Genomic DNA, 72,089 nt, shown 5'->3' with positions numbered 1-72,089 from the left:
AAAACAACCCTGCCTCCAGAGTAATGTATAGCTATGGAGCAAAAAAGAGTGGAGAGTCCAGGTGTTGGGTCTAAAGAAAGTGTCACAGTAAACCCAGGAACCTCGGGCTTACTAGCATGAGTTGGTAATGACCAAAAAGGAAGCTCGATATCTCAGTGGAACATGGTTGGAAGACATGGTCAGGGACCAGAGGTCTTTTACTACCAACAACCCATGCCATTGATTCTAGTGGGGACAATGTTAACAAGGAAATAATCAATAACTTTAAGATGCCAATCGCCATTATTAAAGTAAGTACAGAGTACTCTGAAAAGACGAAATGCAACCAACTAAACAAAATTGCATATATTCAACGTAGGAAAAGTTAGGTAAATAAATATGCAATAGATGTGCCATATTCTCAATAACCTAGTTTATTATTAATAAGATTTCACCTCAATTCTGGGCAAAAGGAAGTATTCAATGTAAAAATTGAGAATTTTTATCGTATGTTCTCCCTCATATGTGGACATTAGATCAAGGGCAAACACAACAAGGGGATTGGACTATGAGCACATGATAAAAGCGAGAGCACACAAGGGAGGGGTGAGGATAGGTAAGACACCTAAAAAACTAGCTAGCATTTGTTGCCCTTAACGCAGAGAAACTAAAGCAGATACCTTAAAGCAACTGAGGCCAATAGGAAAAGGGGACCAGGAACTAGAGAAAAGGTTAGATCAAAAAGAATTAACCTAGAAGGTAACACACACACACAGGAAATTAATGTGAGTCAATGCCCTGTATAGCTATCCTTATCTCAACCAGCAAAAACCCTTGTTCCTTCCTATTATTGCTTATACTCTCTCTACAACAAAATTAGAAATAAGGGCAAAATAGTTTCTGCTGGGTATTGAGGGGGTGGGGGTTAGAGGGAGGGGGCGGAGTGGGTGGTAAGGGAGGGGGTGGGGGCAGGGGGGAGAAATGAACCAAGCCTTGTATGCACATATGAATAATAAAAGAAAAATGAAAAAAAAAATTGAGAATTTTTAATGATCTTGTCAGTAATGTAAAATCTGTAATGTACAAACAGACTTTTGAAATGTGAATTTAAGAAGCAGACATTTAGCAAGAGTAATGATGATCATCCTGCTGCCTGGAAGGCAACCACTCTGTTTTCTTGAACATGAAACCCATAAAGGAAGCAGGGCACCTCGACATCTGTTCTGGTAAATGTCGTCTAAACACAGCAATCCTCTAACACATTCTCTTTGGTTAGCTAGTCATATACTTTAGGAAGAATGTTGCAATAAATAAAAAATAAATCATTAATATATTTCCACAAATGGAAATTATTATTTAAAAATTAAGATAGACCTTATCTATCTTCATAGATAGATGAAGATAGATAGATAGACACTCTTAAACAGGTAATGATGATTGAATCAAGAACAACTCCAATTCATAGTGACTGAAATTATATACCAGCTGGAAAAAAACACATATTATTTGGAACCCAATGTTTTATGTCACAGCTGGAAAATGGGGGAAATGGCTTGGTATTCACTCCTTTGAAATGAAGTAAATGTAGGAAAACATGGGAGTCATGATAACAGTAAAACTTTAAATTTTCTTTTTTCTCTTGTTTTTCTGCTTTCTTTTTTCCTTTTCCTTTTCCTTTGCTTTTTTGCTTTGGTAGTAATTTTTTAAATATTGCATGTTTTTCCATTTCTTCCTCAAATAATAATAATAATGATCAAGGGAAGTAATGTAGCAACAATCACACAAAATAATCTGTTCTAGTCAATGAAGATTGCTTATTGACAGAGACAACACTATATGTTGATGGAATCCCACTTCATTTTCCTTTCTCAGGGCAAACAGGAAGTGTTTCCAGGCCTCTTTGGATCCCTTTAGGCCCAATATAACCCTTTCCCTCATTGTTGCCCATGCTTTCCCTTCTGTGGCAAACAGGGAACACAAATTAAAGATTACAGTGTCTCAACATGGACAGATCCTGGATTCCTGGCTTACCACCTGGAGAAGAGCTCCCCAGGGAAACACTTATACTGATGTATACTGTGAGTGAGAAACAGACCATGAGATGTGGGTGCTTGCTTGTTACTACAGCATAACTCAGCCTATCTTGACAAATATACTGCCTTAAATTAAACTTTCTAATTTTTAGAACCTGATTCTTATCCACACATGAACTTTTAAAGTTTTAAACTCTTTCCCATGTACTACTGAAGGTGATTTGAGTTTATAACTTAAAGTAAGAGGCACTTTAAAAGACTGAACAGATTTTCCAGTGCCTTGTACAGTTACTGTTACAAACTAAGCATGTAGTAAAAATATGCCAAACAATTAAAATATTGCTTCATGGAAAGCTCATAAGAATATTTTTGCTTCTAATAATAAACAAGGAAGAAACAACCCAATAGAAAAATATATACAATTAAAAACAAAAAAATAACCATTTCATAAAACTAGAAATATTTTAATCATTTGAAAAACATGCTCAAACTCACTCATAAAAAGATGAAAACTACATTACAAGGCTGTTTCCCACTGTAAGCAAAATTAGAGATACAAAATTTCACAGCATACTGTGCTGCTTAAGCTGAGGGGAAACAGCACTTTTATACACTGTTAGATCACAAATGATAGCTATTATAATGATAAATTTGGGAATATCTAGAAAGATTATATATCCATGTATCTTTTGACTGAGAAACCCTACTTTAAGACTCAATCTCAAAGACATGTTGCCAAAAATAAGTATTTTTGTTTGGATAGGCTATTCAAAGCGGGGATATTTATAATTTCAAAAACTGGAAACAATTTGTTTGTCTGTCAGTAGGGGACTAGTTGGATAAATGGCAATATATCAAAAGGATAAAAACACAGGCAGCAAAAAGGTATGCAGCTTGTTACTGTTTAGTTAAAAAACAAAAAACCCAAAACTAATCTATCTATCTACATACGTGTGTGACAGTATTAGAAATAAAAATAGAAAATTAAAAATAAAAATTTTAAATATTACTTATAAGGGGAGAAATGGAATAGATTGAAAATGAAAAGATCAGAACTAGTTTTCTTAAATTATATCCTTGCTTGATTTGGGTACCATGGAAATATTTTTTACATAATTAAAAAATAAAATAAATGAAAGAATAATCTTTAAAAATAAAACTGCTTAAATAAACCTAGATATGTATTTATTACTGATGGAACTGCCTGAAAAATTCCACATGATTTTAAAGTATAGTAATTTAACTTTACACATTTATTAGGATATATCCTAAGGATAAAAGAATTTTATTTTTATTTATTTATTTATTTATTTTTTCATTTTTCTTTTATTATTCATATGTGCATACAAGACTTGGTTCATTTCTCCCCCCTGCCCCCACCCCCTCCCTTACCACCCACTCCGCCCCCTCCCTCTCCCTCCCCAATACCCAGCAGAAACTATTTTGCCCTTATTTCTAATTTTGTTGTAGAGAGAGTATAAGCAATAATAGGAAGGAACAAGGGTTTTTGCTGGTTGAGATAAGGATAGTTATACAGGGCATTGACTCACATTGATTTCCTGTGCGTGGGAGGATAAAAGAATTTTAAAAATAAGATTTTAAATTACAAAATCTAAACATTTTTTTCACTAAAATAAATAGCACTCCTTGAGAAAATGGCTAGACTCCCTAACTTCAGTTTCCATATCATTTTGTCATGCAAAGTCAGTCAAGCTTCCATATGCTTCAAAAAATGGGTTTTGAATGGTACCTGACTCAAAGGGTATTTCTCAGGATTAAATGAGTTATCAAGTAAATACACTTGTAGAAATACTATTTGGCAGGTAGTCAATCTTCCTTTTATTCTTTTAATTTCCTTAAAATATCATTTTTCCAGAGTATGTAGGCTACTTTGAGTGATATATAGATATAGATGATAAAAATATATAGATATGGGTCTCTTTTTTTGTTGTTATTGTACTTGATTGGGGTACATTATGACATTTACAAAAGTTCTTACAATATATCAAATATATCATACTTGAATTCACATATATTTGACTCTTCAGCCAAAGCAAGGATTTGAACAGGCTCACATAGACATTGAGCATCTATTTCTTGCTTGACCTACAGGTTGCATTTGACAGTTTTAATTACTATGTATGGTAGCTATTTTTATCTTTTTATCAGTTTTCTTTGAGAAAACTGAGTCCTTGAGAAAAGGCTGAAAATCTGCCCTTGTTTAGGGCTACTGAGTAGCAGGACCAGGAGTCAAGTGAAGCCTCCCTGATGCTGAGCTCCTTCCACCACATCACCGCTTTTCCAGCATCTGAAGTCCTACTGTTACCCACTTATTACTGATCCTGCAGCAACCAGTAATTGCACTCTTGAACACAGAGAAGAAGTTTTATTATTTTTTTTGGGAACATAAACTTTCATTTACATTACAATGTTGTGTTTTCTGGGTCATTTTCACAATCAAGAAACCATCTCTACTCCAAGAAAGCTTTTAGAATGTTGTAGAACTTGAATGGGAAGAAGCATTTTTATAATGCCTAGGGCAGAAACACTACAGGATTCCTTTAATAAGAATTGCATCTTGTTCAACAGCTTTGGTGGAAGGTCTTCAAAAAACAAATATCTAAAAGACCATGGTCTTTAACTTCATGGTAACGCAAGCTTGCATCTTCTTCTACAATGCAGTTTGGGATCTGAGATTGTCTAAGATGCTTATTTCAGCTTCTGGTGTTTGCCAAATGAAGAATGAAGAATTGAGGAGCCATGCTGTTGGTTGTAAAATTAAATCCAATTTAAAAATAATTAGTAAGAAATTTGGCAAGATAATTCTGAGCATTTTAAGATGCAGACAAATTTTGCCATTTTCTGTTACTAATTTTGAACTCAGGAAGATCAGATGTGATAAGTTGATTCACATTTTTTAAATTATGTAAACATACTTTTCTCATGAAAGAATTGTGTTTCTGATAAAATATAAAATGGTTGAAGTAGGGGGATGAAAAACAAACTAAATGTAAGAAAAAAACAAATCCCAAGAATGAATGGTTAATACATTGTATATATTCTAGGAAATGTTTTTGCATGTTTGGAAATAGCTAGCTCTCATGTGAATCATTTATTATTCTAAAAATATTTGGCAGAATTGAAAAGAAATGTTTGAATGAGTTATCCTTATTTAAAATAATTTTAAGGAAAATTTACAGGGCTGATTATGAAAACAGTTCAGTTAAACTTAAAATATCCTGAAAGCCCTGGTATGAATCCTAGCAAGATTTTTTTGACTTTTAGTATTTTCTATACATTATTATTCATATCATTCTAATTTTTGAGTGAAAAATAAACAAAATAGAGCAGTAAAAAGAATTTCTAAATTAACTTCCATGTACATATGCAAATTTAAACAAGTTTATAGGTATGTTTTCTCTTAATCCCCAAAGTCTCAATGTTGATACTAAGTATATATTGACAGATAAAGCTCTTAAAACAAAAGGATAAGATTTCAAACAAACTTCTGCAAAAGAAATGGATATTTCAAAACTATGAATGATTCTCTAACTGATTTCATTAAAAGAACAAATAGATAGATCGAAAAAAGAGGAAGAAGAGAAATATGAACCAATAAAACAACTTTATCCCCTGTTATGAAATTTCCTCAGACTACCACTACCTACCTTTTTGCTATTCCTCCCCCCCACAAAAGTACTTCTTGATGTTGTATTGAAAAGTGTATTTCAAAAGAAAATCTTTGAAATTGAAAAAAAAAAAATACCTGTTTCTTGCACAGTCTTGATGTCTTAAAGACTCTAGGACTTTCAGATTCCCTTACAGATTAGTTTTATGGCTTTTGAGTCAATTTTCAATGTGTGAGAATTTAGGAAACTTGGTTAATTTTACCTACAGGTTGAACAATTTTTCTGCCAAAATCCCTTGGGAGATGACTATTTCAATAGGATGATATTTTTAGATTCCTTTCTTTCTCTAATCATAATCTTCAATAATTAGATGCCACAAAACAACAAGAGAATTTGGTAAGAGTCTGTAACAGGAGAGATAGTGTTCTTTTGATGCTTTCTTATTGTGGCTGAAAGTACCCATTCATGAACAAAGTAAGGTTTGGATTACAGTTTGAGGTTAGAGTACAATGGGATGAAAAACCATCAGCCTTTAAGGATCAGAAAGGGAATTGTTTCTCAGGTAACAATGTTCATGCAGAGAAACTGGAACTGCTTATATTTACAGTTCTGGGCCTCTCCAAGCTAATTTGTGGGCTCCAATAACTCTCATTCCCTTCTGGGGCCCCATAAGAAATCTCAGCTAAACTGCTCCTTTATGGGAACATGGATCTAATCAAATCTACCCTATATTTTATATTACATTAATATTCATTTTGTAGTCACACAGTCAACTTATATAATGGAATAAGTAAATTTTTTTTCATATACTTTTCAGTTTTATCTTTTTTTCACATAAAATAAATAATTTGAATCCCAGAAGGAGATATTAGACTTGATGAGACCTTGCTATGATGTATAAATATTCCTGATAAAGTGGAGTTAAGACTGTGTGACAGTTGAAGCTGTGACAAAGTGACTCTAAACAATGACAGAGACGAATCACTACAGTAGTAGAAGAATAGAGCCAGAATTTGAGTGGAAATTTCCATACATGGCATTTACACAGTTGTGTTAGGGGATCTCTGTGAAAGAGGCTCCTTCCACAGTCAGGATCAGCTCCTATTTGTGGTCTTGAAAGAGATTTTCTAGTTTATTCTCTCACCTACTTCCATTTTATATCACATTTTACCTTGTACCCCACCCAACCATCATCCTTCACTTTTCCAAGTACAGTAGACCCTTGCTCGCCATAGTGTATGATTCCAAGGAGATCACCATTGGGGAAAAACCGTAACTGCTCAGGATGAATAGAGTTCAGCAATGTACCACAGATGCTTGACTCATTTTTCCCATAAGACCATACAACTTCTGCTAAAGACATGCACCTTTCAATAAATCTATACTTTCATTTTATTACTTAATTAAGCACATTAACTTTCACTTTGTTTTGTTCTCTGTTTGCAAGTTTGAAAAGGATATTTTCACAAAATTAAGCATAGGAAAACACTCAGAAGAGTACACAATGATTTAAATACAACTGACAACATGAATTCACCTAGGCAATGCACATGCAGGAATTAAAAAGTTTTGTTTTTCACGTTTCTTTCTTTTTTTTTTCTGGAATTCTGAGCCTCATGCTTTCTATGCAGGCACTCTATTACTCAAGCCATAGTTGTACCAATTTTGTTTCCATTTTTATTTATCATTTTTGAATGTGCTTGGTCAAAACTGCATGTAATAAATCCATTAGTAAGGAGGGCTTACTCCATTTATCCATTTTCCTCATGGACATGATCAGTAATCTTATACCCTTTCTCACCTTATTCCTGCCTACTACTTTCTACTTGTCCCTTCTCTTTTACACTGGGTGTCTAAGAACAGACACTGAAAAGCTGACTTTGTGATGGAGATTTGTGTGCAGGAGGTTACTGGCGAATCCTTTCTGGAACATGTAGAAAGGAAAGAAATGATGCAGATGGAAAAGTAGGACTTTGATGCAGTTGCTTCAGAGAGAAATTCCAGAAAATCATCCAGGATGCTCTGGAGCTGCATAAGCTTCACTGTTGTTCCCTTTAAGGGAAGATGTCAACTTTTGTATTCTGGTCTATTTTCTGCATCAACTGAATATTGAATGAGTGTAGGTAGGAAGAGTGTCATAATTCATATCTCTGGCAAGCAGCTGTCTTCCAACAAGGGAAATTCACAGAAGGGGCTTACCTTCCTATACTTTATTATTTGAATGTGATCACTAAGTGCAGTCTGTATTTGAGGAATAAGCTCCATTTCTTATAAGGGTTATATTTATATTATTTGGAATTCTTCCATAAGGAAGAATTACTTTCTTTAGCAGTACTATAGTTTGAATATAAAGTGTTCCCTCCACAATTCATGTGTTGGAGACTTGGTCTCCTGGCCTCTTCTTCTCTTTCTGCTTCTTGCCAAGAGGTGAACAAAACCCTTGTGCCTGGCTTAAGAGGAATCTTAATCTAATGTAATTTTGATAAATACACAAAATAAAAATAAAGAAGAAACTTATTTTCTAGAACTATCTGTATAGGAGTCGATGCCACACCATATTTTTAAGACTTCTATTTTGAATATATGGAAACCATAATTGTTACCATGTTAGAAACACAGGCAGCACCTAAGACAAAGAGAATAGTTCCTGATTATTTTTCAGAAACTGGAAAATAAATCCATTTCCTTAATGCAAAAGAAGCTAGAAGCCAAAGTGGAAACATGTGACACAAAAGAAAAAATAATAACTTTTACAGCCATCTAGGTTTGTGTGTGCGTGCATGTGCACGTGTGTGTGTATTTCTCCTGACAGCAAGGTTATTAGGATAGAGAATATTAAAATAGAAATTGCAAACAAAAACTCAGGCAGAAGAGTGATGGGAGAAGAGGTGAAAAAGAGAGAAAGCACAAGGACATGGTTTTTTCTGTGTATTAGTTTTATTGTAAATTGGCCTCACTGGGGAAATGAATATTTCTAGAGATTAGTGAAGAAAAATAATTTGCTATAAGAGTTAATATTTGCTGGGATTAAAAAGTATAATCATATAAATATGTAAGTCTAACTTAAGTTTTCTGGTTTTGAGCTAAGGATTTTATGTAGTTTCACAAAGTTTTAAAATAAATTGTCCAATTAGTAGCTTCCCTTTTATTGTTCACTTCCACCTGGATGCAATAGCAGTTTTTTGGCCTTTCATTCACATTCCTTCACTCCCACATTTCTGGAATGAATGAGCCACATCAGTTCAAGCCTCATCAGCTATAAATCTTTCACCTTTAAAAATAAAATAAGGCATAACTCTCAGTTCCTCATCATAAATTCAAAACTTCATTATTTCTGGCAGGAACAAATATTAGTTTTAATTGCTATGCCAAGAGCAATAGTTTCCAGTAATATGGATGAACCCAGATAAACTTTGCTCTTCCTCTTAGTTTAAATGTTTTTTTCAATGTCTTGAAAAGGCTGGACAAGACTAAAGCTCCCTATATTGTTGAGTCTTCCATATTTGCAACTTTCTATATGCAGCAAAATAGATGAAAAATGTAATACATAATGTATAAGAAACACCTGCTATGCAGAAACATATTATAAATATAAGTGAGATATATTATATTGCAAATATAAAGTAAGGCTAAACTTTATGAATCTTTAACCTTTTGGAGTTTATGTACATTTTGAGAGAAAGAACATAAGTTTTAAATATAACAATGACATATACAAAAATAAGCATATTGAGAACATACTCTAATCAATTTTCTTTTACGTTTCTTTAAAATTCATGCTCTTTAATGTTTGTATCTGTCAAGCATAATTATTTTTTAGCTTAGATATTTTAATAGCTAGTTATATCAATGTAATTCAATATGGTTGAACTAACTATAAATATTTAAAATATCCTTTTGTTATTCCAATGAGAATTTTCCACTCAGAAACAAAAGATTCTAATGACGGTTAGATTTGCATCTTGCATTGTTATTTTCTCCCCAGTCAGAAGTTTAATTTCTAGAGCTGGAGTATTATTTCATTGCCACATGTCAGAATTTTAAATGTAAATATGAATTATTCTTAGATTTCTGTTGTTTTAGTCAAAAGCTGACCAGATGGAAGGATAAAAATGTAATCAATGAGTTCCTGGATAGTGAAGGTGAAGAACTATGACGTCCATCACCACTTGGATATGGGAGGTTGCTGGTAACTCACTAGCAGCTTCCCCCCCTTTTTCAGCCTTAAAACTTAGCAAAGGGTATGATCCTTTCAGTGATAAGTAAATCAGAGTTTAGTGAGGAAAATAAAAGTAATCAGTGTACTTTACATTGATCTCCAAATGAGAATCAGACTTCTGACTGCAATTTGTTATAAGTATAACAAATATATTATAATATAATAAAAAATTTTACATGTTTAGGAGCTATGGGGTTAATTAAGTTGAAGCTTTATTCTGAATTTAAAAGTTGAAATGGTATTTGGTTCAGATGAATTTGTTTTCAAATAATTATCAAATTTAAATATGTTTTCTCCATTGCTTAGTGCTCATCTCATTTAATTTCATGATAGGAAGGTTTATAGATATAAACCAACATGATACTGCAATTGCATTATTATTTTATCTGATATTAAGTTAGGTCTTTGGAACTTGTAGTGGAGGCATCTCATTGCCAACCAAGTCATACTCTCTCCCCTTTCTTAGTAATAGAGTGTTGTTTTTCATCAGGTCATGGTGAATTTAAAAAATTCTGGAATAAAAAAATATAATACCCCTACCAGGTAGGTGTGACCTAGGACTAGGTTCTGGACAATTAAATGTAAAAGTAATTGCAGAAAATAAGAAAGAACTCACTAAAATTACATGTATGATACATAAAGTTCAGTAATGGAGATGGAAGATGACCAGTGGAACAAATTTCCTAGAAAGAAAAAAAAAGCAATGAGAGAAAATGGAAAGGAATGGAGAGAATAGATATGGACTTAGAAGATGGAGCCAGGAACTTCGACGTCTATTTAGAAGGTTCACTGGAGGTCTTTTTCAAGGAGCTCTGAGATGATGCTGCTGTGGTCCCCAGACTCTACTGAGCACAGAGAGCTGGAAGATGAAAGTAATGCCTGCAAAACTCAGACAGAAAATACCTTGAAACCAGAAATTCTAAACCTTGCATAATACCAGGCAAGTGTAAAGGTGTAATAAAGAAGTTTCAAACACAAAGACTGCAAGAGCTACCTCCAATATCCAAAGCTAGCAAAGCAAAGGCTGCATCAAGATGGAGGAAAACATGAGAAAAGCAATAAATGAAGCAAGTGGTGACTTTAGTTGCAAGATTAGAGAGATATAACTAAAAACAAAAGTTCAGTTGAAGGATGTAATAAAGCAATGATCAATTCCAGGAAAATCAGTATAAGTTGCACAGAGATGATTCATTCACCATTGTACACCACAGCTCAGGAGTGATCTATTTTATTTTTATACCATGAGCAAGTGCTATACACATAAAAATAAAAAATAAGAAAATCACGTATTGTAATTGTGCATAAATATATAATCTGTCTTTATATATATATTGTATATATGCTGGTATATATAGTTTGCACATATAATTTTTCTGCAATCAGAAGAAAGACCTACAGAAGAAAAACCTTCAAGATTTAAAAGTTGTCATCCTGGAGAGCAAAAAATCATGAGAAGGATAAATCAGAGATGAAAGGCTGATTAAATTATTTGTGAAATTCTTAGTATTATTTTGCTTCTATAGAATAAGAAAATGATATATTGACAAAATAAGAGTAAAATACAAAAATAAACAATCTGTGCAAATCAAGTTTATTACAATTATTTTTGGTTGGGTGGGGAGGTGGTTTGAAACGGTCTTGTTATGTGGTCCTCAAACTCTAGATCTTCCCCCCCAACAACTGGAGTTTTTGGAATATAGGTGTGAGTCACCAATGGCCATCTTAATCAAATCTTAAATTCCATGGTGAGCCAAAAAAATCCTACATTTGTCTTATTACTGTAGACACATTAATGTGTGACATTGTCCTTGATAAACATCTGAAATATACAAAGTTGTTAAGAGATTAATTTAAATAACATGATAGATATTAATATGTATATCTTAACATTTCCAATAATATCAACCTTAAATTTTAGGCTATGAAGCTCATTATATATACATATATATAATATGTATATTATATATATGCATTTTAATTAGAGTTTATGCTACAACTGGTGAGTTCATGTCTAGAATATTTTTAAAGTTAATAATTTTGTGGTCTTTTTATCCCTAGAAGTATTTAGTAAGAAGAAATATTCACAATGAATGAGGCAAATTGAAACTATATAGAGACTTAAGTTAGTTCTTGTTAGTTTTGCTTCTGATAGAATTTAGGTCATTTCAGGTTTAGCAAGGATATTGGTTAGGAAATTTTTTTTTTTGTTTTTAGAACCCTTTGGATTTTGGAATGTGAATAAAGAACTGTGGATCTGGAGTGTCAAGAATGGGAAATAAAATACTTGTCATCAGAAAGTTAAAGAAAATAATTCTTAAAGTACTTTGTTTGATCTTCATGAATCATGTGACTTGTCTAGTTGCCAGGCATTATATTTGCTTTAGAAACTCATCTTTGAATAAAAAATGTTATTGTCACTATTATTGCTGAGAATATTGATGTATGTTATGACAAGTGAACTGTTTATTTTTAAAGGGGACATGCCTGAATTCCCATTATAAATATCTCCAAAAGAAGATTTAATAAGACTTTTTTCTTGAGATACTTTTGATAGAGTATTCTGATAAAAATTAGTAAAAGCTTTCTTACAAAAGTTCCTATGTCTTCAAGTTTTTGAGTTTGGGCTGGTTTATAGGTCAGTGTGGAACACTTGCCTAGCACGCTTAAGACCCTAGGTTTAATCATCATCACTTCAATAAATCTACAAATATTTTGAGATAATTAAGAGACATTTGCTTAAATCTTCAAGAAAAATATGAACATTCATCCATTATTAACCTTCACTGAAGAAAAAACAATGAGATTATTGTTTTAGCAATGCAACACTGATAATAATGGCCTATAGTTGAAAAGTATTTACTCTGATCCAAAAAGTTTAATGGAAATTGTGTATTTTGTCACTAATCGTTACAAGTTTATGGGGTAGGAATATTTCTCACTCAATAGATTAAGAGGCATTAAACACTAGACATGCAAAGTTCGGTTAATATTAACCTGAGTATGGAATCCAAAAGCTTCACTTAACATAATATACTTAGGCTAGAAACACACTGAGAATTTAATTATTTAAATCACTTTTATGAATAAATAAAGTGGCAAAATTATGCAATTTTCAATTCAACAGCCAAACTGAATGTGTCATACTGAAGGACACATTGTAAATACTGGCCACAGTTTATTTGGAGATGTCATAGCAGCCTCTTTCATTTCCCCTACCTCTAAATAACGACTGTCATAGAAAACATTGAGTGATTATATGTGGAATAACAAACTGGGTTATAAAACATATGTAGGACATGCTCCTTGTTCTTCAGTAAAAAATGCACTGTATCACAGTATGACAGATGTTTTACTGTCAGAACAAAGTGGGATAGGATATCAGGTCTCAGGTTTCAATTTCTTAGAAATCCACTGAGAGACTGGTAGGCAGTCTCTTACTCACTTACTTAACAACTTTTCTAACAGCTCTTTATTTTAGAAATTGCTGCATAATATGTGTGCTGCTTACATTTTAGCTAGTAAATAATTGTAAAATAATACTTCTATATTGATAAATTATGATTGACAACCTATCAGAACTATACCTAAAATATTTTAAAAATATTTTTTAAATACACAGCCCAGGATGACCTTGAACTTGTGATTCTCTTACCATAGCCTCTTGATTGCAAAGATTCTAGATATGTATCATCACACCTGGTCTAATATTATTATTTTTAAAAGACTATTTGAGTAACTCTAAATGATAAGTGTTTGTAAAGGCTAAAGATTATTGAATAACAATTAATTTTTCTCTGGACTTTTTAGGCTAGTTTTTTATTAGTGTATATAACTGAACAAATTAATGGATTTTATTATGACATTTCCATATAAACATATAATATATTTTGATCATATTCAACTCTCATTATACTTTCTTGTCATCCCTCACTCCTTCTCCTTTTCTCATTTTACATCTTTAATTTTCCCCCTTTTACTTTCATTGGCCTCCCACAATTCCACATATAAAAAAAGCATACAATATTTGTCTTTGTGAGATTGGCTTACTTTGCTTAACATGATGATTTCCAGTTCCATTCATTTTCCTTCAAGTAACATAAGTTCAATTTTCTTTATGGCTAATAAAACTTTATTATACATATGTACCACATGTAATGCTGCCATCCTTGATGGGCACCTAGGTGGATGCTATAACTTGGCTATTTTGTATAGTGCAGCAATAAACATGGGGTATGTAGGTATCTCTATAGGAGCTTGTCTTTGATTCTTTTGAGTATTATACACAAAAGCAGTATGCCTGGATTTATTTTTAATTTTTTAAGAAACTTCCACACTGATTTCCACAGTGGCTGGACCAATTTACATTCCCACCAACAGTGTGTGAGGATACCATTTCCCCTGCATCCTTGCCAAAACTTATTATTATTATTATTATTTTGATAGTAGTCATTCATCTGGGCTGGGATGGGATGGAATTTCAGTGTTTTGATTTGCATTTCCTGGATGGGTAAAGATGTTGAATATTTTTAATTTATTTACTGTCCATTTTTAATTATTCACTTCAAAAGTTTCAGTTCATTCCATTTTCTTATTTATTGGTTGGATTTTTTGCCTTTCGGTTATTCTGGGTATTAAAACTCTATTGTATGAATAGCTGGCAAAGATTTTTATCCCTTTCTGTGGATTGTCTCTCCTGTTATTTTTCTTTTCTTATGCAGAAACTTTAAATTTGATGCAATCCCATTTTTCAACTCTTGCTATTAATTCCTGGGTTATTGGATTCTTATTCAGAAAATCATTGCTTATGCCTATATCATGAAGTGTTTGCCTTTTCTTCCTGTGACAGTTTCAAAGATTCAGGTCTTATATTAAGATCTTTGATTCATTTTGAGTTGCTTTTAGTACAGGGTGAGAGAGAGGGATATATAATTTCAGTCTTCTATATGTGACATCCACTTTTCTCAGCATCACTTGTTAAAGAGGCTGGCTTTTTTGTTTGGATGTATATTTTTGGAACTTTTATCAAGAATCAAATGGCTATAGCCCATGGATTTATATTTCTGTCTTTCATTGGTCTGTGTGCTATTTTTGTCCTAGTCCCATGCTGGTTTTGTTACTATGGTTCTGTAGTATAATTTGAAATCAGGTATTGTGATAACTTCAACATTGCTATTTTTTGCTCAGGATTGCTTTCTCTATTTAGACAAATCTTTTGCATTTTTATGTTAATTTTAAGATTGTTTTTTCTATTTCTGTAAAAAATGTCACTGGAATTTTGAAGGGAATTGTATTAAATTTGTATGTCACTTTTGGTTTTGTAATACAGAATTTTACAGTATTAATTCTGCTGATCCATGAATATGGGAGGTCTTAACATGTTCTGCGTCTTCTATAATTTTTCTTCAGTGCATTATAGTGTTTGTTATATAGAACTGTAGAATCTTGCTTATGTTTACGTAAGTTTATGCCTAGTAATTCTAATTTTATTTAGACTATTGTAAATGATAGTTTTTTTCCTGAATTCTTTTTCATTGAGTTCATTATTGGGTGTCTATAAAACTACTGGTTTTTGCATTTTGATTTTGTATGCTGCTACTTTGCAGGAAATGTTTTCCAGATCTACTTTTTCTGGTGGAGTCATTAGGATCTTTTAAGTAAAGGATCATATATGCATTTTTACTTCTTTTCCTACTTGTATCCATTTAATTTCTTTCATTTGCACTAGCTAACAGTTCAAGCACTATGTTAAATAATTGTGGTAAGGTGGACACCCTTGACTTCTTCCTAATTTTAGAGAGAATGCTTTTGGCTTTTCTCTATTCAATATGTTAGCTATTGTTTTTCAAATACAGTCTTTATATGTCTCAAAATAAATAAATATATTGGCATTCATAATTATTTTCAAATTCATTACATGTCATCTCTTCTAACCTTTATCAGCAGTGAAACAAAAAAGGAAAGGATTATATTCTCATTATAAGAACTTATTTTTCATGGTTATATTTAAAATTCAACCAAGTAATCTATTTTAAATAAGGTTTTGAAGACTTTATATGCATCTGTAATAATATTTTTAACAACATAGTTTGTGCCTTAGCAGTCTGTTATTAAATTGAATTATTTTAATTTCATGTATTATAATTCTTTTACATGTAATTAAATGTTTGAAATGATAATTTATAGCCAAGTGCTATAAGTTTTACCAAGTAGTTTCCAAAGTTATGCCTTACAGCATTAAACTATTCTATGACAATATAAATAAACATGAAAATATTTTGTCTTAGTCTTCTGATTAAAGATGTGAAACATATTCCCAAACACTATTGGAAAATAGTGAATTTGAATTTTTATTGTCAGACAGTGAAATGACTGCCAGTTCTGTGGTACACACAAAATATAATGAATTTCCAGGTCATGATATCAATGAAAGTATTTTTTAATTTATATTTTCTCAGTGTATCAGCCTTTAACTTTTATATTGTAAGTAAAGATTTTATTATATGCATAAATCATACATTTTGGTTATTGAAATAAACATTTTTATAATAATTAAAATAATGTAGGGAAATAAATATTTTTTATCATATTCTTTAACTTTTTTTTCTTCTTTTCCTTTATTGTTGTGCTGGGTGGGGTTACACTGTGGCATTTACAAAGGTTCTTATAATGTATGAAATATATCATACTTGAATTCACCCCCTCCACCACTGTCCTTCCCCTCAAGTCCAATTCCTGGAACATTCTCAACAGGTATCATTTTTGCATTACATGCATGTGTACACATTTTTTGCACTCTATTAACCGTCCTACTCCCTTTCCCCTCCCACTGATGCCAACCCAACCTCTTCTAACCTCCCTTGCCCCTGAGCAGGACCTGTTTTGCCTTCCTGTTCTCTCATTTTGTAGAAGATAAAATACAAAAAGAAAAACATGATGTTTTTGCTTGCTTGAGATAAAGGTAGCTACACAGGGAGTTTCCTTATCATGTTTCCATATATGTATGTATTTTAACCCCAGTTGGTTTATCTCCTCTAAGTTTTTTCATTTTACCTTAGACCCTTTCTTATGGTGGTTTCAGCTGGTTTAAGATTTCTATATTTATTCTTGCATAGAGAGTATATCAACCATATTCAGATTCTTACTTTCCTTCTTTTACCCTATCCCTCCCATGCGTGACATCCCCTTAGTGTGACCTTGTTTCATAATATTACTGCATTTGTTTTAGGTCTATATTCCACACATGATAGAGAACATGAGGCTTTTGGCCTTGTGAGACTGGCAACTTCACTTGAGATGACGCTCTTCAGTTCCATCCATTCACCTGCAAATGACACAATTTTATTCAAAGATGAATAAATGTATAAACACATTTTCTTAATCCATTCAGCATTAGTGGTGCATGTTGGCTGTTTCCATAGCTTAACTATTGTGAATAGTGCTGCAATAAACATATGTGTACAGGTGCCTTTGTTGTAGGCTGACTCACATTCCTTAGGGTATATCCTTAGGCGTGGTATTGCTGGATCACATGGAAGCTCAATTTTTAGTTTTTTAAGGAGCCTCCATATTTTTTCCATAGTGGTTGTACCAGCTTACATTCCCACCAGCAGTGTATGAGGGTTCATTTTCAAGGCATCCTGGCCAACATTTGTTTTTGTTTGTGTTCTTGATGGTAGCTATTCTAAAAAGAGTGAGGTGAAATCTTAATGTGATTTTAATTTGCATTCCCTTTATGGCCAAGGATGGTGAGCATATTTTCATGTGTTTTTTAGCCATTTGGACTCCTTCCTTTGAAAAGGTTCTGTTCAATTCAGTTGCCTATTTCTTCATTGGGTTATTGACTTTTTGGGAGTTTAGATTTTGAGCTCCCTGTTTATTCCGGTTATCAGTCCTTTGTCTGATGTATAGCTGGCAAAGATTTTCTCCCATTCTGTGGGTAACCTCTTCAATTTAGAAACTGTTTCCTTGGTTGTATACCTTTTAAATTTCATGTAGTCCCATTTGTCAATTATTTATCTCAGTTACTGAGCCAATTGAGTTCTACTGAGGATGTCCTTACCTATGTTTAATATTAATATTATTATTATGCTGAAGTATGATCCTTCTACTCTCACTTTCTTCATGGCTTAAATCATGAAGAGTTGTTAACTTTGTCAAAGGATTTTTGGAAGTCTATCAAGATGATAATGTAATATTTTTCCTTGATTTTATTTATGTTCTGTACTATGTTTACTGATTTGCATATGTTGAACCATCTTTGTATTCCTGGCATAAAACCAATTTGATTATGGTATATTGTATTTTAATGTATTTTTAATTTGGTTAGTGAGCATTTTATTGAGGATTTTTAGGTCTATCAAGGTCTATTTTGGTTCTGATAATATCAAGGATATTTGTGTATAGTTTTCTTTTGAGTTGTTTTACTCTTATCTGGTTTTAGTATCAAGTTAATATTGACTTCATAGTATAAGTTTGGAATAACTCATACTCTCCCTTTCTCCTTAAAGGTTTAGTAGAATTTAGCAGTGAATTCATATGGTCTCAGTGTTTTTTGTGGGGGAGGTGGGGGAAAAGAAACTTTTTATTACAATTTCAATCTCATTATTCTTATGGATCTGTTTTGGTTTTTATATCTTTTTGTTATTTTTTTCTAGATTTTCCAATTTATTAAAGCATAAGTATTCAAAATATTGCCTAATGAGCCTATGGTTTTCAATAGAATCCGTTAGCCCCCATTTCATTTCTAATTTTATTCATTTGTGTGTAATCTCTCTTTCTTTTGGGTCATTTGCCTAAATGATTATATTGTTTATCTTTTCAAAGAATTGTGTCTTCATTTCATTGCTGCTTTGCATAGTTTTTTTAGTTTCTATTTCATTAATTTCAGGTCTGATATTTATTATTTCCTTATGCTTACTAATTTTGGCACTATCTTCTCCTTATTTTTCTAAGACCTTTAGATACATCATTTTGTTATTTATTTTAAATCTTAAAATGCAGAGACTAATAGCTATATACTTCCCTATTAGGAGTACTTTAATTTTATCCTATAGGTTTTGTATGTTGTATTTTTCATTTTCTCTTACTTCTAGGAATTTTTTGATCCCTCCCTTATTTCTTCAATTATGTACTGATCATTCAAATGTGTATCACTCAGTTTTGCATATTTTCTATAGTTTCTTTTGATATTTATTTCTAGTTTTATTCCACACTGGCTTGATAAAATATAAGAAGTTATTTTAGCACTTTGTATTTGTAAGACTTGTTCTATGGCCTAAAATTTGATCTAGTTTGGAGAAATATCAATTTTTTGGTGAAAAGAATATGTATTTCACAGCTCTGTAAATTTCTGCTAAGTTCATTTGATTTATATTATAGGTTAGCTTATAAGGGTTCTTTGTTTATTTTTTGTTTGATCTGTTGTTCAAGGTGGGGTACTGAAATCTCACACTATTATTGCATCTGTACTTACTGTCTTTTTATGTCTAACAGTGTTTATTTTGTGAAATTGGGTGCACGAATGTTTGGTGAAAATATATTTACAGTTGTTAACTTTTGATGAAATATTCTGCTTAATAGCATGTAGTGATCTTCTTTATGTCTTCTGACTAAATTTGTTTTGAAATATACTTTGTCAAATATGAGTATAGCTATTTCTTCTTGCTTTTAGATTCCATTTGATTTTTTTCCTTTATTGTTGTGATGGATGGGGGTACATTTTGGCATTTACACAGGTTCTTACAATGCATAAAATATATCATACATGAACTCACCTTATCTTTCACTTTCAATCTTTGTGTGTTTCTTTGCCAATGAGGTGTGTTTCTTGAAGACAACAAGCAATTGGGTCTTTTTGGTTCATCAAGTTAGCCAGTCTGCATCTTTCACTGTAGAACTAAGACCATTTACCTTTAAGGTTATCATTAAGTGGTATTTGATTTTGCCTGTAATTTTGTTAGTTTTTTTCCCCAATTGATTACAGTACTCTTTGTTCTTTTTCTTGTTCCTTATTCATCTTACAGATTTTCTTGCTTGCCATGTTAGACATATTTAATTCTTCTCTAATTCTAATTTGTTCATTTAACTTTCATGAAATTCATTCTTTTCCAAGCTCTTGTGATTATCACAGTCTTTCTATCTAATCTTATGGTAGGATTCCTTGTATATTTTGCAATACTGGCTTAGTGGTAATGAATTTTGTGGCTATGTTGGAAGGTCTTTATTTCTCCTTTGGTTTTGAGACAGAACTTTTCTTGATATTGTAAACTTTTTTGTCTTTGAGACTGCATCTCATTGTATAGCCCAGACTGGCTTGGAACTCACTATATAGCTCAGGCTTACCTCAAATTCATGATTCTTCTGCCTCACTCTTCTGGGATTATAGACATGCAGCACTATCCCCAAAACAGATATCATAATCTTGGTTAGCAGCTATTTACTGAGTTCTTGATATACATCATTCCATGCTTTCCTGGCTCTTTGGGTTTCTGTTATAATTCTGATAACTTTTCCTTTGTAAATAACTAGGTGTTTCATTCTTGGCAGTTTAACTATAATGTACTGTGGAGAGGGTCTTTTCTGGTCATGGCTATTTGGGAAATGCCTCCTGTACTTGGATAGCCATATCTTTTCCCGGGTTTGGGAAATTTTCTGCTATAATTTCATTTATAGGTTTTCTATGCCTTTAGTTTGTATCTCTCTATTCCTTCTACCTCTCTTGCTTGCATGCCAGAGTTCTTGAGAGCTATGGTCATGACTCATTCTTTTATTTATGGCTGTCTGAATGTAGTATTTCCTCAGCTTTGTTTTTAATCTCTACTATTCTTCCTTCTGCTTTACTTAGACTATTGGTAATGTTTTCCCTGATTTTTAATTTTTAATTTATTGAATTTTTTATTTCCAATAATCCTATTTTTTCCCCCAGAATCTCTACTTACTACTTATCACTATTCCATTCACTTATCCTTGCAGCCACACACCTGATGTTTTGTTTCAGATTTCAGAAGACTCTGGAAAGTGCTGAATGTCTCTAATACAACAACTTCTCTACCAGACTAATTTAGTTTTCTTAATTGTATAATACTAAAATGTTGGTTTCAAATACTAATACATTCATTTACCTACAAAATCTCTACAGTAATTGAAACATTCCCTTAAATAATTAACAAAGTATATCATTTGAAGTCCAATATTGAAAGATTAACAGACATTGATCAGAGACATTTACAAATAAAGAGCAAAGGAATAAAAATTTTAAGACATTTTTTAAAAAGAGAAGAAAAGCAAGGACTGAAGAATAAGTAATGAAAATAAATTGTTGTCATATCAGGAAAGCATTCTTTAGCTAAGATTACATATATTACAAATAAATATACATATCATGACTTTTCTCCAAAAATATGTGTATCCATGATCTGTAAATGCAATTTGAAGTTTGTAACACTATTGTAGTTTCAACTCTTAGGTGATAAGAACAACTTATATTTGTTTGAGAAATACTGAAGCTAGTAAAGGCTGGTGATGAAGAGGGGAGAGCTGAGAAAAACCCTCTAACACAACCCAGGCCTTGAGCTTAAGGGTCAGAGGTAACACCTGCCCTCAGAATGAAGTAAGGCAGAGAGTTCTTTGGCATACAGGAAGCTAGGGACACTCATGGAGACAGATAAAATTCACCAACAACTCAAAACACTGGCATCCAGGCCATTACATTTCAAATTAAAATCAAAGTGAAATCCTCCAAACTTTTGACTGAGAGAGGCTGGGCTACCAGACATAAAGAGATACCTGGAATCTCAAGAGTACTTAGGTACCAAGCTCTGTGGGAATTATGGTTATGAATTCACTTTCATTTGAACAAGAGGAAAACCAAATTTGATTAACTAGCAACTAACAATAATCAGACTCAGTGCAACTTCAGTATAGATTGATTCAGCACTACAACTCCCTTTAGTGACTGTGCATGTACAGGCATATAAAGATACCACTAGAAAACTTGCATTCACAATAGGAAACACAACAAAATGCAAGAGTAAAAAACTCAGGAAAGTAGAATTTTGAAACTTCTACAAATTCCATATTTATCACAGATTGATTTTAAATATGAAATAAAAGTATTTTTGTTTTAAAAGTTATAAAATGAAAGTGTGATTTTCTCAATATCAGTTATCTTTATTCTATGTTGATTTACACACTCCTATGGATATATACCCAGGAGTGGTATACCTGAGTCATATCATGGTTATGGTTTCAGGTTTTTGAGGAATCTTCATACTGATTTTCATAATGGCTTCACTAATTTATGTTCCCACCAACAGTGTATAGCCAGAATGTGTTGTTTATTATTTATTTTTTATTTGTTTTGTTGTTTGGTTTTTTGTTTTTGTTTTTGTGAAACTGGGGTTTAAACTCAGGGCCTCATGCTTGTATGCAGGCATTCTATCACTTGAGCCACTCCACCAACTATTATTTGTTTTCTTAATGATAATCATTCTGACTGGGGTGAGATGGAATCCCAGTGTTATGTTGATTTGAATTTTCCTTCATGGGTAAAGGTGTCAAACATTTCTTCATGTATTTGTTGGCTGTTTATATTTCTTCTTTTGAGAACTGTCCAATTTATTTGTCCATCTACTAGCTAGATTACTTGCTCTTTTGGTGTTTAATTTTTTTGAGCTCTTTACATATTCTAGTTATTAATCCTTTGTCTGATGAATAACTTGCATTCTGTTGGTTGTCTCTTTGTACTGGAAAAATTTCTCTGTGATATGCAGAAGATTCTTAATTTGATTAGATCCCATTTTTTAACTCTTCCCCTTACTTCCTACGAAATTAGAGTTCTATTCAGAAAATCTTTGCCTATGCCTGTATCTTCAAATGTTGTTCCTTATGTTTTTCCATAGTAATTTCAAAGTTTCAAGCCTTGCATTAAGATTTTTGAACCATTTTGAGTTTGTGTGTGTGTGTGTGTGTGTGTGTGTGGTGTGTGTGTTGTGTGCAGGGTAAGATAGGTAGGGGTCTAGTTTCAGTATTCTTTATGTGAATATTCAGTTTTCTCAACATTATTTGTTGAAGAGGTTATCGTTTCTCCAAAGCAAGAGAAAGAAATAAAAGAGTACAAATAAGAAAGAAATAGATAAATAATCTCTGTTTACAGATAATATGATCCAATGCTTAAATGACCCTAAAGACTCCACCAACACACCACTGGGTCTGATAAACTCTTTCATCAAAGAAGCACAATACAAAGTCAACATATAAAAATCATCACTAAAAATAAACAGGCTGAGAAAGAATCAAGAAAATATTTCCAATCACAGTAGCTTCAAAAAACTATGAAGAAGATGCTAGAAACTGGAAAGACCTACTATGTTCATGGATTGGCAGAATTAATATTGGGATAATTGGCTATAATACCAAAAGATATCCAGAGAATCATTGTAATCCCTGTCAAAATCCCAATGTCATTCTTTACAGAGATTCATATGGAAACATTAAAGACTCCAACAGCTAAAGCAATCCTGAGCAAGAAGAACGATGCTAGAAGTATCATAATACCTGACTTCAAATTATACTATAGAGTTTATAGTTTATACTACAAAAACAGCATGGTACTGTTACAAAAACAGACATGTAGACTAATGGAATCAATAGAAGACCCAGAAATAAATCACAGAGCTGTGACCATCTGATTTTTGACAAAGGAGCCAAATTGTTTTTATTATTTTGTTTTAATCACAACTTTTGAATTATAGTTCATTGCTTCATTGTGAATGCTATAAAACAAGAAGTCTGTACAGTAGCATTTGTTAGGAAAATAAACTATGTAGACACAACATATAATGTATATAAGAATAATAAGAATATCACAAAAATATATTGAATATGAAATATTTTCAAATCAACACACCTTCTCCACGTGAAAAGTCAGTCTCCACATTGTGGATGCTAAAGTAGTGGTAATAGAAATGATTTATGTTTAAGATATATTTGGTAAAGATTAACTAACTTCTGGAAATTGGTGGGCAAATTTTTGCATGAGTGGAGATTAATTCTTGCCAGAAGAATAAGACACAGCATTTTTGTCCTATGGGGCACAAGTAACAGGTAACATATTTTGTTTCTATGCTGTAAGTCAGGCAATTTATATGTAACTTCAATTAATCATTACTGCTACTATTAACATTTAAGATCCTGAAACACCGTTTTGGAGAAATTAAAGAACTTCCTCCAGATCACATGGTATTAAAGGTTGAATTGTAATTCAGTATCCTTGTGTACTATACTCTCAGGGGACAGGAGGGTACAATTCTGGCCTCTCTAGAAATTTCAACTCTATTGAAGTCAACTCTATTGAAGAAGTGGAAGTACACAGTTTACCTTTTTCCCATCAGGAGTTGGGGGTGAGCTACACATTGGGACTGAGAAGATTAGTGTGAGGTAAGGAGAGTGCCAGAGAAATGTGTTCCTACCCACCTCACAGCACTCCTCACAACCTGACCACTGTTTCAACACTGAATCCAATAAGCCAAGCCTCATTCTGCACTTTTTCTCTATTGCTAGTCTCCATAAGCCCTAGTTCCCATACTCTCTATTTTGTAGCCTTCACTCTCCTCTAACTTTCTTTCTTTTTTTTTTGCTTTTTAAAGTTTTTATTTCTATACCTTTTCTTGTATTAAAAAGAAAAGCATAATTACCACAAATTGCAAAGGATCAAGGCAGGACTAGAATAATGAATGAATCACTTCAGCCTGAAAAATAGACACTCAATGATATTGTTATAATACAAGCTTCTTCATGTATTTTACATGTTTTTGTCCTTTTAAATGTGATATCCTAGCACATGGTGTAGGTAATACGAATGTACAGAGGGATCCTCTCTGCAAAGTCAGATGACAAGTTTTCCTCCAGCAAGAAATGGGCTGTAAATTCTTATATTCTCTGCTTCTGCCATCAGCATGGCAGGAGGAGAGGGTGAGATCTGAGGACAGCCAAGGACTCTTCTACCCAAGAGGTACTTTGGGTTTCCCATTCAGAGGGTGCCAGATGATCCAGGCCATTCTACCCAAGCCTTTGGCAACCCTCTCCCACCTTCCCTAAATATGTCTTCCTTCTACTCATTCCTCACTTCCAGGGCCTCCTGAGCAGCTTGCTTTCTTCTGTAAATTGATCATTAGAAAAAGGGGGGGGAAGAACCCCAATGGAACAAAACAAAAACATTAAACTTTGACATGTGGCTCAGCACCTCCATCTGAGCCCCAGGGAGCAGGGTCAGACAGCATACTCTACTAATAGTACATTTGCCCTCAGGTTTAGGAGGGTGAGGAGAAATCTGCCCCTTACCAGAGCTGAGGCATGTGGACATTCTGTTTGCTGCCTAAAGATCATTTTGTAAGAACCTACCCTGGAAAGGTCTGGGATGAGCAGAGTGCTTTGGGTAGATTGTTGCCTTGTGTCTCAAGTCTTCTATACCCATGAGAAGATGGTGGATGGGAAGTGGCTAGCCTGAGAGCATCTGCCGCTCCTGGCATACTTGTCACAGATACATTAGTCCTAAATTCAAGTGTCTTCAGAAAGTGAAGATGTAAACTACTCTTTGCAACATTAACTCTTAACATGTTACCAAAAAAAAGGATAAAAAAACCCTCCCTACTCTCTCCTCAGCCTATATTGAGATGAAATCCCCCACATTCCCACCCCAAAGGACCTTCATCCTTCAGGATATCTATGAGAGAACTGTGAAGAGGACAGTAGTCCTGGCATGGGTGAAGTCTGGATAAGGACAACTTTTCTCTCACCTTGGGTCTCTTTGTATCCCTTGAACCCAACAGAGATTAAACCCTAAGGTTTTTGTAGTGTTGAATGCAGTGTGGTTGAGTGAGCAAAGAAAAGAAAAGAGAAATTAAGGGTTCAGGAGTCCAGTGTTTGGTACAATGTGGGACAGGCACAAGACTGATCAAAGAAAGGCCTCAGATCTCACTGACACAGCAGAGACTGACCATCATCCTTGGTTCAAGAAGCTGAGATGTACTCACCATACACTAAGCACTGGGAAGGCAGAGGCTAATAGCAACAAGGTACCCAAAAACCTTTGTCAAGTCATGCCCTTGCCAGCCTGGAACACTGTAGCCTATAAATTCTTTGTGTCCTCTGGATTGGGTATATAAGAAGTTATCTGTTGGGACTGGGGTTATAGCTGCATTGGAAATGGAAGAAGAGATGTGAAAGAGAATATTACCTGGCTTTTAGCTCTTTTGTTATAGAATAATGTGTAACATTTTCTGCAGGTTTTTTTTTTTCACTCTGTCTCTACTATCCTATCAACACTTGGATAAAACTTTAATGTCTTAGCACAGACCTGTGATAGAACTGTTCATACAAAAATAAATAACTGCTTAATATCATAAAGTGATAAATTGTTATGTGATGAATGAGATAAAAAAAGATATAGTAAACTGATATACCACTAAATGTAGCTCGATAAATATCTCTTCCTCCTCCTTTTTTCTTTTGATGTACTGTGGTTTGAACTCAGGATCTTCAGCTTGCTAGGCAGGCACTCTACCACTTGAGCCATGTCCCCAGTCTTTCCTACTTTAGTTAACTGGCAAGAGTCTCATGCATTTTTGCCAGACTGTCCTTGAACCATGATCCTCTACCCCTGCCTCCCACATAGCTGGGATTAGAGACATGTACCACAACTCATGGCTGGCTTTTAAGGTAGGATCTTCCTAACATTTACTGGGGCTGTCCTTGAGCCGCAATCCTCCTAGCTCTGCCAGGTAAGTAGGTGAGATTACAAGCATGTGCTACCACACGTGGTCCAAAAGTTCATATTATAAGCAGTTGGATTAGAAGCTCCTCTTCCTAGAAAGAGGAAGTGCAAAACTACACGGGATGCTTTGTTTTGGGGGGGAGGGTCCAGAAGTATTTATTTCTTCATTCAGTACCTTCATTTAATATTTTATATGATACCTTGTACAGATGATGCAACAATAAGTCAGTATCCTCGAAGGGAATTCATTTTAGAAATGACTTATGGGGTACCAGCATCAAATAAAATATGGCTAATGCTATAGATATATAAAATCATATAGTGACATCAGTAAATTAGAAGTCACATTTTAGGTTCGAGAGAGAAAGAGCTTGTTGGGAGAGGTTTGAAGATTGATCTTCAGTTGGGGGAGATTTGCTGTTATGTAACAATTCTCTAAGTAATAGACAAACAGAAAACATTCCAGTGGATGTAATGCTATGGAAACGAATGTATGCTAGGCTTCTGTAACTGAGACAGATGAAACTACTGGGACTTAAAGTAGTTATAAGTTCATTTATCCTTAATTTAAGTTTAGGTGGAACAAGATTTTGTTTATACTTTAAAGAGTTAAAGAATATTTCTTTAATCTTGGTTTCTCATTCAAAATCACCATAAAATGGCTTCTCTTTTTACCACCATGCAGGAAGAAGTGAGTCACAAGTCCCACCCAGCTAAAGAGATCCTGGGAATGTTATGTATTCTTCTAGTACCCTGGCCAGATCTTGGCCAGATCTTATCCAGACAGCTACATTAAGATATAAGGCAGGCTCAAAAATGTAGTCCATTCTGGGAATTATATGCTCAACTAAAATTCTGAAAATTCTCTTGTTAAAGAAGAAAAAATGATCATGGGAAGAAAGAATCAGTCATTACCATGATTAAGAGTGTATTTCCTTCAAATAAATTCTCCATAATGTGCATGCATTGTCATTTAACAGATAATTCTCTGTGCTTTATATCAAATGAAATGAAACATGGACCAATGTTAAGGAAAATGTCCTAATAATTGATGCCCTACTTGTGTTAGTTTTCATCACTGTGATGAAAACCTCAAGATTTTTAGTCTATTACATTATCAGAAATATAAGTCTGTATATTTGTCCTAAATCATCTTAGAGTTATAATGATGAATTAATCATAGTTTTCCTAAGAAGGTATTAATAATTTAAATTGTTCTAGGTCTAATACTACTAATAAAACAATTTACATGGAAATCAAAGAATAGCTGCTGTGAAATTATTTTTGCTTTTCTAATTTTCCTTCCTGTGAAGGAAAACATCATCCCTGTGAAGAGAAAACATAGCCATTACTTCCATTTCTGTCCATTGAATAATATGACATACTGAAATTTAGGTCAGGTTTTTAATCCTTTGATCCTTGATTGTAACACAGCATTTTGATCCAACAAAGATTTAGTAATCACTAATCATCACAATTATATAAAGAAAATTGTCACAGTATTTTGTAGTGCTTTGTAAGAGTCCATGACAAGAGCATTTAAGATGTGTGAGAAAATTTACAATCCATATGACTTTAAGAAGATATTGGTGTGTCTATATATGTCTTTTCTTTTGGAATTATTAAATCTCAAAATGCTTTATTTTGAGTATCTATAGGTCATATTTATTAGGAATCTTCCATTACCTCCTTATTGTGTAAAATTTCTTCCTAATTGGAAGAAACAAATTACAGAGGTGTGGAACTTCAATTTTAACATATAATAGGTTCCTCATGGTTTTAGGAAATTGGCATTGAATATAAAATAATATCTTTTTAAAGTACTTGATATAATCACAGAAAAATGTTCCTATGTGTTTATATGGTAACAACAATAAATGCTTAAAATATTTTCTGGAGAAAAGGCTGGATGTGTGTGCAGACACATGGGTATGTATGTGACTGTACATATTTTAACCTAATTTCCACATAGTGCTCTGGCCTCAGTGTTTTATGACTTTATGTTTTGGAAACTCTTATGAAGTTACTTGTTTCCTGAGAAAACGTCCCACTGAACAGAAAATGTTGAATCAATTAACACCAAATACACAATCAACCATAAATTTTGGTCCAGGTTGGTTGCATTCTATCTGATCTATAGCTATAACTTTGTAGTGTGCACATCACTTTAAGTGCACAGATGTTTAGTAAATGTGATTTAGTTGAAATTGTTTTTTGAAAAAGTCACTCTTTAAAATACTCAAAATTTTAGGAAAAACAGTAAGACATATCTTAATGCAGCATCAGAAAGCGTACGTTTCACAAAGAAATTAAAACACTGAACAAGAGAGGATAAGAACCAAGGAGAGAAGTGCTTTTCTCCATAGTTGTTATTGTCACCAGAAGGCTCGTCAACTGCTAAGAACTCAAGATGACTCTTTGTTCTTTACCTCTGCCTCCCCATCTTATTCATCTTCTTTCTTCTTTGCTTTTGTCTATATGTTTGTTTTATCATGTTTTCTTCTCTGATTGGCATTTTTCAGTCTTGCCTCAGGGTGTGACCTACATGGACTTCTTCATCCTTCATAAAGATAAAAGTAAATAGAGACAGAGAGAAGGCAAAATCAGATTTGTATAAACAGTACAGTCCCTGGATCAGAGTTAATGTTCACAATGAGCATTGTGAACAAATAATAAAGGTATAAATACTACTACTAAGTGAAAATATAATAATAAATAATAAAATGATAAATTATTAATGACAAAACTTTGGAGCAGACATGCTTAAAATCAAATCAAATGAGAAAACATGGTCTAAGCTTGAGTATGAATGGTGGGAAAGCAGTCAAAATATTAATATGAATTATACTTGCCCCTTTTAATTATTTTTGTTTCTACATTTGACTTAGTACCTGGTAAATAATCAGTCACATTTGTCACAAGAATTACAAAGGTCCTCCAGGGTGTGCTAAGGATTACTTATGTGTTGATAGTGAAGACAGCCACAAATGTGCTTTCCATTTCACTGAAATGCTGCTGCATCAACACAAGGAAATGGAACTTAATGACCTTTTGGAGAAAGTCCTGTTTTAGCCTTCTCCCTCTCAGGGTCTCAATTCCTAGTCAGATTTCTACCAAACAAAGAATTTGGCTTTGAAATGAGTGCTGGTGGTTATTGTAATGTCTAAAAATATATACAGAACAAAGTATTGAATTGCTATTTATTTAAGTTTAATTTTTAAATCATTTCTACAATGAAATAAAATAGACAAATTTCAGTTCTTGACATTGTTAAAGAGTAGATAAAATATTATTGCTCATTCTATATAGAGACTAAAGGTAAATTCTCGATATAAACGTCACAAAATTAAACAATTTAACAATTTGTTGAAAAAGACATTTTTGGGGGGGAATTTCATTGTTATTATTTTCTATCCTGAGAAGTTTCCTAAATTATTCACTACATTTCAATTCCTTAGTTCTCACATTTATTACTGGCTAAGAATTAATTGAGATCCTTGTGAAAAATACTGGTATCTAAGACCCTTCTCTACTGACTCTGATTCAGGGTCTGGAGTAGTAATCTATAGTTGAATAAGTGGCCTACAACCAGTGTACGAATGAAGAGCTATAAATCATGAGCAAAATCCAGCCAGTAGGTGAAATCTATCTCATGACTTGTCCTGATAAAGCCTGCCTAAGAGTGATTTTCCCATTTCTAATGAAGAAGGAAAATTAATGAAAGAATCAGTGAAGAATAGATAAAAGGGTTTATGAGTTATTATGGATGCTAGCAAGAAAAAAGCCATGCCTTGGGAAAAGTTCCACAACTATCAGCAGCAAGACCAGATAGCAGCAGGGACTGTATCCATTAGATGTAAGAGCCAAGAGCAATTGCTTCTTACATTGAATGTACATAAGAAGAGCAGGACAATGTGAAGCAGGAAAAGTGCTAGGATAGGAAGCAATCCATAAAGACAAGTGTTTTGCTTCTGAATTGGTTGGGGCTAGTAGTTTATATGCAAGCAAGAAACAGGGGAGTCTGGAAATCAGTCAGTCACCAGAGATTTAAAATCAAGGTTTTAAATTGCCTTCAGGAATGTGGGAGCCTTAATAGTTCTTATCTCCATTATCTCTTTTCCCCTCTACCCTCAACTTTGTAATTAAATTAAGGACAAATTCAGAATTTTTCTTTTACCCAAAGAAAGAGAAAAAATGGCAGGGAAGAGAGTGTTATATTTCATTCCAAGTACAATGATACTTGTAGCCTGTACTCTCTATTTTTGAACACATGCTTTAAAAATGAATTAACCTTATGTCATAATGCTGACATATTTGATCAAATTAAAATGATTAAGTTAAAAAAGAGAATTATCAAAGAAACAACATTAGAGTTTGCATTTCAGATCATATCTGGCATTTTTGTTTCTTCATTTTGTGTTCATGCATAAGCTTCATGGGATATAAAACTCAGAATTAATTGTAGACTAATGTATTAAAATAAATATATCTAATTTAAATACAAATTCAAAACTTTTAAAATATTTTATTTCTTAAGAAAATATATGCACATGGTCTGAGTTCATTAAAGATAAAGATTGCTTGCTGGGTGCCTGTGTCTCATGCCTATAATCCTAGCTACTCAAGAAGTAAATATCAGGAGGATTGTGGTTTGGAGCCAGCCCAAGCAAATAGTTCATGAGACCCTATCTCAAAGGAACCCATCACAAAAACAGGCTGGCAGAGTGACTCAAGGTATAAGCCTTGAGTTCAAGTCCCAGTACTGCAAAAAATGAAGATTGCTTTATTTAAAGTTAACATGTTAAAATGTATTCATTAAGTAATAATCCTTTGTCTCTGATAATGGGAGGCTTGTAAGACTCCCATATGTGCTGTAGCACACATAATTATATGAAGTGTAAAAGGAACTGTAGAGATATTACCAATTTTTACTTTTAGAAAGTTAACATTTTCTATGGGAACTATGATATATTATGATGACTTAACCATAAAGGCAAGTGTGAGAACTTGATGAATAAGTCATGCTGTCTGACCTTAACTTCATGCATTAATTCCATTAGACAAGCTTAAGCTTTCAATGGAAAATCAATTTAAAAATAAACTGAATGGCACTGAACACAAATAGTAACAGGGACTTTAAAAGACCATATGGTAAACTGCAGAACTTATTATTTTAAAAAGTTAATTTTGTTTTGCCAAAAATGAATATAAATAATGCATAATATAAAACTTATACACACACTTCTAACACATTTCTAACAGAAACATTCCAACAGATTTTTTAAAAATCACATCACTTCTGCCTGGCCTTGAACATAATGTATTTGAAGAAACAATCTCTGGGAACAGGAATATGGTAGTCTAAGTTGAGAAAATGTAGTGATTTTTTAGTCAAGCAGTTTCTCAGTTGCCTGGCAAATTGTTAATGAGGCTCATGACATGTTGGTGTTTTTCTTCCAGAGGTCTGTGAACTTGAGAATATTACATTTGTAAGCCTTGATAGGTATTTGCTGAAAGAATGAATTCATTTTCTCTGGGTTCAAAGTATCAAATAAATATGTACAATTGTAAGCTATGTGCAAAGGAGATACATCACTGACACATGTGATAATTAATGCAGGGCTGACATTGATGCCTCTATATATTTCTCTGGGTGCCAGAAATAAACCTGAACCATATTTTCCCAAGACTATGGAACTGGAGAACATCATCTTAAGTGAAGTTAGCCAAGCTCAGAGAGCCAAAAGCTGCATGTTTTTTCTCATTTGTAGAATATACGCCCAATACAAATACAAGCAAAATTATGAATGCATACAAACATATACAGAACATGTACCTAAAAGTGGGAATGGTAGAAGAAGTAAGGAAGGGGAAAAAAAGAAAGAAAGATAGGGAATAATAATGAAATACATCACTTCTGTGTAAGAATAAGACACAACAAAGCACACTAAAAACTGTTAATGCAAGATACGGGGGCAAGGGTGAGGAAGTGCAGTGGAGAGGGGTTGCATTGACTTAAGAACAATGCATGTACAGATATAATACCAAGGCAAAATTCCCACTAAACAACAGAGACCTTAAAGGAAAAGAATGAAAACAGAGAATTTCATGGAGATGATATTAGACAAGGCTAACCAAAACATACAAAAGATACTCAAGAAATTTCAAGACACCAAAAATAAAGAATATGAGAAGACACAGAAACAAATAAATGAACTCATAGGAGCCCTAAATAAACACCAAATGAAACAGAAAACACTATAAATAGATAAGTGAATTAAAGTTGAAAATAGATAATATTAAAGAGGAAGTGACCCATGGATGGATAACCTCAGAAAAAAGAGTGAAACAAAAACACCAAACACAGTGGAAGGCCACAACAGCAGACTAAAACAAGCAGAAAACAGAATCTCAGAACTTGAAGATAAAATAGCATGCAAGAATTCATTGATCCATCAAAAGACCAAACCTGAGAATCATGGGCATTGAAGAAGGAAAAGAGGTCCAAGCAAAAGGGATTCATAATATATTCCATAAAATAATAACAGAAAACTTCCCAAATCTAGAGAAAGTTATACCCATTCAGGTACAGGAAGCCTCCAGGACACCAAACAGACTTGACCGAAACAGAACTTCCCCCATGACATATTATCATTAAAAAAACAAGCACATATACTCTCTCTACAACAAAATTAGAAATAAGGGCAAAATAGTTTCTGCTGGGTATTGAGGGGGTAGGGGGGAAAGGGAGGGGGCAGAGTGGGTGGTAAGGGAGGGGGTGGGGGCAGGGGGGAGAAATGACCCAAGCCTTGTATGCACATATGAATAATAAAAGAAAAATGAAAAAAAAAAAGCACAGAGAATAGAGAGCTATTGAAAGCTGTAAGAGAGATTAAACAAATACATACAAAGGTAAACCCATCAAAATCACAGCAGATTTCTCAATAGAAACCTTAAAAGAAAGAAGGGCATGGAGTGAAGTATTCAAGGCACTAATGAAAGTAACTTCAACCCTAGGATACTCTACCCAGCAAAACTAACATTCAAAATAGATGGAGCAATAAAAGTCTTCAATGATAAGGAGAAACTAAAACAATATATGACCACCAAGCCACCACTACAAAAGGTTCTTGAAGGAATTCTGCACACAGAAAATGAAAGCAAATAAAACCATGAGAGGACAGGCAGCATCAAACCACAGGAGAAGAAAAGATAAGGAATCAGAGAGTAACATTAATTCAGCTGCACACAATCAAGCCCTTAAACAATGAAAACAACTAAATGACAAGAATCACCACATACCTATCAATACCAACACTGAATGTCAACAGACTCAACTCCCCCATCAAAAGACACCATTTGGCAAACTGGATTAAAAAGGAAGATCCAACAATCTGTTGTTTACAGGAGACCCATCTCATTGACAGGCTTAGGATGAAAGTCTGGAAGAAGATTTACCAAGCCAGTGGCCCCCGTAAACAGAGTCAAAGTAGATTTCAAACGTATATTGATCAAATGAGATATCATACTAATCAAAGGAGAAATACACCAAAATGAAATAACCTTTATTAATCTATATGCACCCAATGTCAGTGCACCCAGTTTCACCAGACATACTCTAAAGGACTTAAAAGCACATATAGACTCCAGCACAGTGGTAGTGGGAGACATTAATACCCCCCTATAACCAATAGATATGTCATGCAAACAAAAAATCAATAAAGAAATTCTAGAACTAAATCACACCATAGATCAAATGGACCTAGCTGATGTCTACAGAATATTTCATCCAACAGCCACACAATGTACATTCTTCTCAGCAGCCCATGGAACTTTCTCCAAAATTGATCATATCTTAGGGCACAAAGCAAGTCTCAGCAAATATAATAAAGTAGAAATTAAATATAATAAATAAAATATATAATAAAGTAGAAATAATGATCTATCTGATCATATTGCATTAAAACTAAAACTCAACAACAAAACCAACAGCAGAAAATATGCAAACAATTGGAGGCTGAACAACACATTGCTCAATGAACAATGGGTCATCGATGAAAAAAAAGAGGAAATTAAAAGTTTCCTGGATTAACAAAAATGAAAACACAACCTGCCAGATCCTATGGGACAAAGCAAATGCAGTCGTAAAAGGAAAGTTTATAGCCATGAGTGCATATATTAAAAGGACAGAAAGATCTCAAATTAATGACCTAATGCCACATCTCAAACTTCTAGAAAAACAAGAACAAGCAAAACCTAAAACAAGCAGAAGAAGAGAAATAATAAAAATAAGGGCCAAAATTAATGAAATAGAGACAAAAAAATAAAACATACAAAGAATCAACAAAATCAAATCAACAAAACAAAAAGCTGGTTCTTTGAAAAAATAAATAAGATTGACAGATCCCTGGCAAATCTGACTAAAATGAGGAGAGGAAAAGCCCAAATCAGTAAAATCAGAAATGCAAAAGGGGAGATAACATCGAATACCATGGAAATCCAGGGAACCACCAGAGACTACTTTGAGAACCTATATTCCAATAGATTTGAAAATCTTGAAGAAATGGACAAATTTCTAAATAATATGACTATCCAAAACTGGACAAAGCAGATATTAATCACCTAGACATATCTATAAAACAATGAAATTGAAGCAGAAATAAGATTTTCCCAAGAAACAAAAATCCAAGACCTGATGGATTCTCCACTGAATTCTACCACATCTTTAAAGAAGAATTAATGCCAATACTCATTAAACTTTTCCATGAAATAGAAAGGGAAGGAACACTGTCTAACTCATTCTATGGAAGCCAGTATTACATTCATTCCAAAACCTGGCAACGACACATCCAAAAAGGAGAACTATAGGCTAATCTCCTTAATGAACATCGATGCAAAAATCCTCAATAAAATAATGGCAAACTGAATTCAACAACATATCAGAAAGATCATTTACCATGACTAAGTCGGCTTCATCACAGGGATGCAGGGGTGGTTCAACATATGCAAATTGATAAATGTAATACAGCACATTAACAGAAGCAAAGACAAAAACCACTTCATTATCTCAATAGTTGCAGAAAAAGCCTGTGATAAGATCCAAAACCATTTCATGATAAAAGCTCTAAGAAAACTAGGAATAGAGGGAATGTACTTCAACATTATAAAGGCTAAATATGACAAACCTATAGCCAACATCATACTTAATTGGGGAAAACTAAAACCATTTCCCCTAAAATCAGGAATGAGACAAGGATGCCCACTATCCCCACTCCTATTCAACATAGTCCTGGAATTCCTAGCCAGAGCAATTAGGCAAGAAGAAGAAATGAAAGGAATACAAACAGTTAAAGAAACTGTCAAAATATCTCTATTTGCAGATGCCATAATCCTATACCTCAAAGACCCAAAAAAACTCTAACCCAAAACTCCTAGACACCAAAAACAGCTTCAGCAATGTAGCAGGATACAAAATCAACTTACAAAAATCAGTAGCCTTTGTGTACACTAACATTGAACAAATTGAGAAAGAATATATAGAAACAATTCCATTCACAATAGCCTCAAAAAAAAAATCAAATACCTAGGAGTAAACTTAACAAAGGATGTGAATGACTTCTCCAAGGAGAACTACAAACCCCTGAAGAAAGAGATGGAGGAAGACTACAGAAGGTGGAAAGATCACCATGCTCATGGATTGGCAGAATCAACAGAGTAAAAATGGCTATAATGCCAAAAGCAATCTACATGTTTAATGCAATTCCCATCAAAATCCCAATGACATTCATCCCAGAGGCTGAAAAATCTACCCTAAAGTTCATTTGGAAACACAAGAGAACATGAATAGCCAAGACAATACTCAGCAAAAAGAGCAATGCTGGAGGTATCACAATACCAGACTTCAAACTATATGACAAAGCAATAGCAATAAAAACAGCATGGTACTGGCACAAAAACAGGCATGAAGACCGGTGGAGCAGAATAGAGTACCTGGATATGAATCCACATAGCTATGCCTGCCTTATTTTTGACAAAGGCACCAAAAACATAAGATGGAAAATAGACAGCATCTTCAACAAATGTTTCTGGGAAAAGTGGTTATCTGCCAGCAGAAATCTGAAACTAGATCCATGTTTATCACCCTGTACTAGTATCAACTCAAAATGGATCAAGGACCTTAATATCAAGCCCAAAACTCTGAAGCTAGTACAGAAAAGAGCAGGAAATACTCTGGAAGCAATAGGTATAGGCAAGGACTTCCTCAATAGAATCCCAGCAGCTCAGCAACTAAGAGAAAGGATGGACAAATGGGAATACATGAAATTACAAAGCTTCTGTACAACAAAAGAAATGGTCTCTAAACTGAAGAGACCACCTACAGAGTGCAAGAAAATATTTGCTAGCTATACACCAAAGTACTGATAACCAGAATGTAGAAGGAACTCAAAAAACAAAACTCTCCTAAAATCAATGAACCAATAAAGAAATGGGCAACTGAACTAAACAGAACTTTTTCAAAAGAAGAAATCCAAATGGCCAAAAAACACATGAAAAAATGCTCACCATCTCTAGCCATAAAAGAAATGCAAATCAAAACCACACTAAGAATCCACCTCACCCCTGTTAGAATAGCTATCATCAAAAACACCACAAACAACAAATGTTGGCAAGGATGTGGGGAAAAAGGAACCCTTTTACACTGCTGGTGGGAATGCAAGCTAGTACAACCACTCTGGAAAACAATATGGAGGCTTCTTTAAAAACTAAACATAGATCTGCCATATGATCCAGCAATCCCACTCCTAGGGATATACCCAAAGGAATGTGACACAGGTTACTCCACAGGTACCTGCACACCCATGTTTATTGCAGTGCTATTCACAATAGCCAAGTTATGGAAACAGCCAAGATGCCCCATACTGATGAATGAATTAAAAAAATGTGGCATTTATGCACAATGGAATTTTACTCAGCCATGAGGAAGAATGAAATCTTATCATTTGTAAGTAAATGGATGGAACTGGAGAACATCATCTTAATCAAAGTTAGCCAGGCTCAAAAAACCAAAAATTGTATATTCTCCCTCATATGCAAACTTTAGAACTAAAAAATAGTCAGTAATATTATTGGACATGTGCCACACACTGAGGGGAGAACACATACAGGAAGAATACAGAAAGGTAAGGAACCCAAAACTTGAAAGTGTTTGGTATGCCCACTCTAGAGGAGCTAAAATTTTTACCTTAAAGTGGCAAAAGTCAATATGGGAAGGTGACCAGGGAAATATTGAAGAGGTCAAGTAGAGATGAACCAATGTGGGTTGTAATATACATGTGCATGGAAGCAATGCTAGGAATCTGTCTGTAAAGCTGTCCTTGTCTCAAGCTATGTCTTTCTTATTATTGCTTATGTCATCTCTTCAATAAAATTGGAGAAGAGGGAAGAACAGGTTCTGCCTGGAAGCGAGGGGCATGGTGGGGAGAGAGAAGGGGGTGTATGGGAGAGAAATGACCCAAACAATGTATGTACAAATGAATAAAAGTATAAAAAATTTTTAAAAAAAAAGAAAACAAGTCACACTAAAGGGAATACACTTGGGAGGGTAGGATAAATGAAGGAAGTAAAGAACATGAATATGGCTGAGGTACTTACTATATAAGAATGAATATAGAATACTTAAACCTGTCAAAATCACCACAACAAGAAGACTAAGGTGGAAAGGAGAAAAAAGGAGGTGATGAACCAATTCTGGGTATAATACATATATAATTGGAAATGTCATAATGAAACTCAGTGTAAAACTACTTTAAACAAGTAAAACAATTTTTTTCAAAAATGAGGAACAAGAAGGTAAAACAGGTCCTGTCTGGTGGTTGGTACTGGTTTAAGGCAGGAATACGTAAGGGAAAGATGAAGGAAGTGAACGTAGCTACATGGATTCATATTGGAGTCTTACATTGTGTCCATTGATGTTCATGTCATTTTTGTGCCAGTACCCTGCTGCTTTATTGTTATGGCTCTATAATATAGTTTGAAGTTGGATATTGTGATACCTCCTGTGTTGCTCTTTTTGCTCTGTATTGCCTTGGCTATTCACAATCTTTTGTGCTTTCATATGAATTTTAGGGTTGATTTTTCGATCTCTGTGATGAATTTCAATGAAATTTTTATGGGAATTGCATTGAACATGTAGATTGTTTTTGGTAATATAGTCATTTCACAACATTGACTATTTTAATTTTATTTTGTTGTTCTTCTGAGTAGGGTTACATTGTGTTATTGACAAAGGTTTTTTACAATACAGCAAATATATCATACTTGAATTTATGCCCTCCACCATCTCTACATACATAATCTTTCCATCTACTGAAGAATTCTTTGATTTCTTTCTCCAGTGTGTTTATAGTTTTCATCATAAGGGGCTTTCATTTCCTTTAGTAAGTTTATTCCTAGGTATTTTATTTTTTTGAAATTATTGCAAATGGAATTGTTTTCCTATATTCTTTCACAGTCTGTTCATTTTTGGTGTACAGAAAAGCTACTGATTTTTTTTTCCTCCTACTTTGCTGAGGGTGTTTATGACTAGGAGTTTTCGGGGGGTGGTTTCTGGGTCTTTTAGATATAAGATCATGTCATCTGCAAATAGGGATAGTTTGACTTCTTCCTTTCCTATTTGTATTCCCTTTATTTCTTCTCCCTGTCTTATTGTCTAGCTAGGGATTCCAAGACTATATTGATTCAAGAGTGGAGAGAGTGGACACCCTTGTCTCATTCCTGACTTTGGAGGATACAGTTTCAATTTTTCCCCATTTAGTATAATGTTGGCTGTAGACTTGTCAAATATAGCTTTTATTTTGTTGCAGTACATTCCTTTTATTTCTAGTTTCATCAGAGCTTTTGTCATGATATTGAATTTTGTCAAAGGCTTTTCTGCATCTATTGAGATGATCATGTGGTTTTTGTCTTCACTTCTGTTAATATGCTGTATCACATTTAATGATTTGCCTGTGTAGAACTATCCCTGCATCCCTGTAATAAAACTGACTGGATCATGGTATATGTTCTTTTTGATATACTGCTGAGTTTGGTTTGCCAGTATTTTACTGAAAATTTTTGCAACTAAGTTCATTGAAGAGATTAGGGTATAATTCTCTTTTGTGTGTGTGTTCATGTCATTGTCTGATTTTGGAATCAGCATTATTACTTCATAAAATGGTTTGGCAGTGTTCCTTCCCTTTCTATTTCATGGAAAAATTTAAGGAGTGTTGGTATTATCTTTTTTTAAAGGTCTGGTAGAATTCAATGAATCCATCAGGTCCTAAACTTTTCTTTTTTGAGAGACTATTGTTGCTTTAATTTCATTAGTTGTCATGGATCTATTTAGGTGATTTATATCCTCTCCTTTCATTTTTGGTTGGTCATATGTGTCTACAAATGTATTCATTTCTTCTAGCTTTTACAATTTATTTGAATATAGGTTTTAAAGTAATCCCTAATGATCCCCCAAATTTTCTTGGTGTTTGTTGTTATCTCCCCTTTTTCATTTTTGATTTTATTAATTTGGGTCCTTTTCCTCCTCATTTTAGTCATATTTGCCAGGGGTTTATCAATTTTATTTATCTTTTCAAAGAATCAGCTTTTTGTTTCATTTATTTATTTATTTATTTATTTATTTTTGGTCTCTCATTACTTTTAGCCCTTGTATTTATTATCTCTCTCCTTCTGCTGGTTTTGTGTTTAGCTTATTTCTGTTTTGCTAGGAGTTTCAGATGCAGCATTAGGTCATTTATTTGAGATACTTGAGTGTTCATAACAGATGCCTTCATAGCTTTAAACTTTCCTCTTAGCACTGCCTTTGCTGTATCCCATAGGATTTTGTAGGTTGTGCTTTTATTTTCACTAAATTCCAGGATTTAAAATTTTTTCCTTCCTTATTTCTTCAATGACTCACTGGTCATGGAGGAATGTGTTGTTCAGCACCTAGGTATTTGAGTATTTTGTGCTGTTTCTTTTGTTGTTAAGTTCTAGTTTTTTGTTGCATTATGGTCAGATTGTATGCAGGATGTTATTTTAATTTTCTTTTATTTGTCAACTTGCTTTGTAACCTAAGATATGATCTATTTTGGAGAAAGTTCCATGCACTACTGAGAAGAAAGTGTATTGTGCTGTTGCAGGATGGAATACTATGTAGATGTCTGTCAGACCCATTCGATCTTTGGTGTCATTTAATTCTATAGTTTCTTAGTTGCTGTTTATTAAAAAACATTGATAGTGGTGGATAATAAAAATTGGTTACTGCTACCAATATGAGGAAATTAGTACATTTCCACTTTAATCTATCCCTATGTACTAGTCTTTCTGTAGCTTTTCTGTTTTTGATAGCAGGCTAAATGATCTTTTGACTGAACAAATTTCATCATCTTTTCTGGGTAGTTTCTATATTTCCTAAGAACTTACAGGCTTTCATTACAGAAGAATAATATGGCCCAGAACAGAATTTGGTCACACTTTCCTTTTGTAGTTTTGTAGATATTGTTCTGTATCCATAATACCAAGTGTTCTTTGTGTCTTTCTCCATGACTCCTCCCATTCATGACTTTATTTGTCTAATTTTCTTGTATGGAACTTATTTTTCCAAGAAGGGCTCAAGAAAGGTTTGGTCTCTGAGTTGTTTCAATATGAAAGTATCTTACTCTTACCTTTATATTTGAATAACATGATTTATATTTAAATAACATGCATCATTTGGGGTATTTTCTTGCAAGTTTTGTAGACATTGCTACACTGTTTTCGGGCATTAACGTAGCTGGGAAAAAGTCTGAGATGAGCCTGTGCTTTCCCTTCCTCTTTCCTTATAAGTGAGTTGTTTTTCTACTAGTTGCCTAAAAGATTATTATCTTGGAAGTAGCATAATTCACCCAGGATATGGCTTAGAGTTCCTTCTCCATATTAACTTTTCTTAGAGCAGCGTGTGCTCTTTCCTCTGCAGATATGATTCTTCTTTCATTTCAGGGATCAGTCTTCATATATTTATCTTTCTCCATTCACCGTGTTTATCTTGATCCTTCCTCTTTCGAAGCAATCATGTTTTAGCTCTGTTTATTATGTTCATTATATTTTCTAATTTATTTAGAAGTTTATCATTAATTTTGAACTTATGTTAGAGTTTTTGCATTGCAATCCTGGCTCATCAATGTGGTTTTATTTCCTCCTGTGTTGCTGTAGTCATATGATTTTTTTGTTTTCCTTTAGAAAATCTACATGGAGAATTTTCTTCTATTTTTTAGACTATGTTCCTATGTTAGGTTATGGATGGTTTCTATTAACCCATAGAGGAAAGATACAGTCATTTTGTAATTCCTTCAGACATAAAAGTCCTTCTGATCCAGTCAAAAATATCATCAGCTACTGCTGATTTTATTAAGTTGTCTATTTCAACTGATAATATCTTTTGTTGGTATTATATAAATCTAGCAATACAGAAGTATTTATAATCAATAGAGACCAATAATTTCCTCACAATTCCTTTAGGACTTTTTGTGTGATTGTGAAAGTATTGCTTTTATATGAGTTTAAGTGAGAAACATATAGTGGTCACAAGGAATATGATGAACACTTTCTTTATTTAACTAGCTTTTGACAATGGCACTATTTTTTATATCCCAACCTCTTATTATTTCTTCTACAATTAATGAAAGAATGAGAACTTTCAAGTGTTTTGATATTAAAGTAAATGAAAATTTTGACCTAATGTTAATGTAGTTTTAGCATTCACCACATGTAAATTATTTAAAACTCATCTTAGAAAGTTCATAGCTAAACTATGTCAAATACTGCTTCAATTCAGCTTTCAGTTAACATCTTACAGAGGTTATCTGCATGAACATAAAATTGAACAGAGGAAAGCTGCTCAGAATAGGAGCTGCCTGACGGCTGGGACACAGGAAAGATGAATCATCAATGACTGGTCTGAGACTGTCTTTTTTTTAATCTATAACAAACTTTCTAGTTTATTCTATTGAGATTAGTGATAGATATAGGTGATGTTAGATATCAGAAGTTATGTTTTATATTTCTAAAATTTAGCATTCGAAATATCACTAGTGTTAATTTAGTTAGCTACTCTACAGACAAGGAGGAAACAGGAATAAGGAACATACTTCCTTCTAGAGAATTTAATTTCTGACAATTATCCCAAAAGAAAATTCTAAGAAATTGTATTTCTGAATTTCATGGTAAGGATCTTTGTATCTTTGTTATGGTTGTGAATAATCTCCTATCTTTCTCTATGAGGCTTACTGCCTTTCTAATTACAGATATTATTTATTGAGCATTTACTTGTGCTGGCTATCAGGCTATCTATTTTACAGCTTTTTCATATCTAATTCTTATAAGAACCAAATACATCTCATTTCCATTTTATAGATAAAAAGATGTATGTACAAGAGTACTTAAGATCTTTGACAAGTTCACAGATTTGGTAAGTCTCAGAGCACCAGTTGTAGTCTAAGACCATTCTAACTCTAAAACACTAAATGTTATTTCCTCTGTGAGTCAGTCAACAAAGTCAAACATTTACTGAGCATCTTTCACATACCAGACACTCTTCTCTGTTGGGATTGAATAAAGTGGACCAAATCTATCTTTTTGGACAAGAAGATAAAACAAGTCCTGTCCAGATGTTGGTACCAGTGGGAGGAGGTAGGGAGGTGAAGGAGGGTGAATATGGTGAAGTACTATGTATTCATGTTTGAAAATGGAACAAGGAGACCTGCTGAAACTGTTCTAAGAAGAGGGAAAGGGGATAAAATAAGAAGTAGAGAGGGGATGAATCTAACTAATATATATTGTAAGCACTTTTGTAAATGTCAAAATGTACCTCTGGTACAACTATAATATGCTATTAAATAAATAAAATAAAATACATTTACAAAAAAAAATCTGTCTTCATTTGGAGCTTAAATTATAGTGAGATCCTTGAGAAAACAACCGGTGAGCAGTACAGCTCTTATGAGTACTTGGTAACCATGTAGGCAAGTGTGACTGGATGACGCATCTCGCCTGTCAAGCATACTCTGAAACAACCTGATGAAAATGCAGCAGTAGATTGTGTTCAAGATTGAAACTTACACACTACTAGAGTTGGATACAATTGTGCTCCAAAGTGTCACAGAGAAAGAACTTTCTCCAAATCAGTAAACATAAATAGTGTGTTAATTTCAATGCAGTATTTTTTATATTAGTGTAGGAAGCTGGAGGCAGATGTTTTTTAACTATTGGAATAAGAGAAAAATATTTTGAAAAAATTGAAGAAGAGCAATATGAAATTCTAATACACTATATAATCTATCATGCTCTCTCTTTACATACATATAGTATAGTATATGTACTATATGTATATACTATATATATATGTATTTAGTATACATATTCATATAAACCAAGAGGATAATATATTTTTCCAATATATGGCCTATTATTATTGTAACTCCCTAGAAATAAGCATTTAAAGAATAAAGTAGCACTTAGATGTATTATAACTCTAACTGTAAAATTAAACAGCAAAGCTGAGGTTTTCTGTGTTTAAGGAATAAATATAGAGACATTGTATTTTCTAAGAAAGGAAGCTGAAAGGCAAAAAGAAGAGCATCTCTAGTTCTTGAGTAGTTGTAGGCTAATATGTTTAGTATTGGCTACTGTTGCTGTGTCATGTGTATACAGCATTTACATTACCTTTCATGTCCCTTTTCACTTTTTTGTTGCTTTGTTTTTTGGCAGTACTTATGTTTGAACCTAGCTCTTGCCAGGCAGCCACTCTACCACTTGAGCCATATTTGTAGCCTTTTTGCTTTGGTTATTTTTGAGACAGGATCTTGCATTTATGCCTGGGCCAGACTGGCCCATGATCCTCCCCAAGTAGCTGCGATGACAGGTGTGCCCAATTTATTTGTTGAGATTGGGATCTTGGGAACTTTTTGCCTGAGCTGGTCACAATCCTTCTGGTTGCTACCGTCTGAGCCACTGCATCTGGCTCAAGTCTCTTTCCATATTAATGAATTATTTGGTTCTGCAAAATTACTATTATTTTTCCTTGTTCATACTCTCCTCCATCATAGTTTTATTCCTTGTAGAATTCCTATTAGTTGGATTTTAGACCTCATAGGTTGATCCTGAAACTTTACTCTTTCTTCTGTCTGCCTTTAACCTCTTTGTGTGCTAATTTTTCTTTTAATGAAAAATTGTTACTTTATTTTTTATTTAAAAGTTTTCTTCCTTATTTCTTTTGTCTTTAGCCCTTCTTCATTTTCCCTTACTTCTTTTCTTCTTTTTACAATATCTTCTTTCTATTTCACAAATGCAATATATCTTTTCTTAGAGGATTTTTCTCTTGGTCCTTATGTCGTCTCTTGTGTCCTATATTTCTTTCTTCTTTTGGCTTCATTCTTCCATGTTGGAGATTTTCCATAAATGCCTGGTGATCCTTGTCTCTCTATTTATAACTTACAGTGAGGCAATAACAAGCCCATGCTATGTCATATTCCCTTCTTCTACCAGCTCTCTGTGTTTACAAAGTGTGGTTAGGGTTTACATTACGTTTCATTGACAATTGAAATTCTGTGTTTGTTTTTTCTACTTATTTTTATGAAATAACTTATATGAAGATAATATGCTAGGAAGACCTTTATTTATGCTATTTCAAAATGGAAATTAAGATTTATTATTTTTTACTTTCAGGTCGGTCCCCAAAAGACCTGAACAAAAGTTTTCCTGCTTTTACTTAATTGATTTCAAATCTAATTCAGATTTTCATTACTTTTGTGGTGGTGAGAATTGAACCCAGTACCTTATGTATGCTAGGCAAATCCATTGTCACTACTCCATACTCACAAACCCTGATTTTATGTTTACATTTTATCAAAAACTTTCTAAAGTTGATAATCTTGTTTCTGTTTTTCTACTTTGGTCTTCCAGGATTTGGTATAGCTTTCTAGTTTTAATTGTTAATCTCACTTACCTGACAGTTATCATCATGTTACCCAATTGCTTCTTCATTACTCTGAATTTTTAGTCATTTTTTAACTAACAAGGTCTAGTAGAACTGTTTAAAATGACAGACGTTCTATATCTGCATCAGCTACTATGGACCTCTGGACAGGCATGGCATTAAACATGTACAGTGTGGCTAATGTGAAGAATTCATTGATTTAATTTTAATTTAAATGAAAACTTATAGTTACATGTAGATAATGGCTACCAAATAAGATTCTACTGCAGTAAGCACATATCTTCTGCCAGCAAAAAGGACAAGAGCTCTACTTGTCCATAAAATTAATAAATAGATATATAATAGGATAAAAAGTTGTGTTACAGAAAAGTCAAAAGGAATAGTTGAGCAAGACAGTGCAGAGTTGTGGATGTGGGGGAATAGATGAACTGTAGCAAAAAATCAGCAGAAGAAAACTTTCACTCTACCAGGACAGGTGAAAATACTGACTCAATGTTATTACTGTTTGCAGTTCCTGTGTTAGTAGGTGAGATAATATTGTTCCATTTTAATTTTCTTCCTAATAGTTTGCAATATGCTTTGGCTTTTTAGTCATTGGTGCTAAAAATGTTTATATTACCATTCATTTGAATTAATTTATAAAAATATAACTAACTTGAAAAAATATTTAATGAAATTTTTTGATATGACTTCAATTCAGTGATATAGAGACCAGACTTCCATTTCCTTCTTTAAAGAACACTAGCTGCTTCCACACTTTATTATGGTGGTGTTTACATTTGTGTAATGCACATATGTTGTTTTGGCACTCTCCATTTAGTTGTCTTTCATCTGTTGAAAATATCCACAAATGTCTCTGCTCCAAACTTAGTGTTGTGATTGTGGAGCAGCTCTGGTCATGAGCATGTGATCTAGACTCTGCCTCAATTTGGCATATCCATCACCCTGGCATTGATGATTTGGGGGCAGTAAACAAACTTAATTCTAATCAGGTAAAGTCAGATCAGATATTTTAGTTTGAAATTGTTTGGAAAACAAAAATTTGTACTATGATTTGAATGTTTGTCCAATCATCGTGTTGAACTCATGTTGAAATTTAATTGCCAAAGTCACGTTAAAGATATTTAGAGGGAGAACTTTGTTAGACAGTAAGGATTAGATGAGGTCATAAGAGTGGGGCCTTATAAGATGAAAAGGGAGCCGAGTCAGCTAGCTTACTCTGCCTCTCAGTGCGATGACCTTCACTGCTTTGGAACTCTGCAGAGTCCCCACCATCAAGAAGTCCCCCACAGATGTTTGTATATGCCAGTGCCATGCTGTGAGACTTCCCAGCTTCTAGAATGTTGATCTAGATAAATGTCTGTTCTTTACAAATACCCAGCATATGGTATTTAGTAAAAGCAGAAGATGAACTAAGATGGTTGTATTTTTTCTTTGCATTTCACTTTAAGAGGATGCTAAACCTAGAGCCTCTATAACCATCTTGCTACATTGGGAAGACGGAGAATTAATCAACATGGAGGAAAAAAATATTGGTGAAAGACGGAGAGAAAAGTTTATGCTTATTGTTACTGCTGTGGTTGTTTCAGTTACATGAATCTAAAATACAGCCCTCTAAGTTCCAGCCACTTTGAATTGGCAGTCTCACACTTCAACAAAAAGGATGCTTACCTGATGTTAGAGGGTTGAAATCACCGTATTCTAGTCAAGATCTTTCCGTTTCCCTCCTACCTCTGCTTTTAATAACCTGCATGGCTGAGCCAATTACTTTAGTCTCTAGATCTGGCTACCACAGGTAGGAGTTGGGTGAGATATTCCGTCTGGAGCCTTCATGTTCTATCATTCTGTGAAGTGGCTCATATATGTATATGTGACTGAAATGACCATGATATGCCCTGAAGTCTATCTGTTCACAAGAAGGATCCAGGACTCATTTGCACAAGTTCCTGGCTTAATGCTGCTTAAGTGTTGGTGCCTCCTGCTGAACCAATCAAGTGCTCTGGGTCGTGTGTTAGAGCCTGCCCAGCTCTGAGCCAAAACACAGAGTTTCAGGGGAAACAAGGCCATAGGATTGCATACTCCTATTCTTTGAAGATAACATATTTTCCTCCTATGTTGGACAACTGCTATGGAATCACTTTTTTTTTTAAGTCCTATTAGGGAATAAATGTAAACATACACTTTGAGAAATGTGGGCTGTGTTTTTGTTGTTGTTGTTTTTAAGCAAATGTTATTATGTACATTTTAGCTTTATAGAACGATGTTAGGGGATACATAGAGGTAATAAGATAGTTGTTTTAGTGAAATGGGTTAACATATCTACCATCTCAAATGCAGCTAAAATTTACTTATTTAACAAAGATCCCTAATACAAAATAATTTTATTAGGCTTAATTCTCATGAGCAGCACTAGAGCTCTAAACCTGTTCATCTGAAATATCATATTTACTATTTTGTATTCTTTGATATACATCTCTCCATTCCCTTTCTTCCCCTTCCCCCATCTGTGGTTACCATTCTCATTCTCTCTCTCTGTGTATTTTAGTTCCAGTTTAAAGAATTCCACAGAGACCAGACATCTTGTGGCTATGTTATGCACATGCACCCGGTGGGGAGGGGATGCATCTGCTGCTGAGCAGGGAGGAGCCCGAGGCCTCTGCTTGAGGGTGGCCGCTGTTGCGCTGCACCTGTGTCTGGCAGAGTTGGTGTGAGACCAAGAAACAATCCTTCCCTGCTGCCCAGATAATCAAGAGTATTTGGCCAGACATTTGAGCACACAACCAAGAAAGCGAGAAGCCAGGTGGAAAAGACAGACTAGGGCACTGAAATGATTAACAAGGAATTTAGTGATTTGGCCTGTGACCCTAGCACAATGTTCTGCAGGTCCATCTAGTTAAGGATGATATATTTCATTGGTAAGCCACAATTATGGGACCCAAGACAGCTCTTATCATGGGGGTGTATTGTTTTTGACAATTCATTTTCCTTCAGACTACTCCATCATACCACCTAAGGTTGCATTTACAATAAGAATTCATCATCCAAATATTAACAATAATGGCAGCATTTTTCTCGTGATTCTAAGACCACACTGGTTTCCTACTTTAACTATTTCTAAAGTTCTTTTATCCATTTGTTCACTGATATGTGATTCAAACCCAGACGACACCCTAGTGACAGTAATTGTGCTGGTCTGTAAAACAGAAGTAAGTACAACAGAATATCTAGTGAATAGACTCAGAAGTGAGCTGTATAATGCTAATTTAAAATCAGAATAACCTGGATTATAGTTGGAATAAACTTTAAATTCGTTGATTTTCTTATCTGCTGCTCCCCTATCAGACCTAAAATCTTTTTTAATTTTAGTTTTTGTTTACCTCCCTCCATTTGTTCACATGCTTATCTGAGATGTCTTAAATTCTTCCAGCTTGGACTGTAATTGCCTTTAAAAACTGTAAAGTAGTTACAAGAGAACAGTTGCCAAAGATTCAGAAATTTTTTAAAAGATGGAGCATGTATGCTATGTGGCCAATGTCTTCTCTTAACTTGGTTATGAGACTAAACCATTCCTCTCTGCTCTAACAGACTGAAGAAATCATCCGAGAGGTGGGAGATGGATGCTCAGTTGTTACATCAAAGGAAGCAACATTATTTTAGCAGCATCCATTCCTGTCTAGGATGTTAGAGAGTTGAGGTTATATGAAATACTTTATGTTCTTAACTGATGTGGCCAGGGAATTGGTATTGAATTTATAGCACTAGTAGAAAAGATATGTGATGTATTTTATACATGTCAATAAAGGAATGACCTGTTCCTGTTAACTTTACATAATCTCTTAGAAATTAAGCAAACAAGCTTGAGACAAACACATATATACACATGTATATATGTATATAGATGTGTGTGTGTGTGTGTGTGTGTGTGTGTGTGTGTGTGTGTATACATATTCCCATGCACTTTCCTAGGCTTAGAGAGCATTAGCTTCAATAGGGGAACCTACTATTTTAAGTATATGGACTCTAAAGACAGGTTTACCTTTCTTTCTTTCTTCTTTCTATTTATTTATTTATTTGGTGGGACTGGGGTTGAACTCAGGGCTTGATGCTTGTAATGCAAACACTCTACCACTTGAGACACACATCCAGTTCATTTTGCTGTGGTTATTTTGGAAATGGAATCTCGTGAATTATTTGCCCAGGCTGGCCTTGAACCATGATTCTTTTGATCTCAGCGTGCCAAGTACTTAAGATTGCAAGCATGAGCCAGTAGTGCCCAGATTCTTTCTTTTTTTCAATTTCTTACTTTACCACTTTTACTAGCTTGGAGAATTTGAGCAAGTCAATTAAATTTTCTAAGCTTTAGTGGTCTCTTCTATTAAGTGAACATTACAATATTACATGTATTAGAGTTATTATGAGGATGAAATAAGAAGATAAAAAATACTCAATAGATTGCCTGGCATTCAGGGAGTACTCATTAGCACAAATAAGATGCCTAGCTATTATGGGTAATACATAATATTATATTTTATCATAGAATGCATATATACATATTTATATGCATGCACACACATAACATATATCATATTCATCAAACACACACACACACACCCATATATATATATATATATATATATATATGAATTTTGCCTGAATTTATATGTTGTCTTTATTAGACATTAAATGCATTACCCTGGTATTTCTCCCTTATTATTTCATGTATGTAATTCCAAAAAAAATCAAAAGTTGACTATTTTACAATTTGCAGTATAAATTATCTGGATTGTCCATTTAAACAGATTACAATAACTGGATACTTTCCAGATTAAACACTTAATTGTCTACTGAGAGGAAAAAGCATTTAAATCAAGGTCTAAATGTTGCCTTATTCTCATAGGACCTGACTGGATCATCCAAGGATCATGGCAAGTAAAAAGCAAGTGATGTTTTATAGGGTGCACAGTTCTGCCAACTGTATTCTTTCCCTGTGTCTTTAAATGGCACTAGGAACAAAGATTTATTGGCTTGGTGTATGGCTCAGTGGTAGAACACTTTCCCAACATGCACAAGGCCCTGGGTTGGATCTCTAGCACTTAAAAAAACCTTACTTTGTCTTGCAAAAATGTTGTTATTGTGAGGAGTTTAAAAAGTTTTCTTCTATAAACTGTTACTTACTGAAAAGCAAGAGGTTTATATAATGCACATAAACCATTTAGCCTGTGGAAATCTAAAGATTCCAGTTAAGTAGTTTTCTATTCCTGACTTTCTTCTACTGTTCTTATAAACTATTTAAGTATGGGCTGACTTTTAATTCTTAAATTCACAGATAGTAATAAACAGTTATAGTTGCCATTTTAATAACAACTTAAAATGAGAGGTTGTATATTAACTTCCAGATATTGTCTAAAGAATTTAAGATCCATTTTATTATCTTATGTTAATTACAAAGTTTCACATTGAGAGCTCAAAAGCTATGTTCATTTATATTTTATAATGTTAACATTTTCAGGAGTAGACACAAAAGGTAATATAAAACTATAACTTGCAATTCTAAATAGTTTACTAGAACTAGTCATTAAATAAGCTTTGCTTTACTAATTTAAAGAAAAGAACTTGAAAATTGTTTTATTTTTATATTTTCTATTGTTTAATTCATATTTAATTGGACACACAGAGAAGTAAATTTCCTTAGAGTCAACCCATATAAACATTAATACATCTTTATTCTCCCTTCCAATGTTTGGGGTTGTCTGTGAATGAAAAAGAGACTGAGCTAAGTCTACAGAGAACTAGAGGGAAACACACAAAAATGTAATGAGATTTTGGAAGAACAAAGATACATATTTGAGGTTGAGAAAGAGTAGGAAATTGTTTAAAGAAAAACAAAGTGACAATGGAAAATTTAAGCTTAGCAAATTTCTTTGTTTATGTTACAGAATAATATTTATGTTAGGTATGGTATTGACAATATAATATTTGACTACAGTCAAAATTTGTTCTTGTTTAAGCACATAATCTAAAAGTAAAACATTGGATGTGCCTTGAAAATTTTACTTATAAACCTTGATTTACATTAAAAAATATGTTTACTAAATTCATAGCACACTTGGTTATATTTTCAGAAGCAATTATGATGACTCCAAACTTCCATACAATGAGTCAGGAAGAGACATCAGAAAATATGAAATGTACAATTATCTTAGAGATGTCTCCATATTTATGTGTAAACACAAAAGATGGAAAATCTAAAGTTTGGCCTGTTTCTACTTTATACGTTCTATAAATTGTCGTGACACCTGGTAAAGCTCTCTCCAGGTGAGAAAAATGGAAAAATTTAAAGAATATTTTAACTACCTGTCATCTTTTGAGTCCATCTCCATTCTTTCAATACAGTTCTGACTGGCCAGAGTTTCACATATTTATGGAGTAACTCCTGAACATGGGCCATTGGTTCTAGGTGTTAAATTTACAAAGAGAAATAGCAAATATATTAGCTTCTTGCCATGTTTCCCATTCTTAGCTAGAACACTGTCCTTCAAAAAGCATTTTCTGTGTTCCCTAGACCTCCTTAAGGTTTTCAAATGCACCCTGTGCTGAGAGCTACATGTTCTATGGCACTTCGGATCTCCAAAGACTGTGTTTTATTTGATTTTGACATTTCTACTTAGCATCATGCTTATCGAAAAACAAGTGGATTATTTCTTCAAATTCAAAATAATGAATGACTATGGTCACATTCTAACCTAGTTCTACATGGGAATGACTCTATTTTTTCTAAGTTTAAAACTTCCTAAATGCAGAAGGGAAAAAATGTGCTTAATCTCTTCACCCAGAGACTCTTTTTTTTTTTTTTTTTTTTAGATAGTTGGGCTTGAACTCAAGGCATACACTTTGAGACACTCCACCAGCCCCTTTTGTTGTGAAGGGTTTTTTGAGATAGGATCTCATGAACTTTTTGCCCAGGCTGGCTTCAAACCACAATCCTACTGATCTTTGCCTCCTGAGTTGCTAGGATTATAGGTGTGAGCCACTGGCGCCCAGTTCAGAGACTATTTGCAAAAGTTTATTTGCTGCAGGATAGTCAGCAAATTTTATGCCATTGGACAATTATAAATTCACAGGAAGTTGCAAAGATAGCATAGGAACTTCTTGAGAACAAGTTTACTCAGTTTCTCTCAGTAGTTACATCTGTATACTAAATTACTTTGGAAAAAACAAGAAATTGACATTGGTGCATGTGTGTGTATAGTCTATGTCATTTTATCACTTTCAAGTTTTGTGTAAACACTTTTGTAATCAAGACACAAAATTATTCCATCAACAATAATAACCCTCCTAATACTACCTTATGGTTCACTTTATAGTTAACCCAACCTTTCTTCAAACTACCAGCCCTTAATTTGCTTTCCATCTCTAATTTTGTCATTTCAAGAATATCATCTAAATGGAACCATACCTAGCATAATGTCACTACATTGCTCATATAAAATGGCCACAGTCAGTTATGGTCTATACCTCACAAACTGAAATCATGTGTAGATACTTTAAATATCTTTACATACTTTGGCCTTACCCTATTGATGATAACATTATTTTAAGTATTTTTCTGTATACATTTAGAACCACATTGGAGAATGTTACAAATTTTGCTTCATCAGCATAGTTTAAATAAATTAAGAATATAAAAAGCTGGTGGAGTGGTTCATGTGGTAGAGCACCTGCTTAGCAAGACTGAGGTCCTAAATTCAAACCCCAGTGCTGCCAAAAAAAAAAAAAAAAGGAATAAAAAGGAATCTACCAAATTTACCCACATTTTTACTTTTTTGGGTATTGTTTTTTCTACTTTGATTCCTGATATTATAAGATCTTTCTGTTGTCACCTCTTTTCTGTGAGCAAATTTCCTCCGGCCAATCCATTAGGATAGATCTACTGGTGACAAATCACATTAGTTTTCCTGTATTTGAAAATGTCTTAATTTCCCCTTCATTCTGAAAGATGTTTGCACTGGATTTAGGATTCCAGGTTGATGGTTCTTTTCTTACAGAACAGACATCTCCAAGTAGCAATGGTTCAGCTTAGGATATTTTAAGTTTATAATGGGGCAAAAGAAAAATGATTTCAGTAGAAACATTATTTAGAATTTAGAATTTAGACTTTTTCTTGAACTAGTGACATGTGTATGATACTCTCACAATGCTGGGTATCAGTGAGGTGCTTTACTGAGTAACTAAGCTAGATATTTGATAGATTCAGTATATAAAACCATTTATAATAAGCCATATTTACAACTTAAGATGAGGTCATTGCAACATAGCCCGGAAAAGACTCTGTATTTGAAAAGTATTGTTGCAAGTCTTTTTTTACTGCCATAGTTCTGATGAGATATCTGCTGTCGTCCCTATTCTCTTCCTCTGTAGGTAACATGCTGTTTTTCACTTATGGCCTTCACAATTTGTCTTTCTCTTTAGTTTTCAGAAGTTTCATTACAGTGTGTTTTACAAGGATTTCTCTGAATACATCCAGTTTGAGACATGCTTACCTTCTTAAATCTATAGATTTATGACTTCTGTCAAACTTGGGGCACTTTCAGTACTATTTCTTTGAATACATTTACATCCCCACTGCACTTCTCCTCTTTTCCTGGAACTCTCAAAACAAGCATCAACCTTAAATTTTTCAGATAGCCTTCTTTGTCTTTGAGATTGTTAATATTTTATTAGTATTCTTTCTCTCTGGGTTCAGATTAAGTAAATTTCTGCTGTTTTAGCTTCAAGTTCCCCAATCATTTCCCTTATCCTCCCCACCCTGCAGTAAGGTCAGTTTATGGAGATCTTGCTCTGGCCTATTGCAGTTTCTATTTCTAAAATTCCATTTTCTTCTCTATATCTTCTATTTTTTTTTTGTTTTCTTTCATTTGCTTATAGTATGTTTGCACTTTCTAGCATTGAAGTATTTTTACCATTGGACATTTTAAAATTCTTATCAAATAAATTAACATCTTTTTCATCTTGGTATAAGCATCTATAGATTATATCTTCTAAAAATTGTAGTAAAGATACTCACCATTGTCTGCTTTCTTAATGTTTTGCTCAATCTCACTGCCAATATTTATTTATTTATTCATCTATTTGTTTGTTTATTTTAAAGGATTTTAATTATTAAAGGATATTAGTTGTACATATTAATGAGTGTCACAGTGATATTTCCATACATGCATGTGTCATGTTTTGGTCATATCCACTCTCATAACAACCCTCTCTTCCTCTCTGCTCTTTCTCCCCCTGCCTACAGTTCCCTTCCCATTCTGTAGAAGTTCCTATTACCTTTGGGCTATTATTTTTTAAGTTCTAGATTCCAAATATGAGGTAAAAGATGCAATCTTTGCCCTTCTGTGTCTGATTTATTTTGATTTTTAAAATCTCCAGATTCATCCATCCATTTTCCTGAATATATCATAATTTAATTTTTCTTTATGGCAGAAAAATACTCCATTGTTATATCTTTTCATCTGATGAAGGGCACCTAGCTTGGTCCATAATGTGGCTATTGTGAATATTGCCACAATAAAAACACATGCATAGAAAGAAAGTCTCAGCAAATATAAGGAAATAGAAATAACCCTCTGCATTCTATGTGATCACAATGCATTAAAACTAGAACTCAACAACAAAACAACAGCAGAAAATATGCAAGTAATTGAAGCTGAACAATATATTGCTCAATGATCATTGGGGTCATAGAAGAATAAGAGAGGAGATCAGAAGTTTCCTGGAAGCTAATGAAAATGAAAACACCACCTACCAGAACCTATGGGACACAGCAAAGGCAGTCTTAAGAGGAAAGTTTATAGCCATGAGTGCATATATTAAAAACACAGAAAGATCTCAAATAAAGAACCTAAAGCTACATCTCAAACTCCTAAAACAACAAAAGCAAACAAAACCCAAAACATGCAGAAGGAGAGAAATAATAAAAGTAAGGGCCAAAAATAATGAAATAGAGACCAAAAAAATCAACAAAAAAAGCTGGTTCTTTGAAAAAATAAGCATATTGACAAGCCCCTGGAAAATCTGACTAAAATGAGGAGGGAAAAGACCAAATTACTAAAATCAGAAACAAAAAAAGGAGAGATAACAAACACTAAGGAAATCCAGGGAATCATTAGAAGAGATTTTGAAAACTTATATTCCAATAAGTTGGGAAATCTTAAAGAAATGGACAAATTTCTAGATACTTAGGACCATCTAAAACTGAACTGAGACGATATTAACAACCTAAACAGATCTATAACAAATAGTGAAATTGAAGCAGCAATAAAGAGTCTCCCAAAAAAGAACAGTCCAGGACATAATGGATTCTCAGCTGAATTCTACCAGACCATCAAAGAAGAACTAATACCAACACTTCCTAAACTTTTCCATGAAATAGAAAGAGAAGGAATGCTGTCTAATTCATTCTATGAAGCCAGCATTACACTCATCCCAAAACAGGACAAGAACATATCCAAAAAGGAGAACTACAGGCCAAACTCCTTAATGAACATCAATGCAAAAATCCTCAAGAAAATAATGGCAAACCAAATCCAAAACATATCAGAAAGATCATTCACCATGACCAAGTTGGCTTCATCCCAGGGATGCAGGAATGGCTCAACATACATAAATCAATAAAAATAATACAGCACATTAATAGAAACAAAGACAAAAACCACTTGATCATCTCAATAGATGCAGAAAAAGCCTTTGGTAAGATCCAACACCACTTCATGATAAAAGATCTAAGAAAACTAGTAATAGAAGGAATGTACCTCAATATTATAAATGCTATATATGACAAACCTATAGTCAACATCTTACTTAATGGGGAAAAACTGAAACTATTTCCCCTAAAGTCAGGAATGAGATAAGAATGCCCACTCTGCCCAATCCTATTTAACATAGTCATGGAATTCCTAGCCAGAGCAATAAAGCAAAAAGAAGAAATAAAAAGAATATACATAGGTAGAGAAATAGTTAAATTATCTCTATTTGCAAATGACATGATCCTATACCTTAAACACCAAAAACACTCCACTGAAAAACTCCTAGACACCATAAACAGCTTCAGCAATGTAGCAGGATACAAAATCAAATTACAAAAATCAGTAGCCTTTCTATACACCAACAATGAACATATTGAGAAGAAATATAGGAAAACAATTCCATTTACAATAGTCTCAAAAAAAATCAAATACCTAGGAATAAACAAAGGATGTAAATGACCTCTACAAGAAGAACTGCAAACTACTGAAGAAAGAAAGATATTGAGAAGACTACAGAAGATGGAAAAATCTCCAATGCTCATGGATTGGCAGACTCAACAGAGTAAAAATGACTTAACTACCAAAAGCAATCTACAGGTTCAAAGCAATTCCCATCAAAATACCAATGACATTCATCACAGAGATTGAAAAATCTACCCTAAAGTTCATTTGGAAACACAAAAAAACATGAATAGCTAAGGCAATACTGAGCAAAAGGAGTAATGCTGGAGGTACTACGAAGCCATAGCAATAAAAACAGCATGGTACTGGCACAAAAGCAGATATGAAGACCAGTGGAACAGAATAGAGGACCTGGTATGAATCCACACAGCTACACCCACCTTATTTTTGACAAAGGCACCAAAAACATATGATGGAGAAAAGACAGCCTCTTCAACAAATGTTTCTGGGAAAAGTGGTTATCTACCTGCAGAAAACTGAAACCAGATCCTTGCTTGTCAATATGTACTAGAATCAACTCAAAGTGGATTAAGGACCTTAATATTAGACCAGAAACCTTGCAGTTAGTACATGAAAGAGCAGGGAATACCCTGGAAACAGTAGGTATAGGCAAGGACTTCCTCAGCAGAATTCCAGCAGCCCAGCAACTAAGAGAAACAATGAGCAAATGGAACTACATGAAATTAAAAAGCTTCTGCACATCAAAAGAAATGGTCTCTAACTAAAGAGCCCACCCACATAGTGGGAGAAAATATTTGCCAGCTATACCTTAGACAAAGGAATAATAATCAGAATATACAGGGAGCTCAAAAAACTACTCCCTTAAAAGCAATGAACCAATAAAAACCGAGCAACTGAACTAAACAGAACTTTTTCAAAGGAAGAAGCCCAAATGGCCAAAAAACACATGAAAACATGCTCACCAACCCTGGCCATAAAAGAAATGCAAATTAACACCACCCTAAGATTCTACCTCACTCCTGTTAGAATAGCTATTATCAAGACCACCACCACCCACAAATGTTGGCAAGAATGCTGTGAAAAAGGAACCCTCATACACTGCTGATGGAAATGTAAGCTAGTACAACCCACTTGGAAAACAATATGGAGGCTTCTTAAAAAACTAACCATTTATCTGCCATATGATCCAGTAATACCACTTCTAGGGATATACCAGAAAGAATGAGATTTAAGTTATTACAAAGTCACTATTCACAACGGCCAAGCTATGGAAACAGCCAAGATAACCCACTACCAGTGAATGGATTAAGAAAATTTGGTATTTATGCATAATGGAATTTTACTTAGTCACAAAGAAGAATGAAATTTTGTCATTCACAAGTAAATGGATGGAACTGGAAAACATCATCTTAAGTGAAGTTAGCCAGGCTCAGAAGGCCAAAAATCGCATGTTCTCCCTCATATACAGATTATAGACTCAAAACAAATGCAGTAATATTACTGGACATGGGTCACACACTGAGGGAAGAACACGCACAGGAGGAATAGGGAAAGGGAAGGAAACCTAAAACTTGAATGTGGTTGATGTGCTCGCTGTAGAGGAGTGAATAAAGTAATCTTAAATTGGCAGAGGCCACTATAGGAAGGGGACCAGGAAGTAGTGGGGAGGTCTGGCAGAGATGTCCAATTGGGGCTGCAATACATATGTGCATGGAAACAACACTAGGAATCTCTCTGTATACCTATCCTTATCTCAAATTAGCAAAAAAGCCACGTCTTTCTTATTATCTCCTATGTTTTCTCTTCAACAAAATTGGAGAACAAGAACAGGTTCCTGCCAGGAAGGGGGTTGTTGGGTGGTGGGGGAGGGAGGAGTGGGGAGGTGGCACAAACAATGTATACACAAGTAAGTAAATGTAAAAATGACAAAATAAAAGAAAAAAATTCATGTGCAGGCATCTCGATTGTATGCTGAGTTTACTTCCTTTATATATATAAATTAGTTTATTTCTGGATCATATGGTAGTTTTAGTTTCTTTTTTTGAGGAACCACTGTACTGTTTTCCATAGTGGCTAGACTACCCTGCATTCCCACCTAACTACCTATAAGGTCTCCCTTTTCCCCATATCCTGGTCATAATTTGTTATTTTTTGCTTTTTTAAATAGTGGCCATTCTGACTAGGGTCAAATGGAATCTCCATATAGTTTGGATTTTCATTTACTTGACAGTTACAGGTGGTGAACACATTTTCATGTATTTATTGGCCATTTTTTCATCTTTTGAGAAGTGTCTATTCAGATTATTTTGCCCATTCATTGATTGAATTAATGTTCTTTTACATTTTTGGAGTATTTTTGTCCATTTTGGACATCAGTTATCTGTCAGATGGATGAATGGGGAAGATTTTCTCCCATCTTGTAGGTTGTTTGTTCACTCTGTTCATTGCTTCCCACCATGTGCAGAGCTTTTTAGTTTGATATTGTCCCACATAACAATTCTTTCTTTTATTTTCTAAACTTTGAAAGTGCTTTTGATAAAATTGTTGCATGTTTCAATATCTTACAGAATGTCCCCTAGTTATTTCTCTAGAAGTTGCAAATTTTAGGTCTTACATTAATGTCTGATCAATTTTGAGATATTTTTGTGCAGGGTGAGGGACAAAGATGCAGTTTTGTCTTCTACACATGGCTAACCAATTTTTAAATGCTGTTCTTTTCTCCAAAATATGCTTTGTTCCTTTGTCAAGAAGAAGATAGCTGCAGATACAAGAGTTTATTTCTGAGTCCTCTATTCTGTTTCATTGCTCAATTGGTCTTTTTTGTGCCAATACAATGCTATTTTGTTACTATGGCTATGTAGTCTGTCTTGAGATCAGGTGTTGTGATGCTTCCTGAATTTCTCCTTTTACTTAGGATTGTTTTGGTTTTTTTCCTAGATTTGATGTAAATTTTAGGATTGTTTTTCTCTAGTTCTGTGAAGAATGCCATTGGTATTTTTAAAGGATGTATAAATGAGCATATTAAAATATGTTACTACCCATTATGTAGAAAATAAAAAGTAAAGCCACGAGTTAGCACAACACAACAGTAGGCTAAAATTGACAAGTGTGACAGTACCAATTGCCAGTGAGGATGTGGGTTAACTGAAATATTTATAAATTAGTGGAGGAGCACAGAATTTGGAGGTCACCTCTAGAAGAAAAATTGGTAGTTTTTCTAACATTAGAAATACAATGTAACTTGGAGATTTTATTCATTAAATTTTCTCTCTAGAGAAAGTTCTTTTGAAAATTGTTAGTGCACATTAATTGTACAAAATAATGGATTTCAGTATGATATTTTCATACGTTCGTATAAGGTACTTCAATCATATCTACCCTCCTTCTATTACCCACAATTACCCACACTTATGCTCTGTAAACTGTTGGCTAATAGAGGATGAGTAAGGGGGTTGATCTGATTAAAGCACAATGTGTACATGTCTGAAACGCCAAGGTGAAAACTCCCTGGGACTATCAAGATGCACTTTAAAAAATGAAGGACAGGAAGGTAAAACAGGTTTTTTCCCAGAGTGGGTACCAGGAGATGAGGTGGGCATAAGGAAGAGGTGAATGAGGATGAATAAGGTGGATGTATTTTGTATTCATATATGAAAATAGAAAAATAAAACCTGTTGAAATTGTTCTAAGAAGAGGAGAGGAAAGGGAATGAGGAAGAGTGATGGAGGTAGATATATTGTAAGCACATATGTAAATATCACAATGTATCCCCCTATGCAACTATTATATGCTAATAATAAAAATTTTAAGAAATTTATTAACATACATTAATTGTACAAAATAGTGGATTTCATTATGACATTTTCCATGCATGTATATAAGGTATTTTGATCTTATTTGCCCCCCCTCCAATTATACACACTCACCCCCACCCCTTCCTATTGGCCCCCTTCCTATTTTGATGGGGTCATGTTTTATCTGCAGGTTGCTTTCAGTAATATGACTATTTTCACAATATTAATTCTGCTAACCTGTGAACATTAGAGGCCTTCCCATCTTCTAGTGTCTTTTCTTCTACAATTTCCATTGTAGAGGTTTTTCCCTCCTGGGTTAGGTTAATTCCTAGTTGAGTCTATTGTAAACAGTATTTTCTCCTAATTTGTTTCTCAGCATGTTCATTATTGATGTACAGAAAGCCACTAATTTTTGTATTTTGATTTGTGTTCTTTTTACTGAGTTTATTTATTATATTTAAGGGTCTTTTGATGGAGACTTTAGGGTTATCTAAGTATAGACTCATATCCTCAAATAAGGATAATTTAACTTTCCCCTTTCCTATTTCTGTCCCTTTTATTTCTTTCTCTTCCCTGATTTCTATGGCTAAAATTTCAAGTATTAGATTGAGTAAGAGTGGAGTGAGTAAACACCCTTGACATGTTCCTGATTTTAGAAGCAATGCTTTCAGCTTTTCCCCCTCCAGTATTATATTGGCAGTGTTGTGCTGAAATATTCTTCTATACCTAGTTGATTCAGGGTTTTAATTATGTATGGATGTTCCATTTTATTAAAGGTTTTTTCTGTATCTATTGAAATGATCATGTTTTTTTCCTTGAAAGTATGTGCTGTATTACATTGATTGATGTGTGCTGAACCATCCTTGCATCCTGGATTGAACTAAATTGAACTGGAGGAGTGGCTCAAGTGACAGAGCACCTGTCCAGTAAGACTGAGACACTGAGTTCAAGCTCCAGAACCCTAGACAAAAAGAAAAAAGAAGATAACTTGATTATAATGTATGAACTTTAAATTTTGTCATTAAAATCAACTTTCTTGAAGTTTTTTGTTTGTTTGTTTATGTCAATCAGGGATATTATTCTGTAGCTTTCTGTCTCTCTCTTTTTTGTTGTTGTATACTTATCAAAGTTGGATAGCAGGCAATACTGGCTTCATAGAATGAGTTTGAAACTACACATTAGTTTTTTATTTTATAGAATAGTTTGAGGACCATTGGTATTAGCTATTTTTCTTGTTATTGTTTTTATGGTTTGGGGGTTTTTTTGTTTGGTTTTTTTTTTTTTTTGGTGGTACTGAGAATTTTGAACTAAGGATCTTGTAGTTCATAAGCAGGTACTCTCCTACTTGACCTATGCTCCCAGCCATTTTTGATTTTTAGTTATTTGGTTATTTGTCTCACTTTTGCCATGGACTATGATTATCCTACCTGTATGTCCTGCCCACCTGAGATTTCAGGTGTGTACCATGACTCCTGGCTTGTTTGTTGAAATGTGTGTGTAGGGGGGGAATCTTACTAACTTTTTGCCCAAAATGGCCTCAAACCATGATCTTCCCTATCTCCTCCTCCCAAGTACCTGGGATTACAGTGTGCACTACCATGCCTGGTTATCTTTCTTTAAAATTCAGCTGTGAATCTGCCCAGTCATGAATTGCTTGTTGGGAATAAATTTATTGCAGTTTCAATCTCATTGCTTGCTGTCAGTTTATTTAGACTTTTTATGTCGTCTTGGTTCAATTTTGGTAGGTCGTAGGTGTCCAGAATATTTTCCATTTCTTATAAGTTGTCCAATTTATTGGAGCACAATTTTTCAAATATTTCTTAATGATTATGAATTGTATGGGTTTCAGGAGTGTCTGTTTTTGGTTTGTCATTTATTTTATTTGGATCCTTTCTCTTTGTTTTAGTTAGCTTGCCTAACAGTTTATCAATTTTGTTGATCTTTTCAAAAGACCAACTCTTTTCCTCATTGATTTCATATTATTCTTTTATTCTCTATTTTATTTGCACTTTGATTCTTATTATCCCTCCCAATTTGTTTTGAGTTGTGTTTGTTTTATTTTTTTTAAGAACTTGAGGTGCACCGCTAGTTTATTTATTTGAACATTTGTGTTTTTATAAACCAGCACAATAATAGATCAATAGACCAATGGAATAGAATGTGGCAATAAATAGGTTCAGAATAAACAGGAACGTCATTATATAAGGGCCATCAGGAAGCAACAAAAATTAGAGAGAAAAACTAACATTGAATCTCTCCATTAGATTATGCAGAAAGCCAAATACCAGATTAGGGATGGGAGTGAATCAATAGATGTTTTGTTGTTAATATTAAGAATTTTTTCCATGAATAAAAATAGTAACCTGCTTAAAATCTGTCAAAAACCATTCACAATGTTTTAATGGGCAGATATTTTTAATTTAAAACATGTAAGAAAACACAAGTAAATAAGACATAAATTTATAAAAAAAAATGAGTTGGCAGTTAACAGAAGTGCAAATACAGCTCTTCCAAGAAAAATATGGACAGATGTTTAACTTTAAAATGATCACAAAATAATAATGCTATCACTAAAAGTCATGACAAAATATAATTTACATTAACATTATTGGCAAACATTAAATTAAGGTAGTATCAAACACTGGTGAGAAGTGTAGAATAGAGGATGAGAATTGTAATACACCACTCTAGGAGTATAAATGAATACATTCTTTTCAGAGAGCATACTGAAATTAATGAATAAAATTTAGTGTACTATTCTATAATCCAGTTAAAACACTCTTCAGAAGAAAACATGTCTCATAAGGCAATTAAAAGGGGTTTGATGGAGTTCAACATTGCTTTGAGTGTGGTAAATGAGAAATGAAAATAATTTAGGTGTGACCAAGTAAATGCATTCAGTGTATATTACATGAAAATCATCAATAGAAATGAATGTATGTTGCAATGTGAATAAATATTAACAATGTAGTACTGATAGGAAAAATCTAAAACCAAAAGGACATCTGTGGAACAATATCATTTATGAAAATTTACATCACAGGTATAAAGAAAGCAACCTGTAGATTTTACAAAGATGCCTACATATCTAAGAACACATATTAACTATATTAAACTGGATGTCTTGGGGGAAAGGAAATGAGAGAGAGAATTAGAAAAACTGGAAAAACCAAATAATGAGGAATTCAGTCCTTCAATGAAGTGGGCTATAAAGAGCTCAACCTTGAGCACCCATGATCCTTAAAAGGAAGGAAGAAAGGAGGGTGGGAAGGAGAGTAAGAGAGAGAGAGAGAGAAAAGACTAAAATTTATTGAACTATTATTTTTAGGGTTTGTACTCTAGATACTTGTTTTCAAATCACAGCTTAAAATTATGCAATTTACTATAATAATCAACATATCTTCAAACAATTTTCTAGAGGACAATGATCACTTCTTTTTGTTATCAGTCTGTCAAGAAAATATCACTACTCTTTATTTCCTTAGTCAGTTATGTACTTATAATTATGCAAAAGAAAAGAAAGAAATGCAGTACAGATGTATACCATACCATGAAATCAAACCCTGCATAGCAGCTTCTCTTCACTGAAAGTGAATTTGTCTGTCTTTCCCACAGACATTTGCAATGTCTATGAACATTTTGGTTGTCAGAGTGGGTAGGGAAAGAGGTTTCTATTGGCATTTATTGGGTAGAGGTACAGGATGATGTAAAATATCTTACAATTCACGGTGTGCTTCCCAGAACAAAGAATCACCTCACCCAAACTGTTCACATTGCCACTGTGAGAAACCCTGCTATGTAATACTACATCATCATTCTCTTGTATCATTATTAACCCCAGAGAGCTCTCTATAAGAAAATGCAGTAAATTCTTGTACATTTGTTTTATGAGAAGATTGTATTATCAAATACATGCACGTACCTGCCCATCCATTCCTCTGCTTGTTTTTCATTTACTCAGCCAATGTGTACCAGCTGAATACTCTGTGCCAAGAATTATCACAGAGAATTCTACAACTGAGTAAGAAGACCTCACCATTGCTTTTAAGATAATTTCAACTCAGTGGGTAAGGTAAGTCAAGAAGTATTGTAATATGGCAAGTACTATAAAAGAATCATGATATAAGAAGCTGACATAGAAGAAAGTAATTATGAATTACTGTACCATATAAATTGATATAATGTGGTAAGTTATCACAGCATTTTATTGTATTAATAAATACATACATATATATATGCAAGCCTAAATAACTTACAAATTTCATTATTTTAATTAACTTTGCATTGTTTAATGATCTCCGAATGTATTCTAAAAGCTTTGTTCCATCTGTTCCCACGACATAGGGGGAGGGGACAATGAGAACAATGACAAGTGACCTATGCAAGTTAAAATTCAAGAGGCTTACTCTGGAAAAGAATCATGAGATTCAGTTTTTGTTTATAATTGCAGCCAAAGGATAAGCAATCAGCATCAAAGGATTCAGAGAAGCAAAGAAAGAAGGAGTTTCATTTTTGTGTTAAAGTAGGAGAAAATAGTCCATAATATATTTAATATGTTCCTCTGTAGATTTGGCAAGTTTCTGTAAAGAAGACAGACTCTTCCCTACTTACTTCAAGAGTTACTTATGAATATTTTCCTTCTTCCACTCTCCTTCATTCTCATTCATTTTTCCCCAAGTTTCTAGAAACTGAGCATGAAAGTTATTACTCAAATTTATAAGCAATACTATCCATGTATTTAAAAAAAGAAACAGATAAATTCATCACATGACAAGAAGGTTTTGCAGTAATGATTTTTGCCCTTGTTGGGAAAAATAAGTTTTCATAAATGGAATTTGGTGATGAAGTTGCCCAGGAAGCAAAGGCTCTATGTGAGCAGCAAGGAAGATGCTCTGTGGTTTCTAGATCTCCAGAGAAGGGTGGTTGAAAACTTCTTTACACAGAAATCCCACAATGGCCCTTTCACAAGTCAGAAAAGTGCTGACTTCAAAAGGAGATTTTTTTGAGTGTAAAAATTATTCAATTGTCCTCTGAGTCTGTGTATTAAGATAGTTCACAGGTTTACCAATTGTATGTTAATTGTTCTTAAGGCCAGGTTTATTTAAATTTTCTTATTGTCTCCCAAAACAAAATTCAATTCAAAGCAGAACAAAAACAATGGACTCAAGAATTGTTTCTGTGTGTCATAGCTGACATGTTTACTGAGACATCTGACCAGACAGAGTCAAGAATATGTTAAAGATTTTGACATAACACAGACATATGGAACAACTGGGCCATGTAATTTCCTTTTCTCACTAGGAAAGTCATAAATGTTCTTTCACAGCTTCTCCAAGTGAGTAAACATGAATTTAGAAAGAAAACTTCTAAGGAAGAAAAATGTTATGTACCAGAGAAATTGACCTTCTGAGTAAATTTCTAAAAACATATTTGTACAATCTAATTTTTCTGTTATTTTCAAAAAGTACCTTTAGGACAGTGAAAACTTAATGTGTATATCAATGCATTCTACTGAAACGTATGCCATATGAAAAAAAGATATTTATACAACACACCAAGGGCTTCCATAGAAGACAAGGTATAAGCCAAAGCATGTAACATTCTAGACTATTCAAAGTAGGAGAAAGAAATGGACAAGTAGAATTCTGAAGCCAAAAGGTTTCTAAATCTAATTTACAATCTGTATATATCCCATGAAGGAAAAAAAATAAGTATCTCATGTGTAAATGTACCTCATAGACCTTTTTATACCCAGGAAAAAGTGTCAGAAATGTCGTGATGAATGACAAGCACAATATAACACGTAACCCAGATGTCCAAGTCATCACTTTACTCACACACACAATCCTGAGAAAGTGGGGTGTGGAAGCAGACAAGGAATGAGTAAATCCTGCTCTGGATTATCATTCTCTGGATTATACTGCTAAATCTCTCTCCTCCTCCTTCTTTCTCTTTCTCTCCTTTTTTTCCTTAAATGTTCATTTTTTTTTTGAATATGAAAGTGGTACATATTTGCTTAAAAATGGAAGCACAAATAATGAAGAAAATGAAAAGATATTGCTATCACAGAGAGCTTAAAGTATATTCCTACATTTTTTCATGTTAGTGTAGTGCTAAAGAGTAAGATTATAGCACTGATTTTCAGACCTGCTTCATGAACATGGACCTTGGGCAGCTTGTGACATCCAGATTTTTGTAGCTTTCAGAAACTCACCCATATACCTATTAAGTCTTCTCTCTAGAGAGAAAGGAAAGGAGAATAATTATCAAGATGGAATATGATGATAATGTTTAGAATATTAGTTCTCAACAGTTAGGAGAATAAGTCTCCAGGAACCTTGAAATCACATCATGTACATGGCTTCCTGCTTCACCTGCCTGGTATATTTTAAATTGTACCTAATAACAAAGATGTTGTAGGTCCTTGATCATATGTTAAAGAAATATTGAGGTCCTGGGTAGTAGAAAATGGAATGAGGACAATGTGTGTTTTGCTTATTTTTAGAGCACGATAATAATAGTATTAATTAGTAACTTTCATTAACTGTTTCCTATGTGCCATGCCGCTATGCTGAGTTTTACATGTGCTGTTTCATTAATCTTTTCTTTCATTTTATAGATGAGGAAACTAAGGAGAAAAAAGGGAAAATTAGAGCCAATAGTTATGAATGGGAGGGGGGACAGAAGGAGAGGTGGCCCAAGCAATGTATACACATATGAATAAATGTAAAAACAATAAAATAAAAAAATAGTTATGGATGGGAAACAAACCTAGGTGCTTTGGTACCATACTTACCCCTCTCTACCACTCTCCCCCCAATATCTGTGGACCCAATTATTTTAAGAACATCTTTCCAAAAATCCTAATAGTAATCAATTATTAGGAAATTATAAGATATTATTCTTTAAAGTATACCATATTAAAACCAAGTAAAGACTGAAAGAACCAGCTGGTGTTGATTAGTGTTATCCTCATAGAATAGAATTACTTTTAACTATTTAGTGGTGATGTGTAATGCCATGGCTGCTTTAAAATTATTCAATTTCATTACATCATCCTTATATATATCATATTATATTTTATTTATTTATTTATTTTTTCCAGTGCTGGGGACTGAACTCAGGGCCTTGCACTTGCCAGGCAAGCACTCTTCTACTGAGCTAAATCCCCAACCCCGCTATATCATATTTTAAATAGGCATACTGTCATGGAATCTATATTACAATATTCCTAATCCACTGATCTTTCAAAAACAGCCATATGATTGTAAAGACCATGACAATAAATAAATTAAAAAGTGTACTGTGGCACTTATATTTTGTGAGTTTTCAGTTCCTTCAAGTAATTTGAGCAGCTAGTAAGTAATGAGCCTTCCATAGTACCTACTGTTCTCTTACTCAGTTAAAAAATAAAATTTCTGGATTCTGTACTCACAAACCTGATAATTTCTAATACATTTGGAAACAAATAGCTGGTAGTTGTTGTTCAATTGATATGAAGTTTTCTTTTTTAAAATGAAGAGTGTTTGGGAGATTGTTTGCACAACAGTGTGAATGTAGTTAATAGTATTCCTCCTTAACCTCAAAAAATACATTAAGGGGATAAATGTTATGGTACACATTTTTTATCACATCAAATCAGATTTAAAATTAAAATAAAAATACATTGACACCAGGTCGGGGTTTTCTAACATGGCTTTTTCTGCCCCACTCTGAGCCTTCCTTTTACTGAATTAAACTCAATGCAATTATTACAACTTTTAGGAAGTGTCAGTAGCCCACTTGCTTATTATCAAGTTGCAGGAGCTTATTATCATAGTTGCTATAAATAACAAAGAATTATTTTCTTTCAGTGGCAATGGATTTTAATAAAGAATGTCCTCTCGCTCTGATTTTCCCTTTCTTACTGGAATTTTTTCTGCATTTTCCAAGGACTTATCAAGTAAGCTTGACCATCAGCCTTGCTAAAAATTCCTTCATCTTTTACAATAATTTCCGAAGATGAGAAGACTTTAAATCTAATGCCTACTGCGTGGCAAATTCCAAAGGAAGAGACTTGGACAGATTCCCTTGGCTCATCAGAAACTAAGAATGAGACCAGCTGTTTCTCAGTGGACACGGGCTATTTGTCAGTGTCACTGAGCACAACCTGCAGTTTGTGATTGGAAGCCAGCTTTGATCATTTGCAAACTAATCTTCAGGCACCTGATTACAGAGGACATCGAGTAATCTAGTCTCAAGAGCTCAGGCTACTTTTCTCTAGCAGAAATTAAGAATAACGTGGAATTCAAGCATATCAGTACTGCAGAGAAAACGTATTTTCCAACTTAATCAAACCCAAGTTCTATTATGGTTCCTTCTACTGGACAATATTTTTTTTGGCTTTAATGTCAGAAACAGTTGCCCAAAATAAGATCCCCATTCTGCTATGAGTCAAACCCAATTGTACTGTTGTTTCTAGAGGTTGAAAGCCAGAGCTGGAAATAAAGGATCAAGAAAAACCAACAGCTTACTCAAAATTCAGACTGGAATGCACGTGCCTCAACAGCAGCTTTGCTGACCCAGCTTCTTCTTTGAGAATTTGGCTTGACATTTAGGGGTCCATTTTCAATGAGGTGAATGAAGAGTTGGCAGTCTGGCTCTCACTTACCATAATTGAGTCAGACAATTAAATTGCTTCCCAGTTACTGAAAACGTAAACCACATACACTGTATGTAGGTCACAGCATTCCAGTGGTGCATGTCCAGTATCGTGACTTAATGCCTGGATATGGAGGACACTTTTGAGTCAAACCAGTATAATATGCTGGCTCAGCAAGATGTACATACACACAAAAGCATCAGCAGAGCCTGTATCTTTGGAAGATATCCTAGAATTGGTGCTCCAGCATATGGATTTATTTAGACAAAACAATGTGTCAGGTTATCATTGTGCTATAATTTTTTGGATAGCTTTCCTCAAAATCTTAAAATGAACTGTGCTTTTTAAAATCCCTTTTTTATATACACCCTTCCAAAAAAATCTCCATATGTCTTCTGCAACCCAGTGTCATACTGAAAGATATAAAATACACATTTTTATGCCAAGACAGCAACTGAAGCAAGACTATCAATGTCCCAACCTTGGTTTGTGATATTATGTAGCCTATGGAGAAAGAAGGTTGAGAAACATTAGTGGAACTTTGAGAAAGCACTGGATTGTGTAGATAGCTAACTCTTTTAGTATAAATGCAGAATAGTCATTTGATTATTTTAATACAGAAAGTGATGAAGATAAAATTAGTTTGTAGTCAATCTTAATTTTAGATCAATGGCTTCTCTCTCTCTCTCTCTCTCTCTCTCTCTCTCTCTCTCTCTCTCTCTCTCCTTCTTTCTTGCATCTTGTCTCCTAAATAGAATACAAACAATAGATTGTTTTGCTTAGTGGGGTGCTGGTGGCTCACACCTGTAATCCTATGTAATTTGGAGACAGAGATTGTGGTTTGAGCCCAGCCTGGGCAAATGGTTCTCGAGACTCCATCTTCAAAATAACCAGAGCAAAATGGACTGGAGGTGTGGCTCAAGTGCCTGCTTTGCAAGTGTGCAGTCCTGAGTTCAAGACCCAGTTTGATGAAAAAAAAAAAAGAATTTTACTTAAAATAAATTTCTTAGTATTTGTATTTCCTTTGGCAAATCTTAAATCTCAAGGCTGTTATCTTCCCCAGCTCTACAAGTTTTTTGACATTTGGCTCTATCATCAAGTGTTGCATGTTTAAGAAATGCAATTTTTCTGGTTGATCACAAGCCAAATGACCAAGATGCATTTTCCATGAGTTCCTGTGTGTATGCCCTAGACAGGGATGTTTCCTATAAAAGCATCCTTATGGATCCTCATTTCAGACCTTGGACCCATACTTAGCATATCATATTCATAGAATTATGTTTAGTTTTTAATGAAGAAACCCAGTATTTTCCTGATGGGTTTGTTTTCTTTATAGCCCCATTTCTGTTCGGGGCATTTTGCTTATGAATTAATCTTCAATAGTACCAACAGTTCTCCAATAATCTTGGGTGAAGAGAGCAGGTATAAACCTATATGTCTGGTTATTCTTGTGACATCAATTTTTATTGCTTTCATATTGAGAGTCACATAAATTTAGAAAATTTCTCAACTTCAAGAAGCACATTTAGGCTAGTTGTCTTTTCTGAACTATCTCAAAGCAGTCTTCTTCTTAGGCTTCTCAGAGCATAGAACCAATCACTTCATAAAAAGGTACACATTGGACTACATCCTAGTATGTCTTGACAATGAAGACAGAAAATGCAACACTAATGGAAAAGTGTCCTCACCAAGTCATTTATTTTTAAAAGATTTAATTTAACATATTTATTATATATAGAAATACTATGTGGTGTTTAGAGGAACTGATGGAATAGCATTGAGTAGTAGGTGTATGCCCTACACTTTAGGCAGGCTGACAAATATGCATGTAAAACATAAAGTCTTAGAACATGTATTATTAAAACTTATAATGAGTCTATTTAATTCTTGTTTATAGAATTCCTTGTTATACAGAAGACCTGATATAACCAATGTAAACAAAGTGTATATAGTCAGAGATAAAATTATTTCATATGTTATAATCCTGAAAAATTAGTTAAAATTCTTTTAGAGTGAAGAATTATAAAAGATGTTATGATCTAAAATAAATTTACTACCCAAGTCACTTAAAATACAAAATATACTATCCCAAATGTCACATAAAAATGCAATAAAAAGTACACTAATTTACAACAGCAATGAATATATAAACTCCTAAGCTTCCCCCAATGAGAAACATGCTATCAAGTTAAAGAAAACAGCAGTTTAACAGAGCATTTACAAGAAAATTTGAATAGTAAGTAATAAAATGTTCTCATTTTCAAATATGACAAAATTTTTGCAAAATTAAAAGATGAGATAATGCTAACAAAATTCTGATAAAACATGGTAAGCAAAAATGAAAAAAAAGCTATAAAATTCATCTGGAAAGGCCACATTTTCTCTCATTCCTCCAAAACATCTCCAGAGGCTGTCACTGTTGCTCAAATGTTGGGTAAATGGTGGGGGGGTGTTCAGATGCTGTTAAAACAGGGCAATGCCTTACCTCTGATAGTGGTAAACACCAAAAACAGATAATGACACAAATTAGAATGTGCATGAGAAAGCAAAGTTCAATGTGAGAAAGCAATCTGAATTTCTGGTGAAGCAGAGAAAAGAAGATCTATACCAAGTCTCAAACATTGTGCCAAAACCCCCCAAATCTTAGGTGCCAATCAAAGTGGGGAATATTATATAGAAAAGGGTCTGGGAAAACTGAGACACAGTCTTCTTCTTGTCACTGATTTGGTCAGGATATAGCAAATAAGTGGGCTTGCATGGATGTCCAAGAATAAATTGGAAAGAATGAGAAA

At 33.9% G+C, this 72,089-nt stretch overlaps 1 pseudogene; it reads left to right on the top strand.

Moving 5' to 3' along the window:
* The first annotated feature begins 48,464 nt into the window (after positions 1-48,464).
* LOC109680120 (ubiquitin-conjugating enzyme E2 D3-like) lies at positions 48,465-48,893 on the top strand (annotated as a pseudogene).
* The last annotated feature ends 23,196 nt before the right edge of the window (positions 48,894-72,089 follow it).

Source organism: Castor canadensis, chromosome 1 (genome assembly GCF_047511655.1).
Source record: "Castor canadensis chromosome 1, mCasCan1.hap1v2, whole genome shotgun sequence".
Lineage (NCBI taxonomy): Eukaryota > Metazoa > Chordata > Mammalia > Rodentia > Castoridae > Castor > Castor canadensis.
Note: the sequence above shows the minus strand (reverse complement) of the source record. Positions and strands in the feature narration are given on the sequence as shown.